A 52894-nucleotide genomic window follows, 5' to 3' on the forward strand; every position below is an offset into this window, starting at 1 on the left:
TTTCTGAAGGGCCGTTTTGAAGCTAAAAGTTGGGGTTTACGAGCGCCGCCATGTTGACAGTTTTTGGAGCCGGAGCAGCCAGAGCGAAGCCGGGGGTTGACCGCAGCTCCACAGCTCCACCTGCTATTGGTCTGTACTCGGCGACCTGTCAATCACTAGGAAAACAACCCGTTTTATAATTTTATAATATATAATATTATATATAAATATTATAATATATTATAAGTATTTTGAAAATCGCCATATGGACACAAATTTCTAGAAGTGAAATTAGCTACTGAGACCAAAACCTCTCATCGAAAAGATGTATTGACTTTATATTTTGTATCTTTCAGCCACTTCCTTATTGCCGCCAAAATTGGTTTTGGCCGCTTGGTTTAACTACAAAACTTGATGTAGTTAGTATTGCACCAACTTCTTAAGAAGGTTATTATATGCACTCCCTGCTTTGACCAATCAATTTTAATCAGTATTGCTGTACTTAATAATTTTAATGACAAAAAAAGTCACTTTTTAGGATTTTTATTCTACAAAAGTATATATAGAGAATATATTTAGATAGAAGTAAATTTAGAAGTATTTATAGTTTTATAGTATAGTTATGTAGTTTATAGTTATAGTAGTTATGGTTTTTATATAGTTATAGCGTTTCTTTGTGTGCATTTGGTCATCTGGATCCGCGGTCCGGTGTGTTATCCTGTCAGATCGTCTGCTGCTGTCTTGTCCGTCAGGCATCACTAGCTGATAGAGCTCCGACCACAGAGAGCTGCTCCTGTCCAGCTGCAGCATGTCCTTCAAATCTCACAAAGACATTACAATTACATTACAATTACAAACAAACATCCTACTATTTTTAATATTGATGATTTGATGATTGATGCTTTAATATGTTTCAAGTGTCTTTTTAGGTGTTTTCAATTATTTTTCATGAATTTCTAAATTTGTCAGATACACTTTTTAGATCTAGATCTTGCTATACATTTGACACTGGTTGAAACCTTATTCTGGTGGTGTCATATGCCTGTTTTTTATATAATTAGTGTGATTGGCTGCTTGCTGAAAGGAAGTTACACTTATATGCTCTTATTTACTTCCGTCCAATTTTTGCAGTGTAACTGCTTTTGGACCATTTATGCTATCGACGCCGTTCAAACTTTAAAATGTTCAGCATATTTGGGAATACTGTGCGTGTATTTTTCAAAGTGATCTTTCAAAGCATACTCCGTCTACACTTGCACTATGGCACCACAGGGCTCTGTAGGAGAAGGTTTTAAAATGTGAATTCTGCGACATGTTTACCATAGTTTTAGAAGAGGATTTTATCGATTCCGTTTTTACCTGCAATAAATGCATCAAATCCTCAGATATGCAAAATAGGCTCATCGGTGCTATGGGACTTGTCAAAACACTCCAGGAAAGTAATGCAATAAGGAACAGTCCAGACTGCAGGACAACGGCTTTTTACTGCCACTTTGCCGATTCAAGAACCACCTATTACCACCACCACTGCTACCCAGACATCCCCCATCCCCCTCCCCTTCTCAGCCCACCCTGGTCTCCCCACCAATTCCACCCCCCGGCCTTCTGCTTGGCAGCTTGTTGCTTGGTTGCTGAGACCCCACCGCCATATTCTTCCATCCTCTCCACCAAGCATACAGCTCACCAGCCAGGTTTCCAGGCACTGGATTATCAAGATGGACGGTGTATGCAGCAGTCTACCTCTCTCCACCTCTCCTCTCCCCCTCGTCAGCCACCCCACTGGACCCCCCCCCCCCCCCCAATCATTCCGACTGGCTGGCACCAACCTCCCGTCCCACCCACCATGCCACTCCCAGACCCAGTTGGACTCAACTACAACCACTCTGGTGATTGGCAGCTGCATGGACCGGGATGTTCAGCTGCCCCCTTCCTCAGGCTCTTACAAAGTCCACTGTTTCCCGGGTACATGAGTATGGGACATTCACCACAGGCTACCCCACATCCTGTCCAACTACAGCAACGTTGACAACATCATCATCCATGTGGGCACCAATGACATTAAAGTGCGACAGTCAAAAGTCTTAACACTTAACAGCCTTGACACAGGAAAGCGAGTCCATCTCAGGCCCTCTCCCCATGCACCGGGGAGGTATTGAGACACGGTCAAGACTGTTTGGACTTCATTCATGGCTAAAGGACCACTGTGCCTCCATTGGGCTCTCTTACATTAATAACTTTGACCTGTTCTGGGCGAGACCTATTTTACTTAAGCATGATGGTCTTCACCCAAACAAGTCTTTTATCTACCATGAGTTTATTAGTTCTTTTAATTTCGATTTTTTTATGATTACTGGAAAAGACGTAGAGAAATTCCAATCAGGTTTTAGATCCAATCACATCACAGCACAGAAACGGCTCTCAGACTTGCTGTTGATTCAGACAAAGTGTCAATCTTCATCCTTTTAGATTGAAGCGCAGCTTTCGACACTATCGACCATAATATTTTAATAAACTGTCTGGAAAATTGGGTCGGTCTCTCAGAAATTGCCCTGAATTGGTTTTGATCCTACATCACAGGGAGAAAATTTTATGTTGGTCTTGGCAATCATATGTCCAAGGAATATGACATACCCTTTGGCGTGGCACAAGGAAGCTGTCTTGGTCCACTTTATTTTCATTGTACATGCTCCCATTAGGTCATATCATTAGTCAACACAATGTCAGCTTTCATAGTTATGCAGATGACACTCAATTATACATTTCTGTTGAACCAACCAACCCAAATGCCTTATATTCCTTGAGCAACTGCTTGGCTTTTATCAATCAATGGATGAGTGACAACTTTTTAAAATTGAATGAGGAAAAGACAGAGATACTTTTAATTGGAAACAAATTCAAAAGGGACAATCTTATTAAAACAGACTTGGAGACCTCGCTCACCAGACTAAATCAGAAGTAAAAAGTCTTGGTGTAACTTTAGATTCTGATTTAAGTTTTAACGCCCACATCACCAAAGTCACCAGGACAGCTTTCTTTCACCTGAGAAACATTGCCAACAAGTACGACCATTTTTAACGCAACATGATGCTGAAAAATTTATTTAAATTAATGCTTTTATTTCCAGTAGGTTAGATTATTGCAATGCCCTACTCACTGGTCTTCCAAAAAAGTCAATTCAGCGACTTCAACTTATTCAGAACTCTGCTGCAAGACCAAAAACCAGGAAGAGAGAGCATATTACTCCTATTTTAGCTTCCTTCACTGGCTCCTGCTTTCTTTTAGAATTGATTTTATGGTCCTTTTACTCATCTACAAAGCCCTGAATGGCATGGCACCTTCTTATATTTCTGACTCCCTAACTTTTTACCAACCACCCAGACCCCTTAGATCCTCTGATGCTGCTCTTTTACATGTGCCCAATGTAGTCCACAAAAAGAGTGGGGCAGCTGTTTTTACCTACTATGCTCCAAAACTCTGGAACATTCTGCCTAAGGACATTAGACCTGTGAGCTCTCTGGGCATGTTTAAAAGCCTCCTGAAAACCTACCTATTCAGTTTGCTTTTAGATAATTTATTTTATTTATTACTACTTATTTGCACTGTTTTATCCCTCTTTCAATGTTAATTGTTTTTGTTGTTTTAATTCAATTGTTTTATGCCCTTTCTCTTTAGTGCTAAATTGTAAAGCACTTTGAGTTGTTTTATGTATGAAAGGTGCTATAAATAATGTTTATTATTATTATTATTATTATTATTATTATTATTATTATTATTATTATTATTACTGAAACTTGGTTGAGTCCAGGTGATTGATTATTATTATTATGTATTATTATTATTATTATTATTATTATTATGTAACTTAAATCCATTGATTTAAGTTACACCCCCAGGTTTTACTCATTTCCATTATCCCAGGCTATCTGGCTGTGGTGGCTGGGTAGCTCTAATGGCATTCATCTATTTTCCCACCTTTGAATCACTTAGTTTCCTGGTAAATGGTAAGGCTCCCTTGCTGTGTGTCTTAGTCTACAGACCCCCTAAACTGAACCATGATTTCATCCAGGAATTCTCTGATTCTGTCTGTTTTCTATCTCTCATCATGCCTAAATACGATAGAAATGTAATACTTGATATCCAGGGCCCGGATCTACTAAAGGTCTGCATCAGTGCAAATCGCATTGCGGGTGCTAAAACCTTGTTTTCTGATCTACTAAGACAGCGCACAGGGCATTTGCGCCTGAAATCAGGTAGTTTTACATCACTGTCTTTTTGGGTTTTATTGTATGTATATTGTAGAAAGGTGCTATACAAATAAAGTTATTATTAATTATTATTATTATTATTATTATTATTATTACTGCAATTAGTATTGCAAGTACTACTACTACAACTGTCACTACTACTGCAACTACTACTGGTACTACTGTTATACAACTACTAGAATGACAAATGCTTTCACTACTACTTACCACCACCACCACCACTATTACTGCCCTTATTACTTCTTGCACTAGTACCACTAGTACAACTACAAGTGCTACTACACCTACTAACTACTAATGTTACTACTTCCATTACTGCTGGTGCTATGACTTTTACACGTCCTACTACTGCTGCTACTACTACTATTGCTACTTCTACTGTTACTAATACTGATAGTCCAAATACTACTACTACTGCTAATTCTATTACTTCTACTACTGATACAGCATCTGCTGCTTTTACTACAGTCCATGCTACTACAACTTTTAGAAACATCATTGCCTATCCTTCCATGTATTGATAACTACACGACTTTTGACTGTCAAGTAAATTGCTTAAGATCCATATATTCACATTTTAAAGACATTGAAACTGTTTCAAATGATTTCAACTGTCTAGGTTTTCAAACTGAAGCAAGCACACAAATTTTCTTCAAAAAATTTTGCCTTTTCTAGTTACTATTATTATTATTATTATTATTATTATTATTATTATTATTATTATTCCCCCACCCACTCCCTCCAAACTGGGCTTCAAAGACACGCTCTTCTTCTTGCGCCTCCTTCTCCCACTTCACTCTTCTTCTTGCGCCTCCTTCTCCCACTTCAGCTCCACTCCAACAGCTGTGTGAGCCAGTTAATTGGAAACAGATCAGGAATGCTAAAGGATGGTGCGGTAAACAGGGAAGAGGAGGGTTAGGAGGCTGTGTGTGTGTGTGTGTGTGTGTGTGTGTGTTTGGGGGGGGGGGGGGAGGCATTGGGGAGTGCTTGAGCTTAAGAGGAGATCAGAGGAGGAGATGTCAAGGATTTAGCAGTGGCTGCAAATTGCTCCATCATCATCATCATCATCATCATCATCTTGTTGCTCACCAGGCGGCTGTGAACGCAACAAATGGCATTCAATTAATGTCAAAGAAAAACAGGCCGCATGACGCCCGGATCAAGGAGAAGGCTTTTGTGTGTGTGAGTGTGTGTGTGTGTGTGTGTGTGTGTATGGTGGTGGTGGAGGGGTGGAGGGGGGGGATGACTAATGGGATTGTGCTGCGTGGAGTTGAGGAGAGGACAGGATGATCCTTGCTGTCCTCTGTGAATACGCTGCCATCTTGTGGCTCTTACTCGCATCAGGACTGAAGGACACTGTGAGCCAGCTGGGAAGTCTGGATTACAGGCCTTTTTTTTTTTTTTTTTTTAAAGGTTTTAAAGGTTTAATTGTTTTATTGTTTTATACCAGAAAGCCATTAGACTTGTGAACAGGAAATGTAAGGAATGGTCTTCTCACACAGCAGACTGATAAAAGCACTCACACTTTCCTCTGGACTGGACAGAACTGGATACTATTTATTATATTGTGGCCTAGCCAAATGTCATTTAATCTGTCTATTTTATATCTATCTATTTTATATCTTGTTTTCTTCTCGTCTTTATGTGTATGAATGATTGTATACTGTAGTCTGTAGTCTCTTGTTTATGAACTCGCTGCCTTGAATCGCCCCTTGAGGGATGAATAAAGTATTTTGATTGATTGATTTTAAAGGTCATTATTCAGTTCAAATTTTGTTTCCAAATATACTATGGCTCAGGTTAAGAAAAATATTCCTCATGATGTTTTTCAAATAAGTGGTCTTTAGTCAAAAGGGTTTTATTTATGAATGAATTTGAAGACTAAATCCTCACAATCCTGGATCCTGATTGGCCGTCAGCAGCGGCTCCTCTAATTCAAATGAGGTAAACCTGCTGAGTGGAGGGCTTTCCAGTTCAAATGCTGCAAACTGACCTGATTGGATGGATTTCAGTAATTCTTTATTGAGGGAGCCAATCAGGATCAAGTCCAATTGTGATGCGTCTGGGGAAACTGCCTGGAAAAAAGGTTGGACGTTTGCAGATGCAGTAACTTTAAATTTAACCACTAAAACAAAATTCTAATTTAACAATGTCTACATTAAAATTGTTGATCATATGTATGTATATGAGTAGAGAACATAGATACATAGCCTACTATGACGTGTGCTGTTAACTTATACGGCCGCCATTTTGAACACTTGTCCACCACAGGTGTTCAAAATGGCGGCCGTATAAGTTAACAGCACACGTCAACTTGACCCAAAAGATTGGCACAAATAAAACTAGCATTAGCCTAACATCAGGGTATCCAATTCCAGACAGAACATGACCAAAAAATCACAATCATATACCAATATATTTCATCCTGTACTGTTTTCACTGAAGTTTCTCATAAATTAACAATCCTCCATCTGTCTTTTTTAAAGTTTAATATCGCTTTTACCTTAACTTGTAATTGATTTTCTTCCAGTCCCTGCAAATGGATGATAGCGCATCTATTTTTGAGATTCAAAATTCGTATCCAATTCCGGACACTTACTGTCGTCCATGTCGGTGTATTCATATACTCGATATTAACCCTTTATTAACCCTTCCTGTACCTTCACAATGTTACAGATGCTTGTAAGAAGTGCAGGCTATGTACTCAAAGCTCTTATTTTTCCATTTATCAGCCAATAACGATTCTCTACATGATGTAACTGTCGCCCAAAGTGGGATTTAAGGTTTCCCGCTTCTTGTTCGTGACTAAGTTCGTAACTTAGTGTTTTATATGCTTAAATGTGTATAGATATTTATGAAATTTTATACCTAGCTTCTGAAATGTGTATGAATTTACGCCACTTAGCTTTCGGTTGGGAACTCTGTATAAAAATGCCGGTAAACACCGGAAATTATGCGAGTGATTCCGTTACTTCAACACATAAGGACTTCAGGTAGTCCTAACAGTTACCAAGTTAGCTAGCGACCTTGGGAAAAACAACCACAACTGCTTGAATTTAGCTAGTTTACTAGAAAGCTACAAGCTAGCTACCTAGGCTAGACTCTGGTAGCTATCTATAATGGGCCAAATATATTAAAATGTGAACCTAAATTCCTCTGGATCCATTTGTCTCCGTTTTTGCAGTGGGGAATCTGTAAAATGCTAAATGTTTACATGATGTCTATGTTCAGATTGGTACACAACAGACAGAGCTGAGCTGTACCTGCTCTGCTGCTTTTGATTCTGCCCAAACATGTTGGTTTTTCTGTACCAGTATGTAAGTTTTTTTTAGAAATCCTTTGGCCTCCAAAAGCAGCTAAATTTCTTCTTCCTGTCTTGCTTTCTTCATGCACCAGCTTTGTTTTTCTTCTTCCTCAAACAGCCAAGCCGAGCCATGTTTTTCCTTTGGCACTCACCCCAGTTTAAAGGCACAAGGGAGGACACTTGTAATGGTAAATGTTCATTTCCTTAATTATTGATGTAAAATGCTCTACAGATGAAGCCGCATTGTAAACCAGTATCACAGAAGAGGGAAACAGAATCATTTCACCAGTAAACAGGAAACATTTGTCTCCGTTTAGGGGAAACAATGGCTCGTCCGGCGTTTGGTTGTGGATTTTGGTTTTGCATTTTTTCCACAGCAAAGGAAGGATGGAAGAATGGGGGGATAGAGAGAGGAAGATAGATGCATTGTATTTTTTTGCAGATTTATAACCCCAATGTCGTTCCTCACTTTCCCTCTAACATCCAGTCCAGGTTTCCACACAGGTGCTGCTGAGCCTGTAGTTTAAAAGCATAATAGAGAGTTTCATCAGACACTGTGTTGGTAATTGGATCAGAGCCGGGAAAGAAGACTGTGTGTGAAACTTGAGATCTGGCAAAGCGCTCGGTGATGAAGACAGAAATCTCCTCAGGAACACACTAAAGGGACAAAACTTAAGGACTTGGTGTTTTTATTTTAAATCCTGCTTGCTTTAAACCAAATTCCCCTCACAGGACAATAAAGATATGAAGTCAAATTGAACTGCATTGAATTAATTAGTAACTTGAATGGATTTCCCCCCAAATCAGTTTCACTATAATGTCAGTGATCATTTTTTAAGAGTAGATAGCACTTTTTTTTTTTTTCAATAAATGGGTATTTGGGTTTTTTTTTCTCTCTTTTTCCTTCTTTTTGTCTGTTTTTCCTCCAAATTGATATTTCATCCTGGAATAAACCCCTTGAGGTTCCTGAAGGGGATTTAAGGACTCATGGATCGCAGAAGACTCTGAAGCCAAAGCTGCCTCCTTTCGTTTGAAATTCCAATGTGTGTTTTTTTTTTTTTTTTTCTGTGAGAGAAAATGACAAAGACTCGAGGACACGCTGCATCTCTTTCGCCTCGGTTTGGGGGAAAACTGGCGGCTTCCCGGTCTGATCTGCCAGTCGGGTTCTTCTGATCCACAAAACTCATTCAGAGGATTCACACTGCAGCCTCCTCCTGTCCTGCTGTGCCCTAAAATAGTTTGATTAGTCTGAGTTAGTTAGATAATGTAATTGAGAAAATGCATATTATGGAAGTCAGAATTTGAAGGAAACAGAAAATTCAAAGGGATTGTTAAAACATCGCACCTCAAAAGAAAAAGGAATCAAAGACAAACTGAAAAACTAGAATATGACTTGGAAAAGACTGGAAAGGTGACAGTGGAAGTACCAAGAATGACTTTTTTTTTTTTTTTTTTATCATCAAGTGAGATCTTTCTCTCAATATTTTGACTTAGTATCTCATAATTATAACTCACTATCTTGTAATTATGAGATACTGAGTCATAATTATGAGATTTTAAGTCATATTTATGAGATAGCTCTTAATTACGAGATAGTATGTCATAATTGTGAGATACTAAGTCATAATTATGAGATAGTATCTGGTAAATATGACTTAGTATCTCATAATTCTGACTTAATATGTCAGAATTATGAGATACTAAGTCATAATATTGAGTAAATAAATCTCACTTGATGGAAAAAAAAAGTTATGTGCCGTTTTTATTTTTATTTTTTTTAGATTAGATTAGATTTTTTAGAGATAAGAGTTTCAGTCCCCTAATTTAAACATCATGTTGAATCCCAGCAACAGCGAATGTGTCCATCATCAGCCTGAAGTCCTGCTGAAGTGTGTTGGTCCCGGATAAATGCAGTAAATATGATTTTTCTGGGGGAGTGTTTACTGCAATATTAAGCTTGTGGTTCCTGTTGGGAGCCACAAGTCTGGCTCCCTGGTGTCTTGTCTGAGCTGCTCATGTGTTTATTTAAACTTTTATTTGCCCAGATCGCTTCACGGAGAATATTGATGTCGTTTAGAGTTACAGCCCATTTAACTTCTAAGTCTAGTTTCCATTTCCCTCAATCATTTTGCAGTGCATGTTGTAATTTTAGATTTGATTTTTTTTGTTTTTATAATACAGAGTTTACGGTGTCAAACCTACTGTCTCCTAAACTACTGGTTGCTGACTCGACTCTTTCCTGCCCATCTAAAATCTTCCATGATGTTTTCCTCCACCTGTTTATTTTCTCTCCAGCATTACCAACAGTTTAAAGGAGCACACGTATGTAGAGTATGTAACAGTCTTCAATCTTCTACGCATTGATTAGTTGGATGTTGAAGGGTTTGGTACAGATCTCCTGCACATAGATCTACATCTGTTTATCCATAAGAAACTGCTATTTTTATAACTGGATAGCAGAGGTGTGACCAAGTCAAGTCTCAAGTCAAGTCCCAAGTCTAAATGTAGATTGCCAAGTCAAGTCCATGTCATTAATGTCAAGTCTCAAGTCTAAATGTAGAACAGCAAGTCAAGTCAGAACAAATCAAGAGTCCAGTATCAATTTAATATCTTAAAGAAAACTAAATATCTAGGACTTTTCAATGCAATATGGTTTTCATAGGATAAAAACTTGGTAAGAGCATCATGAGTTTGATTTCTATAATCAGTTTCAACTTCAATAAATTCAATCATTCCATACAAATTCAGAAAACAGAATTTAAATTCAGTCGTCAGCTGGAACAAATCTCATCACTTTCAATCTAAGTCATTTACACAAACACAAGATCTCAAGACTTTAGAAACCTTTTCAAGTCATCAAAGTACAAGTCAAAGTCAAGTCTCAAGTCTTCTCTTCATGCATCAAGTCAAGTCTCAAAGCAATTACAACTGACTCGAGTCCCCACCTCTGCTTGATAGACACACACACTTCTTTTCACACATTTCCGTCTTGGTCTTGAATAAGCCTCGATTTGCTCTAGTCTTGGTCTTGACTTGGACCTTGTTTTCGAACCGGCTTGAACTCGACGACGGTGGTTTGGACTCCAGTCCTGGTGGAGGTTCACTGAACTTCAACAGGACGGACACATGAGCTGCTGCAGGGATCAAACCAGACTGTCTGGCTATGGGGAAAGTCTCCGAACAGCAGGACAACTTAAGACGTTTTCTGCCTTTAACTCAAGCATCTCTTCAACCTCTTTAAAGCAGTGGTTCTCAACGTGGGGTCTGGGGACCACCAGGGGTCCTTGAGGGAGTTCCAGGGTGTCCCCAGCAAATTGATGAATTGTTCATTTACAAGTTAACACAATTAGAGAATGTAGAATGACTGTTTTGATCATAGTTTCACTGTTATCTCTCTACCTGGAATACAGATAGCCATGGAATTCTGGACCAAATCATATCTAACAATATTGCTTTTCTTTTAAATGTTTCTTATGTGTCCCATAAAAGTACAGATGAGAGCGCCTTCTGTTTTTATGCCCCTAAACTGTGGAACTCACTGCCTCTGGATATTAGAATGGCAAAGCTCTCTCTGTATTTTTAAAAGGAAATTAAAGACCTATATTTTTAATCTGGCTTTTAATTTGGAGTAATGTTATAGCCTGAGTTTTTAAATTCTAATCATTGGTGTTTACTTTTATCCCTGGTGTTTATTTTATTGTACTTTTATTTTATTGACTCTTATTTATTGATTTTTTAACATTTTATTGTTGTAATTTTGCTATGTGAAGCACTTTGGGCTGCATGCTTGTAGGAAAGGTGCTATATAAATAAAGTTGAGTTGAGAGTTGAGTTGAATAAAAATATTCTCAGATTTGGGTCCAAAATCTCACCAAACGGGGGTCTGTGGCTCTAATGTGGACTAAACAAAGGGGTCCTTGATATGGAAAAGGCTGAGAATCACCGCTTTAAAGAGCTGTGGTGACGGATGACTTGGGAGTTATGGCTTGGTGAGATTATTTGTGCTTTAATAAAATGTTTTCCTTCATTTTGGTCTGAGGAACCATCCTACACTTTCTCCACCTCAAAATCACTAACCTCACAAGACATGGTTTTTTTTTTTTGACTGGATTTGAATATTTTGGTCAATATCACACTGTAAAAGATAATTCTTCACTCCAATACATATCACAATAAAAATTACAGTGAGTTATACATCTGCATCAATTTGTCATGTGTGTATCAGGACAGAAAAACAGGTTTACATACATTTCAGGACTTTTTCCTTTTGCAATTCCCATACTTTTCAAGACATGGAATTTATCTAAAACATTTTCAATACATTCCAGACTTTCTGGACCGGTGTACAAACCCTAAACCGTGCAAAGTAGTAAATCTCAGCTTGATGACGATGCATTTCTGATGTTCTCCAGTGAGTTTTGAAAAGGTTTCATAAAACCAAGCGGATGGAGAATTTTCTCAACCTATAGAGGAACATATAATCCTTCAATTAAAGTGAAAACATGACAATCACAGTTAACAAGATTTTCACACAACAGTATAACTTCGTCTGCCACAAACTAGACTCGGACGCCGGCTCCTCAACAGTGCCTAAATCTTTATTTTTCAGTAAGCTACATTTTTTTCTCCAAATTAGACAGTTTTACATCATGACACAAGAGTAACTTAAATTATCTATAGCTGACATGTACGCTTGATTCCAGTCTCGATGGAAGAATAGGTAAGACCCAAAAAAAACAAAAAAAAAAACAAAAAAAGAAAAAACAAAAAAAATCAAAAGCCCTCTTGAACGTAACCTCCGTTCCACATCTGTTAAAGGTGTCGTTAGCCAAAATCTCTGTCCAACCCCCAACGCGGAGTCATCGATTGTCCACAGCCGTTAGCGTAGCATGGTGAGAGTGTTAATGAGTTAAACCACAGTGAGTTGATAAAGAGATCGAGAGAGACGAGTCTCGTTCCAGTCAGTTTGTGTGCATTCGTTATATCTCTGCTTTAAAAAAAAAAACAAAAAGAAAGAAAAACAAACAAAAAAACAAGGGGGTCCATTTTTTTTTTTACAACAAGCTGCAACCGTTGCAAAAAAAAAAAAAAAAAAAAAAAAAAAAAAAAAAAAAAAGGAGATGGCACTGTCAAAACGGGCAAAGAGGAAGGAGGCGGAGCCGAGGCAGGGAGCGACAGGCTTGATATGAAGAACGGCGCTCCAGCTGCAGTTTGCATGAGAAAAGGAGCTTCTGACTGCAGGGCGCTCGGGTTTAGTGCCGGACACACAGGAGAGACAAGAGAGACAGGAGAGACCGGAGAGACAGGAGAGACGGGAGAGGGCTGCAGACGTTGCGGCGGTCTTTTCGTCGACAGTGCTGAGAACAACAACAGCAGATCCCTTTACAGCCGGCAGCGTCCTCGCCGGGGGAATCGACTTCCACTCGACGTCAAAAAAAAAAAAAAGAGTCAAATTTTGCATCGGTTTGGACTTGGGGTTCCCCTCCACACCCCTCCACACCCCCTCCACACCCGCCTCCACCGACTCTAGGTGGTACATTTATTTCACACACACATACACACGTGGACACATTCACAGTTGCGATCGTTCGTGGAAACCTCGGTCTGCGATGCACAAAAACCGGCTGCTGCCGCCGCTTCACGCCGAGTGACGGGGCAAGACGAGCCGAGTCAGACCCGAGTCACGACGCACAAGTCCTCTCCTACAGTCAGTGGTGTCACATTTCAAAATTTCCCCAGACGGAAAAGTCTTTGACGGACTTCGCTGTTCCATCAGTAAAACAAGCGAGGTCACATATTGAGAGAAAACAAAAACAAAAAAACAAAAAAAAAAAGTAGAGCCAGAGGTGGCAAGCGCTCAGCTATGTACAAGTCAAAACTGCCCAGTCAGACAAAAAATAATAGTTGTATAATGGCACAGTTATTGGTATTCTTTGCCACATCAAATGCAGTCCACATGTGATCAAATGATTTAAAAGACAACGCACGCTGCGTATGTTATGTGCCAGAAAACTCTTTCTGAAACAAGTGTAAAAATACCAACTACACTATGATTCCATTTGAGCCTAAACACTGGCATGTCTACCGCCCCCCCCCCCCCCCCCAGCCCCCAAAACAACAAACAAACAAACAAAAAAAAAAAACCCCAAAAGAAATCATTTGTACATTAATTATTTCTCAGAGGGGGGGGGGGGGGGGGGAGAGGGGTGATGAAAGCCGACGAACATCTTTATGAATAACAAGCCTCAAATAAAAACAGACAAACCAGAAGAAAAAAAAAAACAAACAAAAAAAACAATATTAACATATAAACAACATTGACCAGGTGTAAATGATTTTGGCTCCAAACCGATTAATGTTTCATCTGTTCTCATCCGGGAGGGAAACTGACTTTTTTTTTTTTTTTTTTTTGCCTCGACCGGGCCGCCGCCAACGGAACACAAGTCACTTTACTTTTTGTACTTGAATGCAACAAATCTTCAAAAACCTCTGGACAAACTTCACCGTTCTTTGGCCGGTGGCAGAAGTCTCTTTCCCTCCCCCTGAGTGACCGGATGCTGCTGCAGGCTCAACATGAAGATAAAAAGGTGTCAATGGTTCTGTGCTTAAAATGTGCTTTACTGTGGTCCGCTTTGATATCGTGGTTTTTTTTTGGGGGGGGGGGGGGGCGTCACACGTCAGATTGACAGCAGCCAGCTGAGGCCACGCCCCCACCAGGCTCCTCCCCCTCTCTCTCTCTCTCTCTCTCTCTCTCTGTGTTTATCTAGCTGAAGGAAGAGCGAGTCACACACACACTGGTTTACTGATATATCAGGCTGATATTGTCCTTTTATTAGATATCGTCTAATATTAAGATATTGTCAAGTCATGCTGTCCGCCTCTGATATGGACGTGATGCGGTTTGATTATATATTTATTGTACAGTTGAGTATGCATTAATGCGTTGTTGTTGTTATTATTATTATTATTGTCATGGGATTTTGATGGAGTCAAAGAGAGTTTTGGTGTCATGGTGTCTAAATGATGTTTCAGAAGCTTTTCCACCCTGAAAATAGTAATATTCTGTCAGAAGCCCTGAATATCGGCGTCTTTAACCGAAAAATATCGGTATCAGCCTCGGAAAAACTAAAATCAGTCAAATCCTTGTGGCTACTTCTGTTGCTCGACTGAAAATCTGACATGTAGTGCATTTTTTTTTTCTTCCCCCCCCCTAATAGCTGAAGAATTCAAACTTCTAGTACAAACGAGGCTGCAACAGTGCGGTTCCAATGAAAAGTCTATGGCCACAGAGAAGCTGCGTTACAGAGAGGGTCCTGGTGGGAACGCGGCCTTGTGAAGGGTCAGTGATAAGATGCTCGTCAGTTCAGCACCACAGGCTCTTCCCAATTGTGCACAGTGAGGGGGGGGCGGGGCCAGACGACAGGAGAGAACTCACACCTGTACGCCAGGTGCGGCCGCACAGGTAGGAAAAAAATGGAATGAAAATGACATCATAAAAAAAAAAAAAAAAAAAAAAAAAAAAAAAAAAATTTACAATCAGACAACCTGCCCACGTCGCAAAGCGGGGCAGAATTCAAACTCTGCACACCAAAAACAAAAAAATAAAATAAAAAAAAAAAGGTAAAAAGAAAAATATTTTCAAACCACAACATTAAGTTTTTTTTTTATATCCTACATCCAGCTCGATAGCGACATTAATAGTTCAACGAGATCAATATATTTTTTATATCATTTTAAGGTACCTCTTATATTTTTCTGAGTATTTACAACTGTACAAGCAAAGCACACACTTCAAAGTGCACATATTTAATACAGTATTGACTAGTTTTGCATTTACAAGGTTTATATTTTCCCCCAAAACAAAACAACCTGAAAACTATGAAACAAGAAACAAAAAAAAGGACAATCAAAATGAGATTCTTTTTCGTACATTTTACAAAAGAAAAAACAAAGAAATGGGAAAAAAAAGAAAGAAAATGCTGCTAGATTTGTACTCTCTCTCTCAGTAAGACTTGTGACGTTTGGTACGACTAAATATTTTCCATGTGTCACGCTTGGTTAACATTTTGGGGTTTTCGAAAAAGAAATAAACTCTATGCTTGTCTTGTATAAAAGTTAAGGCAAAGTCATTTTTCAAGTTTAAATAAAATTCAAGTTTCTCAAACACTGGATGGAAATCTTACATTTTGCGTATATATAGAGACCTCGATGCGTCTCTATTTTTCTTCTCCTCCCTAAAAAGAAAACTTAACGATATTTCTCATGGAATAAACAGCATTGGTTTATAAATAAGCGGATATGGTGCATTTTCATCTCGTTTACCATTTCCACCAATGAGGAAAAAAAAAAAAAAAAAAAAAAATTCTACCCATCCAAGTGCATCTCAGTCCTTCAGAATCAAAAACTTTAAGGAAGAAAAAACAAAACAAAAAAGTTTTAGCATCCAAATCAAAAGCAGCTATGACCATGAGTACAGGCTTTTTTTTTTTTTTTTTTTTTTTTCTTTTAAATGAAGCTTTCCCTTCTCCAGGCGGGCTCCTGTTTCCTCTTTAGTGGGATTACCCAGAATGCTTCTTGTTGCAGGAAGACTTCGGCGAGACACCGGTACACACAAAAAGGTCCGCATCGTACGGGTTAAGGTTGCCCCCCCCCCCCCGACGGATACTGTGTATAGTGCAGTGGTTTTTTTTATTTTTTATTAGGGTGCTGAGCGTTTGAGGTGACGACTTCAAAAGATTAACCGGAGCACATGTGAGCCAAATTCAATATTTTTTATCAGCCAATTACATTTTTTTAGACTCCAAATGACAGTCGGTGGCTGCTGAAGTCGACTAATGTACGAGCCGCTTTTGCCCATTTCACCTCCTGATTCGATTTTTTATAAAACAACACAGGACCTTCAAGTGATTCCAGACTTTTCCAAACCACAACCACAAATTTACCAACATTTTGGGCCGGTGGCAGTTCCCCACCTTGCATCTGTATTCCTGCTGCTTCAACATTAAAACGTGACACTCAACATTTTTTTTTTTTTTTTTGGTTGCCGTTACATCCCAAAAATCAACCAGCCAAATTCATCATTTTATCATCATTTTTTTTTTTTTTTTTTATATAACAGGACTCCAAATGACAGTCGGTTATCTGCCAAAGTGGCTGCTGAAGTCAACTAATGTACGAGCCGCTTTCGATATTTCACCTGCCAAAGCCGATTAGATTTTTTTTAAAAACAGAATAGGACCTTCGAGTGATGTTTGGTTATCTGCCGACAATTAAATTTCCCACCCTGCATCTGTATTCCTGCTGCTTCAGATTAACGTCAAGAGTCAGAATGTTTTGGTTGCCGTGTTTTTTTTCCTCCAGGGGGCCCGAACGACAATCTGTCGTCCCAAAAAAACGTGTTTGATCACGTCCACATGAATCTGTGTTCGGCTGGTGTAGTGTTGATTCCTCCACCCTGAACGACAAACTCCGTCCAGCTCAACAAGAGTGAAGGACGGTTCCTTTACTCTGCGCTTTTAAATTTCAACATCTGCCCGGCCAAGCGAGCGGCGAGAGGCTCCGTGTGCTCCGGTGAATCTTTGTTTTTTTTTTTTATAAATCGTTTTAACTCAAAAAGACAAATAAATGTGTGCAAACGTGTTAAATGAAAGCATCTGAGTTGAGCTAGGAGAGGCAGATAGGCGCTGACGGAAGAATAAAAACGTTAAAATAAAAAAAAAAAAAAGGAGAAACACAGCTCTAGTGGTAAAGACTCAACGCCGAGGGGGAAAGGAAGGAAGGAGCTGAACAAACTCTTTTACAGGATTTACAGTTTAAATGTTACCTGATCCCCGTCCCACGTTACAACACTCCCCCTGCTTCGTCTGCCAGTTCACTCGCTCACTGCTGCTACACACAACCTTTTAAATCAGCCGGATCGCAGGGACGATCTCTTCCAACACCGTTCAGATTAGCCAACAAAAACTCGCTCATATTCCATCATGGCAAAAAAAAAACCGCTAAGCCACACTTACATTCCAAAAACAACCCACTCATCATTTACCTTCATCGGTTTAGTTTTGGTAAAATATTCTAGATCTATTCAACCGCTTTCTCACTTCTCATAGTCATCAGCCCTTCTTAAATGAAAATCCTCATTAATACTGAATCAAAAAAAGGCCAAAAAAGCCAAACCACCGCATGTCTACACGTACAGCAACTCCTTCACAAAAAGAATGAAAATTTTTTATACTGGCATGCGTAACGTGCCGTCAAAAAAACACAGAACTGGCTGGACGTGACGCGAAAACGCACAACTCCATTAAACTGAGCGCGGTGGGAATATGTTGAAAAAAGAAAAAGCTGCTAGCCTGTACATACACTACAATATGATTCATAGGCATCCAAATGGCAGCAAAAAAAACACAAACAAAACACAGAGCAAAACCTTCAGTAAAAGTGTCAACAGTGGAAATAATATTGCAGGGTTTTCCTTAGTCAGATAGAGTGATGGGTTGAAATCATTCCAGGAAACGTGAATTTTGCGTGAAACAGGCTCAAAGAGAGCAAGACCGCTTTGTTTTTATTCCTTTACTTTCAGGAGTAAAAGATTCTTCCCTTTTTGCTTCAGGTTAAGATGAACTAATCATTTTTTGTCTGCGAGTCAGAAAAAAACCCAAACAAAACACAAGACCGACAGTGCAAAAGTTCCGTTAATATCATAAATCAAGTATTTTCTACATACAGTATCAGATGAATTGCAGTAACTGATTCCAGGATTCGACGTCTAGCACCAACACCTAGAGGAAAGGACTAGAAACATGCCACTGATTGAATGAATTTGAACAGAAACGTCCCACCGTCTCGACTGCAGTCGCCTTTCTGTACCACAACTCCCAATTGAACCCGTGTCCAGGTCGGTGCGTTTTAGGCAGGATGGGAAACTTGCACTTGGCTGACAAATCCCAAAATAAACCCTTCATCACTTTGACTATTTTACAGGAACTTTTGTTTAGAATATTTAGACGAACAGGACCTCCAAAAGGACGGTTGGATCCCCGCCAAAGTGTCACACTAACAACCAAAATTTACCAAGCATCTGAATGGTAGCTGGTGTTAATTCCCCCCATCCCAGCTCCACCAACGTTGCCTCAACTCCAGAACAAGCCGAACTGCTTCAAATGAGAACCGGCCGTTTTCATAAAACATAGCCTGAATCGAGCTGCGTCTTCCCTCAGCAGTTATGTGCCCGCTGATCGTATTATTCCACAGTTTGATAGGAAACGAGAAGCGAGGAAAGCGTTACAGGTGCCGGCTGGCGATTACGATAGCTTGCTCTGCTTGTCCCAGGACACAATTGCCGGGGGAAATTCAACTGAACCCCCGACGAGCCACACGCTTTGTAAGACACACACATACACACACACATACACACACACACACACCGCCAGCAACTGGACAAACAAGTCACCGAATGTCAGAACAAAAACAACAGCAGCCTCATTTCCTCATTCGTCATCAAGCAAAGATTTGGTTGCGGCCCGTTGTCGGCGGATACGTACATGCCCCGCCTGCTGCTGAAACACTAGAGCGAGCGATCAGCGAGTTCAAAATCGGCCAGCGGACAGAAGCACGGCGATGTCGTTGCTAGCAGTGTCAGAGCATAGTAAGAACGTCTGGGGGGGGGAGGGGGGGACAGCTGAGGGAAGCAGTGATTCTTTACAGTAAAAAAAAATATTAGAAAGAAAACACTAAGGCGCTCTCAAACCAACCAGCACCCAGCGATGATTACTAGTTGTAAGTAACTTTACCGATAGTCAACAACGGTACGCAAACAAAGCCAGGCTGGTGTAAAAATTAGTTTGTGAGATTCCATAATTGGCAAGCGAAAAGTCATCTAGTGTGAATAAAGGATAAATCCGCAAAAAATCACTTAGAGAGGATGTAAACGAAAGGATCCGAGTCTTGTTGTGATGAGATGAAAGTGTTAGTCTTGCATATGGATGAGAATATGTAAAAAAAACAAACAAAAAAAAAAACAATACACCGTCTGATTTGCTAATTATGACCCACAATTAAGCTACATAAAGTTGCACAACTGTGCCACATGTACCACACAACATGCAAACACTCCCCTCACTGTTAGAACCAAACAAGATGGAGTCTGTTGTATGCACTATTTCCCATCATCCCACTGGGGTGGCTTCCACCAATGCCCTGCTCCTCACAACACTAATTTAAATCCCGGAAGGCAGTTTGGACACAATGAATAAATTCCACTGTTGTCTGCGCCAAGTTACAGACTGACATCTACGTAATGCAAAAGAGAAAAGGAGAAATAAAACTGAAATTAAAATAAAAACAAAAAAAAAAGCAAATAAATAGAATAAAAAGAATGAAACGGTGCTCTACATGCACAGTAAAGTGCTTTTTGTCTGCAAGCCCTGATCCAGAAAAGAAGGCGTCCTCTATGCTTGTTTGTGACTGGTGATTCTGGGATATAAGTATTGAGTAGCCCTGACTTTTTTACGCATTTGTGGAGGGATGGGGAAGAGGGGGGGGGACTCGAGGAGGGGGGGTGGGGGGGGTCACCCTACTGCGGGGACTTGGGGGGCGTGTGGTGGGGATCTTTGCTGGGGGTTTTCCCTGGGTGCGGGGGCGGGGAGGGCCACCGCGTGGCCGGCCTCCGGCCGTCCCGCTGGGCTCGGCCCGGGGTGACGGCCGCCGGGCCGGGCTTGGAGGAGGAGGAGGAGGAGGGGGGGTATGTCTCTCTGGGCTTGGCGTCGCCCGCCGGGGCCGGGGCGGGGGCCGAGGCGTCGGGGCACTTCCTCTCCTCGCCTGCGGGGGCAGCGCAGGCCGGCTTGGCTTCCTTGGGGGCCTGCGGCTGCTGTAGTGTCGGGGCGTCCTTAATCCGCTGGCAGATCTCGGCGTAGGAGGGCTTCCTCAGCTCCTGGGAGGAAACAACCAGAGACAGACAGTCAGGTTAGACTGGGGGAGGGGGGGGAGGGGGAGGAGGAGGGGGGGGGGGTTTCTTATGCAACGTAACAACGGACATATCGAGGGCTTGGAGCCAGAAGAGCATAACTGGCATTTTGGGTGAAAATTAGATCTATAAGAAATCTATGTAGTAAAATATCTCTTTACTTGTGTAATGAAGTGAAGATATTATCATTATCAAAAGATATTTACAACAGTTGATCAAAGTTAAGTCCACTTTTTTTGTTTCTACTCCTCTGTAAATTTTGCCAGAGCCTATTTATGCCTCTCTGGCTCCAAGCCTGTAAAGTGAGTAAAATGACAAGGTGTATAGTTTATTTTTTAATAACACTCGTTTACACACCTTAACACTGTCTGTACATATGTATGGCCTTTTATACATTTGTTCATGCAAATTTGGTGCACATTTTATGGTTTTTTTTTTTTTATGTTCCTATATTGTACTGCATGTTTTCATAGTTTTGGTGTGTTTTCCAATCGTAAATGTTGCATTCATTCATTGTCTCGTTAAGTTACTCTGCTGTTTTTTTGCACGCCTTCATAATGCTGTGATTATACTTTTCCCCATACTTTCCATTCACACATTCTACTAAACATGTTCTTCTGTGTTGAAACTATCAGTTGCATATCGCTGCTTCTATGTGAAAAACCTTGCAACTCCAATTTTGATTTATTTTCATGTTTGAACTTCAACTGAAGGATGACATGGTCCCCAAAACCCACAGAATAAACTGAAAAATGCATCATCATCAAGCTAAAAACATGTCTGCTTTTCCTTAGTTCCAGAAAATTTTACATTATAGAGATAGTGTCAGGTTTTTACCCGACAGAGACGATGTGGTGATCTAACCTCCAGTTGCTATATTCTTGTTAAGATTCTATTATTCTTTGCTGTATCCTTTCACTATTTGCTGCAACAGTATCTATATTTTGTCATTGTGTTTTATCACTATGATAATAAACTAAGCGAGGGGTAATTGAAGCTTTGGTTGTTTTTCCAGCCAAAGTATACATTTCTTTAAGATTTACCAGTTTTTTCTCCCCCTGTTTTATGAGTTGAGCTATTGGATAGAGAAAAATGCAATCCTAAATGACAGAATAACTTTCCCCTGCAGCAGTTGCAAGTAAATGTTATGGACAGTCATTTTCCTGCACCTTTATTCAATATCTACAACTTGTTTATTTCATGGTTCTAGATGGTGTACATAGGTGCGAGAAATTGACTCGTCCATAATCAAAATCAATTCTAGGCGGTGCAGAATTAAGGCACGATTAATTTCCCCCCCCTTTCTGTTCATGTTGGGATCGATCCCTCGGGGCCTGGGACGTCTGAGAGGGAGTAAGCATTAAAACGGCCCGTGTAGGAGAAGAAGAAATCAATACTGACTGTGGCAGCACCGTTGACTTGCACCGATTTGCTTGCAGTGGACAGAGTGCCGGGAACCCGCTCCACCGATACCTGCACCTCCTTCTGCTTCACCTCCGACACCTTCACCTCCCTGGAACACACACACACACACACACACACACACACACACACAGAGGAGGCAACGGCATTAGAACGGGTGGTGGAGGGTGGGTTTAGGTCATGAAAGGCTTTATCACAAAATAAATAAATTGTGAAGGACTTTTCTGAACAATGTTAATAAGTGCTAATATTAACAGAATATTGACTATTCATCAGGCATGTGATTTTTTTTTTTTTTTTTTGGATGTTAGTTTTTTGATAGAACTAATTTCTAATGGGAGATTGCCATTTATCTTATAATTTCTGTTAGATGGGAAAACCAACCTCCTAAGTCTGATTAGTGCGATCATCTTAATTTAAACCACAAAACACAAACAATCTACAGTGTTTACCACCAGCCACTAGACAAATATGGGTTTATCTTTGGCTGTCTGGCACCTTTTTCTACCAGCCATAAGTTTTTTTTAGTGTTTTAGCTGGTCAAATGGTGAAAGTGGTTTGTAAAATCTTGAATCCACCAGCCACTGTGGCATGGTGGATGAAAAAGTTAACCATCCAATCCTGCAACACATTTCAAACCGAACACCTAAAGCTAAAAAAATGGTGAGTCTCGTGCATGTGGTTCTTACACTGTGGGGAGGGAGGGGGCGGGGCCATGGGGCGGGCCGGCGGCCGGGGGCGGGGCCGAGGCCGAGGCCGGGGTCGGGGCCGAGGCCGGTGTGGGCTGGAAGCTCGTGGGCAGCGGGGAGGAGGACGTCCGGAGAGGCTCTTTGGGGCCTCCGGGAGACAGAGCGCCTCCAGAACTGGCATCAACACTTACATTCTGCAGTGACAACACAGACGGGAAAAGACAAGTTTGGATGAGTGACAGCTGAAACACATTTTTCAATTAGCAATCAGAAGTGATTTCTTTGCTTGGAGTGACACCAGTGGAAACTCATGCCACAAATGCACAAAAGAAAGCAACAGCATTTAGTAGCCTCATAGCACGCAGATTAATTCTCATGAATTGGAAATCCAACAAACACCCCCCCTTCAAGAGATGGATACATTTATTTAGGTATTATCATTAAATTTATTCCTTTACTTTTTCTTCTCTCCCCTAAATGTTTGCTAATCTGCCTAATTTCATTGTTCCTTCCTTTTGAGTGTGCTCTTGGTCCCAGGGGGAGGTAGTGAGGGATTAGGGGTGGGTACTATGCAGGGTTATGTTTGTGCGAGTTCAGTATGTTTGTTCATGTGTGTATATGTTTATATAAATGCAAAACTCTTTAAATAAAGTTTTGAAAAAAAAAAGAAAGAAGTGCTTTCTTTGCCCTGCATCTTTCCTTTAAACATAAGTGTCGTAGGGATAGGAATATTTGTCACATCTATTGTCTCGGTGCTGTGGCTTTGAACCTTGGATCCATTACTATTGGTTGCTGGTAATGTCGGCGACCCGAGAACTGAAGCTGTAAGTCGATGTCAAGTGAAAACCTTGTATCTCCAACATGTCAACTTTTCAGGAGCTAAGAAAAACAGCTCGGTCTTTAGCCTGATGTTTTTAAAGAGTTTCATAAGCCCAAAAGGTTGGAGAATTTCCTCAACCCAAAGAAGAGCATGTAGTCCTGCAGTTGAAACCATGAAAATCACCAAAATTGGAGTTTCAAGGTTTTCACATGTGAAAAAATGTAGAGAAAATACGTACTATTCCAATGTATTGATTTATTATTTGATTATTTGATGTATTGATTGTCATGAGCTCATCATGTGCTTTCATGTGCTCTCCATGTGAGGGTTTATGACTGTCATGCCTAGACAAGATCCTATTGTTCCTGACACCCACTTATACAACATCCGTACAAACACCATCATGAGATACTGGGAGGGGGGAGGCTTGCAGGTGGCTGTCCTTGAAGATATAAGCCTGGTTAGTCTGACCCTTGTCAGAGAACTGCACCATTCCCTTTGCCATGATGTACTTCTCTCCATGCAGCGAACTTGTCTTTATTACAAAATTATTCATCACATGGCAACAGCGTTATGCCAAAGTTGCACTGACTCCAAGTTGATATGGAAAAGATCGTCGGCTAAATACCTACGATATACGAGATACCAAATATAAATTGGAAATCAAACTAGTGCCTGTGTTTAATCTACCAAAAGAAATGTGTTTGCAGTAATAAAACATTCAGTAATGTAGCCGTGAATACGAATATGGTTACCAGAAACAGAGGATTCCCGCTGTGTGTGTGCCCTGATGTGACGTCTTTCCATAACCAAGATGGAGCGCTTCCATAAACTTAAAATATTCCTCCTTATTGGTTTGTTAATGTTGCTTTTCTAAAGGGGCCAACAGCCTGGTTTCCACTACAGTTGGACTGAATCGTTAAGAGGATTCGTTCGACTTGGGGATGAAAGAATCTGTGTATTTTTTTTCCAAATGGAACCGGTTCCAAAACAGAACCAGGTAACGGAAGCCAACCCTACCTGCTAATGCAATGAATGTGTGAAACAAGATGGAAAACACATTCTACTACAATCCTATAAAGAGACTCATTTATAAAATTTCCTGGTATTCCCCGACTTCTCCTGAGAATTAATCAAATTCCCGGACTTCCCCCACACCTCTCTGAATTCCATGATATTCCAGGGATTCATATCCTGGAAAACTACTCATATTTGCTGAGAAAATACTGAATAGTTTTTAGCCTTTGCCTCCTCTGATAATGAATCAAGTCAACAACTAGAGGGGAAGGGAAAATCATTCTTTGGTTCAAGTCCGCACACTTGTGGCGGGGGTTTTGAGTAGCAATTGCTTCGTTTAAAGGGGCCACGAGCCAAAAAGATAGAGAACCACTGTGCTAGGATGAGATAATAAAGCACCTATCTATCTACAATATAACACATCCTCAACAGGAAGATGCCCAGTGTGTGTGTGTGTGTGTGTGTGTGTGTGTGTGTGTGTTGACGTGACTCCCTACCCGTTCCTTAGCGGTGCCCACCACCACGCTGCTGGCCAGCCGGTTGTCGAACACGTCTTCGGTCTTGAGCTGGCCGGCCGCCCCGGGCAGCGGGGGGAAGCTGGACAGGCCCAGCTCGAAGCTCGGAGACGGGGGTTTGGGAGGCGGAGGCGACTGAGGCGTCACTCTCTGGCATGACGGCATCAAACACACAGTCAGCACAACGCTCAGAAAGGGAAAAAGGAAACACTCCAGCACAGCAAACATATAAACCCAGACCACAGCAATACTGGGAGTCAATCAGATGTCCGGCAACAGCTCTGCTAATGCTGATATTTTTTTACTCCCTTAAGGATAAGACTAGTCAGGCTTTCTGTGTTTGCTTGTTCGATAGAAAGAGTGATTAATACGATGGAGAGAGATAAATTAACAAGATAGGATAGCTAGATTCATGAGATAATTAAAATATAAATGGATCAGAATGACAAGATGGATAAGACTAGATGGATAGATTAAAAAAAAAAGTACTTACTGTAAACTTTTCGTCCCTCTTTTTCCTAGAAGCAGAAACATTTTTCCTTTAAGAAAGAGAACACCTTCAATTTACAAAACATGCATTCTGCCTGGAGCATGCCATCGCCTTACACCACAACGTGCAGCATCCACATGGGAAAAACATATCAGTTCTACACCAGATTAACCAGACATGAGAATGTGATATATTGTCAAATCACTTGGTCAGTGGTCAGTAATCAACAATTTAATATGCAGCTGTACTGCAGTAGAAAGTGATTAATGGTGAATGTGTATTTGTAGAGCGGTGTATGCATTCTTATCCTTCATGAATAAAATCAGTCTATTGCATGTCTTGCACTGCATTTAAGTTCCTGTTGTTGTACCATATGTCAGGAGATTTTGTTTTATTTCTTTGTTAGTTGTCAACGTGTCTCTGCATCGGTGCTGAAAACACAAAATCTGGTGCGTTGACTGTAGAGCTGCAACGATTAATCGATTAGTTGTCAACTATTAAATTAATCGCCACCTATTTTGATAATCGATTAATCGGTTTGAGTAATTTTTTAAGAAAAAGAAGTCAAAATTCTCTGATTCCAGCTTCTTCAATGTGAATATTTTCTGGTTTCTTTACTCCTCTATGACAGTAAACTGAATATCTTTGGGTTGTGGACAAAACAAGACATTTGAGGACGTCATCTTGGGCTTTGGGAAACACTGATCCACATTTTTCACCATTTTCTGACATTTTATAGACCAAACAACTAATCGATTAATCGAGAAAATAATCGACAGATTAATCGACAATGAAAATAATCGTTAGTTGCAGCCCTAGTTGACTGTAGCCTACCTGGTGAATAAACATGTTTCTCCGCTGTATAAGCGTACTCATACTGGTGCAGTATGGTATGTTCTTCCATTAGTACTTTGTGCAGTTTGATTTGGTCACCATGGTGATAAAACAACGTACACAAACGCTCTGAACCAATGGGTACTGACAGTGAACTTTATCCATAGTAAGAGGACCTTAATTTCTTAATTTGAAGATTTTGATGTTCAACGTGATTTACACAGTTAGTTATCTTGCCCCTGGTAAATATATTTAGATTATTCTTCACAGCCACAAATATCAGCATATATAAGATGGCAGCGGTCCAAAACTGCAAAAAAGGTATTGTTGTATGAATATCCAGAAGGTACAACAACATTTTTTCATACATTTCAAAACCTTTTTCTATAATTTCAACCCAATTCCTAACCCTAACTTGTGTTATAGGTACAACAAGGTACCAATATTGTACCATAGCAGGCCCAGTATAAGGACAGCATGATACTAGTATTGTACCACAGTAGGCCCTGTAGGGATGCATCATGGCACTTGTGTTTGTGTACTTCAGTTTTGTTTATTTTGGTCGTGTGCTTTAACTTTTTCTAACGTGTCATATGCATGTGTTTGTTGGTGTGTTTGTATGTATCTATGTATGTCTGTATGTAGGTATGTCTGTATACTTGCATTTGTATGTGTGTATTTTATATGTGAAGCACTTTGTAACTGTGTGTTTTAAAAAGTGCTATATAAATAAAATTATTAAAAATAAAAGATTGTGGAATGGAGAAACGGTAAAAGCGACGGTGCCGTACCTTCCTCGGCCCATGCCCAGGGAGTAGTCTGTGGTGACGGGCTCGGCGACGCGGCCCGTGCCCACGCCGTCCCTCCGGGGGAAGGCCACGGTGGAGGGTAACCTGGCTCGGGGCTGGCTGGTGGGGAGCCGCGTCGGCGGGCTGCTGCGAACCCCGTTGAGGAGCCGCTCGCTGGGGAAGCTGGGAAACAGGCCCGGGCTGTCCAGGAGCCCGGAGCTACGGTCCGCTGTGGGGATGGCCGGCCTCAGGTGAGGTTTACTGTGATTCCTGGAGGAGTCAGACACGCTTTTATTCAACGAGTGTGTCTTTAAGTTTCATCGAGTTGTGTTTAATATTTTAACACCTTTTTGATGCCTGTTAGAATGAAATAAAAGACTCATTTAGCAAGTCAATTTGAATTTTGATAATCGATTCATCCTTTTAGTCATTAGAGTTAAAGTAAAAATACCAAACATTTGCTGGTTACAGCTTCACAAATGCTAAGATTTGCTGATTTCCCTGTTTCATATCATTATGAAAAGAATACTTTGGGGGGGTTTTGTTTGGCTGCTGGTCAGACTAAGGAAGCAATTTTAAGAATCATTTTGGGGTCTGGTAACTTCTGATGGGCATTTGTCATTTTTGACATTTTATAGACTAAATGATTAATTGAAAAAATTGATAGATTAATCGATAATAATCGAAAATAATCGTTAGTTGCAAAATGAAAACGAATGAAGGTCTATCAAAAAATAGTGGGTCTGCGTGTTTAGACCCATTCCTCACTGAAAAAAAAAAAACGAAACCTGAACATTTTTTAACACAAAAAAATTATAAATAAAAAATACTAAATTTGACTGCATCCAAGACCTGATTTAAGACCATGATTAAAGACATTCTAAGACTTTTCCAAGACCTGCACTGTCTTGTTTAAGGACTGGCAGGTCACATGGCTGTTTATAGACACACTGGCTATTGTGGGGCTTGAACCCGTGACCTTAAAGTTACAGGACCGCCTCTCTCGCCACTAAGCCTCGGATACAAACCTATTCCTGGGCGAGTAGTGTCTGACAGTGAGAGGGGACGTCGTCGGTTTAAAACTGTGTGACGTGGTAAATCCGTTGATGAACTGGGTGTTGTGAAATGGAGTAACCTGGTAAACAGAAAGAAGAGATGCATCAGTTACAGGAAGTCTACAAGACAAATTTAGGCGGTAAAATAAGGAACAGACTATTGACACCAAGTGCAGGTAGAAAGAGACTTGAAAGTTTTGGCCATCATTACTTCCTTAAATTGTCACACAACTCAGTGAGTTGTTTCAAAGTGAGGTTTGGTCCACAATTTTACAAACCTACCTTACCTACAAAATAATCTTTAGCACTAAATTAAAATTATGGTACTTTTAAAAAGGATAATAGATTCAGATTCAAGATTCAAAAAACTTTAATGTCACCGAGGGGCAATTTGCTTTGCAGACATTAGCCCAACACAATACATATGATACATCATACACAACACAGCACAAGATCCATATCTCCTACACTGTCACCATGACTCATGGAAAAAAAGAAAGACGCGATGACATCCGGGGTTATAGTTTGTTTAAAAAACCAGTAGCAGATGAAACAAAGGACAATCTGTATCTATTAGTGCTGCCTTTGGGGAGACTAAACCTCCGCCCTGATGGAAGCATCTGGAACTCAACATGTAAAGGATGGTGAGGGTCCAAAACAATAGTCTGTGCCTTTAAGATGGCCTTTACTTCACACAGGGTAGCACCAGTAATTTTATGGCACAGCTTGACAATTTTGTTCCTATTTTTAAGACCAAGACTGCCAAACCAGCAAATCATAGAAGAAGAAAGGACAGACTCAATAAAAGAAGAATAAAACATTTTCATCAGCGTCATGTCCACATTAAAACTTTGCAACTTCCTTAAAAAAAAAACAACCGTTGATTTGCCTTTTTTACATATGGCATCTGTATTTGCATCAAATTTAAGCTTCTCGTCTAGGACAGTGCCCAAATACTTATATTGCTGCACTGTTGCCACTGGCTCAACCTAAATCACACACGGTGCAGGGGCAGGGGGAAGGGGCCTCCTCAGAAAATCAATAAACATTTCTTTGGTCTTAGCCACATTTATTTGGAGGAAAGACTGGTCACAAACTAGTTAACAGTTAACAAATTCATCAAGGACTGGGCCATGATCTTGCTCCACACCCTGCAGAAGACTCACGAGTCATCGGCATACTTAAGGACAAATCTTGATACATGATTGCTCTGGCACTCATTTGTATATAAAACGATAATAATAACTAATAATAGACAAATGAAATTCTTGGTTGACAAAATGATGGCACTTTTATGACTGGAGACTCTACATTATAGAGTTATTGAACAATGAACTTGAGGTAATGATTGATATCTAGTGTTTTGGAAATTAATCCCTCAATTTATTAAGCCTTGTCCTTTCAAGTCTCTGGTCCTAACGCTGACCCAAAGCTAAAATCCTTGTGACAAAACGTATCGTGGGGCAGAAAAATGGATCGTGACATTAGCTACATTTTATCCTGCTGTAGTAATCACAAATGAAAACGGCTTGACCATCACAGTTTCACAAGCTCTCCATATTATTTGCACGTTATAATGACATTCTAGCAAGCCAGTGCCATCGCTAGAAAGATTTGTGGCTCAGAAATAAACGTAATTCTGCACAGTCATACTTTCTTGTCATTGAACTTCTATTTATTACATCATATCCTGGTCATATCGTCATATCGTGAACCTCATATTGTGAATCGAATCGTATCATGAGATAAGTAGATCGTCCCATCCCCACTGCTAACCCTAGCAATATTTACGCATTGACCTCTTCAGGACCATAGCCTATATGTTGACTTCTATATCCTTGATCATTTTTGAGAAGAGAATTGTTAGTAGCAGTAATAAGTACAATCCTAGAGTGTAAGAAGTGAAGCGCTGCAGCTGCTCCTTACCAGTGTGGGGTCGATGAAGCTGTGTGTGGCTGACCAGGCCTGCGGCGTGATGAGGCTGTACAGGGGGAACTGCTGCTGCGGGCTGTACACCGGCGGGATGTAGTAGGACGTGTAGCGCTGCTGGGCGTACGGGTTCACCTCCACCGGCCGGTAACCGTTCTTTGGCATGAAAGTGTTGATAGCGATTGCCTTCGCCTTTATCCGCGCCTGGTGGGGAGAACCAGATTACAAGGTGGGAAATTAACACCAGCCGCCACCGACATGGATACTTTCTTCTAGGGCTGAACGACGTTGAAAAAATATCTAATTGCTATTATTTTCACTGATATTGCAATTGCGATATGATTTGTGATATTAGAGGGAATGATCATTTTTACATCATTATTCTCATTTTCATTGAAAAACATATAAAAATGATTATGGTGTGATTTTTGCAGGGATCTGTACCAAACAAAGATGTTTTCTTAAGTCTGTAGAATATGATGTGTAGGCCAGGACATCTCTGCAGCACGACAATATTTAATTTAAAATGGTATTTTGACACATTTCACCTTTAACAAATATTGCACCTCCTGCGATTTGAAAATTGCAGTAGGCCATATTGCGATTTCGATAAAATTTTGATTAATTGTTCAGCCCTACTTTCTTCGAGTTTGTCTTGTACTTGTTCTACGTCTTGTTCTACCTTTTATCACCTTGTTTTTAATCTGCATTCGTGCCCTTTGTTTATTGTTACACACTGTGTGACAAACCTGTTGCTTCAAAGAGATTTGGAAAAGCGTTTTGCTTGATTTGAACCAAACGCTAATAGGTTTTGGCAGTAGCTGGCGGACGTTTATCTTCTCTACCAGCCACTTGGGCAAGTAGCCAGCCGTGATTTGGAGGTCCCATTATGTTTTGAACGTGTACATGGCTGGTCAATCAGTGAAAGCAGACCGTTGAGTCTTCAAATCTATCAGCCAATGTGGCTTGCAAACAAATGTCATCTTCATGCACTGCAACAGAATCTATTCACCACAAATTTATACACTAAATATAAAATTAAAGACATTTGCCTTGGTGACATTTGGTGCTGTCCCTATGGCAGGGACAGCACCAAATGTCACCACATACAGTGCAAGACATACCAGACTGTAGATGATTACATGTGACTTTACATATATGTAAAGTTACTATAGCTTCATATAGCTGTGCGCAGTCGGGCATCAAGGCAGCTCTGCCAAGCAATGCATTTGTTAAGTGGTGTAAAAGGGGATTTTCATAAATTAATGGAACTACTTAAAAGTGTGATGTCACGCAACCTCTAACTGAACCTCTTAAGTGCAGATTTGTGCGACTCCTCCACCTCGGACCTCCATATGGGTTTCTGTGTGACACTGCGCTGAATTATGTATAAGGAAGTATATCTTTGTCCTGTTCTTCGCTAATAAAAATTCAATGCTCAAGACTTTGTCGCTAATGGGAAATTTGGCTTGAAGCAAAAAACATAATCACAATAAACAAAAAAATAGATATCCCTCCGAAGCAAACATGGCACAGTAGATGAAACAGAAGTAGACGGAACAATCAGGAAAATGGGGCCATGAGGTGGAGACGCCATCCACTGGAGTGAAGCAGGTTTTTGGCACAAACGAGAACTTCAATCTGTCTGATTTAGCCGGTGGTTTCCTGAACTTATGACCTGATGGGAGTTGTTAAAGCTCGACTATGGCAGTACATGATGCTGTGAGCTTTGCATATGACTCATTGTATGTACACTGCCCTCGAAAGCCAAAGAACACTAACTGCACAAGTAGTGATGCTGGGGAAAGTTTATCTCCTGTCCAGCCAAAAGTATTGTTGATACAGAAGTGGATGGTATATAGTTAAGTAGTAATTACCCCCATAATTTTTGTTGTCAACGTTTAAGTTTGACTTTTACAACATGCATAAAGTAGTTACTGAAGTTCAGCTTTGTAGAGCAATACAGACCTGAGTGAGGGAAGTCTTATGATTGACAATGATTTTGTTTGTCACTTTGTATGACACTGTTAGGTCAGTATTTGTTTTTCCATACAACCTACCTTAATTGGCTTCCCTTGGAAGGTCTTCACCTCCTCACGGAGATACTGATATGCCTTTAACAGGGGAAAGTTACAGCAGAACGTCAGATACAGTTTGAATTTAAAACCCATAAGAAACAGGGATATATTTGACATTTTTAGTCATTTAGCTCTCAAAGAGATTTCAAAGAGTAGCAGATTAAGCTTCATTTATTAGATTACCAACATTACAAGCACTCAGTTGTAAGGTAAAAGAAATAAATATGTCTCAAATTGTCAAAAAACATAAATAAGCCAAGAGCATGATCAGGTACACATAGAAGAGAAGATAGGTAAAGATAATGTGATTTATGGGTGAGAACAAGGAAAGGGAAGTATAAAATATGAACTTTCTAGACTTGTCCATACCTGCTGTGCATCTGCTTCTGATTCAAACGTGATGAACCAGTTGTCGTTGTAGGCAAACTCACAGTTGATGAACTTGGGTAAGTTGTCCCCTTTGAAGAGAGCCTCAACCTCCTTCAATACAAACAAAAACAAAAACAGGGGATAAAGTGACTGGATAAAGGAGTTTTACTGGATATACATCAAGTATTGGATCACACAGAAAAAAAAACATGTGACCCATTATTTTTTCTTATTAAAACAGACACTGACAATTAGTTTTGACTTGTTCATTCATCATTCTGTATAAAAGGCAGAAGATCAAATGACTTTGCTTTGATTTCTGACGTGTTAAACAAGGCTATAATATTGTAGTACTGGGGAATTCTCTGATACAGATGCCTTAGGGCGTTTTCACACCTATAGTTCGTTTGCTCTGGTCCGAATCAGTTGATGAGTTTGTAAACTTGGAGCGTTTTCCCCCTTGGTTCGGTTTCTTTTCACACGGAGAGAAATCCAAGCGAACCAATATGCATCAGTACAAACCACGTGAGAACGTTCACTCCGCTTATTGGTCCGATGTGTCTGGGGCGGGAGCAAGAAAGTAAATACAGGAAGAAGGTCCTGTGTTCTGGACTAGTGCACATTGCTATGCAACATGGAGCTATGAACGGCAGAGTTGGCATTTGCTCATAACTGTTGTAATTATCTGGGCAATATACCAGGCAAAACTGTACCAGCAGAATGCCAAATGCACTTCGAGGAAACGTCTTGAAAATGCTATACTGGCTATACCTGCTATACCTGCTATACCTGCTATACCTGCTGTACCTGCTGTACCTGCTGTACCTGCTATAGCTGCTATAGCTGCTATACCTGCTATACCTGGCTATACCTGTTGTACCTGCTGTACCTGCTATACCTGCTATACCTGCTGTACCTGCTGTACCTGCTATACCTGCTATACCTGGCTACAGGAGCCGTTTAGCTCAAACTTGCAGAGTAAATTGAGTACACCTGGTAGTTGGGTCGGATCACGTTCCCACCACATACGAACCACTCCAGAGTTCGTTTGGGACCGGACCGAGACCGCCTCCTCTAAAGGGTCTCGGTGCGGTTGTTTTGGTCCGCACCCGAGTGCGATTACTGTGTTCACACCTGCCCAAACGAATCGCACCAAGGGGGAAAACGAACCAGAGTCCGATTTAACCGGACTAAAAGCGCGGGTGTGAAAACGCCCTTATTCTAGCCTGTTACATGCCCACTATATATTCATACTGGTGCATCCCTAAATTCAAGAGACAATTTAGATTAATGTCACATGAAAACCGTACCCTTGTTAAACAGGTTTCTTTCTAAATTCTTTCTTTAAAACCTGCAAACTTGTTTTCCCACAAACAATAAACAGACTAAACCCTCTAAGGAGTCACAACCAGTCTGGGAAATTAACAGGAGCCAAACTGTGGTCAAACTGGGCTGTGGCTGATAGGTCGGGCTGCTCCACAAGCCACTGAATCCAGACACTTTGTAACTTTGTTTTGGAAAGAGCTACATAAATAAAGTTTATTATTATCATGTGGAAGTACCATTCTAAATAATTGATTTGGCTCTTTAAGCAGTTAAAGTGACTGATGAGTTGAAGGATGTGCCAGCTACTGTTGATGGTGGGAATAAAAAGGTCAACCATTTCAAATGGTTTTTGAATTGAGCTCTCACACTCTTGAAAACACAACTGCCACTCTTTCATTTTGGTGAGCAGAACGACACGAGGGCGAGGGAACACAGTGTCAATTCAATTTGGTTTGAAAAGTAGCATGACTTCAGGTTGTCAAGCTCTAGGGCACAGAAACATTCAGTGTAGCATGGCATGGCAGACGGCTGGCAGAGGATTAGCAGCCAAACAATGTGCTTCGGAAATCATCCAAGGTCTGCAGCTGCAGCTTCTCTCCAGACCCAAATCAGTGAGGAGCAGATACAGTGCAGCTGGAATCAATATATTAACACTGGCAGTCAGGTTCTTTAATTATGACGCTACATGATGTGAAGATAATAGGCCTGCACCATTAAATAATAATCATACTGCGATTATTTTGCTGAATATTGCAATTGCGATATAAATTGCAATACAGTATACAAATAGATTTCTCAATATTTTAGATTTTTCAGCAAACAAGAAACATTGTTAATAGAAAACAGATGTTATTGCTTAAGATTTGCTCTGAATACAAATAAAAGTATTTCTTTTTTTTTTACAATGTGCCATTTCATTTATAGGCCAGAAAATGGGCTCAGCACCAAAATACCATGTTTAGGAGTCAATTTTGAGCAGCCACCGCTCTGATAAAACAACTGCAACCATATGATTTGGAAATTGTAGTAGCTCAAATTGCATTTTTTTATTTATTTATTTTTGAATAATTGAATGCAGCCCTAGATGATGATAATATTTCCTGCATATGAAAAGAGATCCTTGTTGTGCCAAGACCCCGGAGTTGAAAATGTACTGTGCTAACCTTTTATTTTGCCCTGAGTCAGTTGTACTGACAATGAGTCGTCATGCTGAGGCAGATAATTGTGTTACTGATAGCCGAGTGTCCTGCCAGTATTTTTACATCCTGTGCATTCATTGTTCTGTATTCTGAGTGAGTGGCGGCTATCTGAGATCAGCAAGGTTCATCTTAAAATGGATGCAAATTCTAAATACCGCGCATGCTGCCAGTCCTGCTGTAGCATGAAATGAATTAAGCCTCGTAAAAAAAACAACATGGTGAATGGATGACGTATGCTGTGGTTGCATTAGTGAGCGAGGATGTAGTGTAAGCAGATCTAAAACAGTGAGCAGGTGCTTGGAACAAAAAAAGGTGAGACTTTGAACCAGACTCCTGACTGAAGAGGAGAGGGGGGGGGGGGGGGGCTCCCTACTCATCATGCCACACCTACTGTTACTCAGCAACGTTTGGACCGCAACTGGTCTTCATCAGCCACATGTATGACTAAAAAAATAATGTAATTGTCTCCACAGACTCCATATGCATCATCAAGACCAACTGAGGACAAAACGATGCTGAATAAACCACAAAAGGACCATCAATCCAGCTCTTTTGTCTGCTTCATCGTATGCATTGAATGTGCATAACAATATATTGATAGACATTGCCTTTTGTATGAGGCTATGTACCTGAGCTGTACTTCTTTAAATTATATTTTACTGTATATAACCTACTGCTGTTTTGTTATCTTGTGTGTAGAACTGCTGAAGCATGAGATGACAAGCACATTTGGGCGTGACCAGACAATAGCGTATTATCTTCTTGTGGTTCTGGTGGTACAAAGTGTTGAGTGTGCTGACCTCGATGGGCGTGCTCTCAGGAACCTCTCTGAGGATGACGATGCAGCGGTTCTGATTGGGGCGCACCTTCTCCCCCTTCTCATCCACCTGGACCAATGGCAGAGCTGCAGAGAGACACGGAGACATGAGTTTGCAGTATCAACAGTGAACGTTAAAAAAAAAGAAGAAAAAAAAAGAAGGTGCCTTGGCTCCAGAGTTGTAGTAGAGAAGCGCTCACTGCAGAACGGGGCATCCATGGATTTGAAAAAGTGCAAAGAGGGCAAGTCTTCATAAATCTAAGACAGTCAGCTAATTTTTACATTTTTAAGAATGCCTTGTATTCATTTAGGACTTGCTCTCTTTTCTTTTCTGAATTTGAATAATCTCATTTTTCATATTTGGCTCATGTCTTCACCTAGTAACTCTCTATTATACACGATCATTCCAGGGAGACAAAAACATTTGTTCCATCTATTGTCTGGGTCCTGTGGCTTCAACTCCTTATTCTCATTCTGATGCACTGTAAATTGCTCTGAATGAGAGTCTCACCCAAATGCCTTAAATCTAAATGAAAGAGGTTAACTGCCAATACACTTGGACTAATAACAGCACAAATAAATGACAGTTAAAAATTGTTTACAGTGTCTCAGTCGGTTTCATATTTAAAACCTTGGCATTGCAAACATCACTGAACCATAAAATAAAACTGCGGCATCCAGCCACATAAGATTAATTTAAGTACACACTGTAGTGAATTAAGTACACGGGCATAAATCAAACAAACAAGCAGGTAAAACTCCGCTGGATGCACTTTAACAACCTCTCATGGGAAATTAACGCCAGCCACATGCTGATAAAAATTAACTGTGGCTGGTAAATTTGTCTTCTCTACCAGACTGTTTGGCAGGTGAGCAACTATCAAGTGAAAGTTGGCTGGTAAAATAGTGGAAGTGGCTGGTGGAATAGGGCTGAAAGGTACTGACATAAAATCTAATTTCCATAATTGCAATTGTATTGCAATTGTGAGTTAAACTGCGTTAAAATTGTTTAAAGATTGTATGATAGAGAGTATGATGAAAGCTTTTCACCAATATTGTACTTGATTCATGGAGCAAAGATTACCTGCAGCTCTAAAACATTTTGGACCCTCGTCTCTCTTAAGCAATTAATTGCATTGTTCATATTGCAATTTAGATTTTTTGCTATTAATTTTGCAGCTCTACTGGTGATTTCTGGTATCTATTACCTGCTGTGGCCAGTGGACAAAAAGCTTCCTTCCCTGACTTCAACACGTGGCATCATCATCACGTTAGTTTTACACTCCTGAACGAGACGTTACTCACATCGTAAAATGTCCACGATCAGCTCCACGTCGGTGCTGAGCTTTTTGACGTGGTCCAGGTTGGCCACCGTCACGATTGGCACGTACTGGTCGCTGTCCATCTGGGAGATGAGGTACATGTCGCTGGCCAGATTCTCCCTGGAGGGCAGACAGAGGAGGGGAGGAAGACGAGGTGTTAATGACACTTCCAGGGTGTTTGCTCAGATGGCAATCTGCATCCTCGTAACTGTGTGGCAGTTAAGTTCAACCTTTATTTATCCAGATAAAGTCAAAAGTACTTCCCTGATTCCCTCTCGTACTTTTACACGTGTTCACACCTGAGAGAGGCCAGGTAAAACCACAACCAAACTCTAACTAATGAACGCCAAGCATTTAAAAACTCAACGGCACTTTGACAGCAGTTGTTGATGGAAGAGAGGACGGTTTCTCTTTCACTTTCTCCAGACGGATTTTCCTAACAAGTTTCTACAACTGTTGCACACTGAGCAGTTCTACTTGAGCAAGCAGCCAAACCCACGGGTGAATTTTGAAGCCAATACGGAAGTGGCAGCCGCGGCATTTCCTCTAATGTCCGCTAGAGGCCGGCTCCAAAAAGACTCCAAACCGTCCAACTCCACGCAAGTCACAAGAAGTTGTGGCCTCAGTAGCTAATTTCACTTCTTCTAATGTGTGTCCTTATGCCGATTTTCAAAATAATTGCGTCGGGTTAACGGGATATAACAGATATAAAACAGGGTTGTTTTCCTAGTGATTGACAGTTCGCCTGTCCAGTGATCAACAGGTCGCTGAGGGACGACCCTCGGCCTCGCTTTGGCTGCTCCGGCTCCAAAAAATGTCAACATGGCGGCGATCGTAAACCCAATCTCCAGGCTTCAAAGCGGCCCTTCAGAAGCCAGTGGGTGACGTCACACTCACTAGATCCATCTGTTTTCACAGCCTATGTACTTGAGCAATTGTGGATCAAGTGTCTTTCTCGAGGGCAATTTGACAGTAGTTGTTGATTGAGGTAAAGAGTGTTGCTCATGCTCATGTCTTTGTGTTTCACAGTTTTGGACAGAGGACGCAGGACAAGTTACCTATAAAAATGGAGGGTGAAGTGGACTCTATGTTGCCTCCCAGTCGACAAACAGTAGGAAGAGAGAAAAGTCAACTCTGAGGCCTTAATTCCCTCCAAACCAGCAGCTAAACCACCGCCACCACCGCAGAGGCATTCTTGACAGTATGAAATAAGGCTTTCATTCAGACCACGCCTGACGCCCACAGAGAGAGAGAGATACAGACAGAGAGAGAGAGAGACAGAGAGAGAGAGAGAGACACAGACAGAGAGAGAGAGACACAGACAGAGAGAGAGAGACACAGACAGAGAGAGAGAGACAGACAGAGAACGAGAGAGAGAATGAGAGAGAGAGAGAAACAGAGAGAGAGAGAGAGACAGAGCGAGAGACAGACAGAGACAGAACGGAGAGAGATTACCACACATATTTCAGCGCGTTCCAACTTGGGCAATGCTTGATCGGTATCAACAACAACCAAAAATAAGTACAGAAATCCGTACAGTCCCATCGCACATCTGTGGCAATAACAGAGGTAATTAACGATCCGTCTGTTTGAATGTGATCTCAGCTCTCTGGCTCTCTAGCCGATCAGCTGCCTTCATCTCTTCTATGGAGAATAAACTAACGTTAGGCTGCTTGGCTTGCAAGGTTTGATTAACACAAGCAACTTAATCGTTAGTAAACAGATAGTAACATGCATGGAAGCACTGTTTACACAACAGTGTGTTCAATTACAAAATGCAACAGGATATGCTGCCTTAAGGTTCGTGTAAAGTAACTGATGAAGAAGCCAGAAGTACATTCTCCAGTCGAGTGACATCTTCCAAAACATTTGCACACGAAGATTAGGAATTATGGGGGTTGTGTGAAAAATGGCATTCAAGATATTAAGCTTTATAGTTATAACTGCACAACAGAGAAGAAGTCCCATCACATCAAATTGAGCAGTCGCAGATTTGCCCCCATTTCCGTAAATTAAAATCTAGATTTGTATATGGTCACTGGTGGGAAACCTTCTGCACACACAGCAAGGGACAAATCGAAACGTAAGACTGAAATACAAATGAGTCTCCTAAGGCACATTTGGCGCTTCCTCCAGAGAAACCTCTTCACCATCCCCAACCCCTAAGACACTAATTCCGCTTTTCCACCGCATGGTCCCAGCTCGACTCGACTCGCCTTTTTTGGTTTTCCACTGGGCAAGTACCAGGTACCAGGTACCATATTACCTAGTACCTGGTACTTTTTTGGTAGCACCTCCATCGAGGTTCCAAGCGAGCTGAGGCGATACCAAAAAGTGACGTGAAAACACTGCAGACTACTGATTGGTCAGAGAGAATCGTCATCGCGACACGGGACATATATGCTAACGTTAGCTACCAGGTTAGCTTATCATCTTGCGTCGCCTTGAGCAGCCAGAGAGCAGTCTGTTGTCTCGCTGCCTTCAGCCTCTTCTGAAATAAAATCTGTTTCACATGCCGAGAATCAAGAACACCATCCCTTCGATATCCTCCATTGTTGCTGTGTGTGTGTTGCGTTTCATGCAGCGTTGCGGCGTCGCTATGACGACCAGTTGTGGGGGGGGTGGGGCACATTGAAGGGGTCCTATCTGCAGTGGAAAACCTTACTACAAAAAGCGAGTCGAGTCGAGCCGGTACCATGCGGTGGAAAAGCGACATAAGAAGAAGAAACTTAGGTCCAAGGAGAGCGCACTGACATGATTTCTGGGTTTTGCAGTCTCTAAAATTCAAACAGTTGCCTTTCACTGCTATTTGGGGACGCAAGCATGGGAAGTTGGAAGCTTACCCGTTAAAGTTTTCACAAAAGTATAGCTTCTACTTCCTTATTTAATTAAATACTGATCGATAAAGGACAGACATAATTTGTGGGACATGATTTTTACGACACTACGATGAAATTTTACGGTGTCCAGGAATATTTGAGTCATGAATGAAGCGTCAAACCCGTCTGACCGCCCTCACTTTGGCTCTTAAAACACAGAGGAACCGCGGTAAAAACCTACAGCCGGGATTCAACAGCAACTGAATGGAACAAATGGAGACGGGATTCAACCGAGTCACCCACGAGTTTTCTTCTCTGGTCTTCTCTGGTTCTTTAACGACCTGTTAAGAGAGACTATTTTTCTTGTCGGGGGCTGCATTTAAAGTGCTTCTCTCCATTAACAAGTGCGAAACAGCTGCTGAGCAACGAACCTTGGGAGGAGTAAATGGGAACGGCGATATTAGTGCGTCTCGCCTGTTGCTGTTGTGCATTAAACAGGGAGCTTTGTTTCAAATGAGATATCCACTGTTTTTAAAAATTCATACCTACTCATACAAATGATTGACAACACAAAATTAAAACAAATTCTGCTACTTTTTAAATGATAGTAGGCAACTTAAATCCCATTGAGACAAATGACAACACTTACAGACCGGATCCTCTATATTTTAGAGATACTGAATCATTAGCATCGCCTTTTTGTGCGTTTTTGTTTTTGGTAATTCACTTTGCAACAACCCTGTTCACTGAAAGCGCTCTATAAATAGACCTTGCTCTTTGTCAGGTCAGAAAAGACCGCCCCGCCGCCCCGCCGCCCCGCCGCGAAGGGGCGTCGAACCATCGAGTTGAACTCACCGGGAGAGACAGAACTCCAGGGTCTTCTTCAGATGCTCCCTCAGGCCCTCCTGGGGATTCTCCAGCTGGGGGTCGCTGCCTGTTGACATCGAGGAGGAAGCGTTGTCTTGGTAAATTACAGTACAACTCGACTAAATCCCCCCCGACCCTCGGTGACAGAGGCTGCTCGGGCCGGTGAAATGTTCGGCTGAATGAATTAAAAGTCAACATGAAGCAGGGCGCCGCTGAGAAAAAGCACATACGCTCAAGCAAGAATTCCCTGGTTTATTAAATGTAAAAATGGATGTAAAAACATGTGCTGTTCATTTCAATTGTGCAGATTAGAAGTTCCAAAATGTCTTGACCTGTGTGATTTCCCTATCCTTGTTTTATTAGTAAGTTCATTTCTCCTGGGAAAGTTGACTGGGCATTCATGCTCCTTGTAACAACGCATTATGTAATAACTCGACAAAATGTAATAAATTTTCACTTCAGTATGTAATAACATCCGCATTTTGTAATAATCTGCCGCCTTTATTAACAACCTGAATGCAATATGTAATAAATTTCCCCGTATTTTGTAATTAATTATTACATATTGCGGTGGTTATTAAATATGGGAGTTGCACTTTTTTTTTTGATGAAAATGTAATATGGTGCATTATGTAATAACCAGCCAAAATGTATGTCTTCATTCATAAAAATCGTTATAACATTATAACAACAATGTCTATTTTATGCATTCTAGCATTCATTTTAAAAAGATACTATTAGTTCAGTAGATTAGTAGTATCTTTCATTGGTCAAAACTACATTAAGTGTCACTGTATTCCTTAGCTTAATAGAAACTGTACTTGAGGGTTCACAGAATTTAAGTAATTAAGTGAAAAACAACCACAGCATATAGCCTAACAACACACTGATTTGCAGTGGATTTCTAATATACAAACAGTTCAGTTTTAACTTGCAAAAACTACTTATCAAGTCGCCACAACAGAAAGAACCATAGATGGTTATTACATAATGCACTGTATTATTACATTTTCATCATAAAAAAAGTGCAACTCCCGCATTTTGTAATAACCACCGCCATATGTAATAATTTATTACAAAATACAGGGAAATGTATCAGTTATTAGTTATTATTATAAGTTATTACATAATGCGGTGTTATTACATAATGCGTTGTTACACTCCTGCTTCACATTCACACAGTTCCACATGTTTACATCTGGGAGCTGCCCAGTACAACCGGTCTACTGGGCCTCTCTGCAGCTCTGTTGTTTTGCTAAGATTCCTTTTATTCAGAGATCAATGTCTCGTCATCTGCAATGTTTGGCTCAAGTCAATGAAACTTTAATACTACAATAAACAAAAGCACATTCCAAATAACGAATAGCTCTTCCAAGAGTCGCGGTACGCCTCCAGACAGTGAATGATGCCGCTCAGGACGGAGTACAGCTCTTAACAACAGGCTACAACTCACCTTCCCACGACTGAGACTTAACAGGTCAAATAAAGAGGCAATATTGCGAGCATCACTCAACGGCAGTTTCAGCAAACAGTATTACAGCAAACAGTGTCAGAGAGCTTATTGACTTAAAATTTTAAGATTGCTTTTTCTCCATTCCCTTAGAAGTGGTAGAGCCAACCAAAAGGAAATTGGATGCAATTTGCCTCGGTCTTGAAGACCACTTTCACAGTCAAGAGTCGTTCCATTGTGAAATCCGGGTGAACTTTACCTTTACCTCTGGAGGAATAATGTCCAATTGTTAAGTCTATTCTGCCAGTCACTTTAGCAGATAACACACCATCACCTGTAGATTCTTTTCTATTCTGAAACTCTTGGATTGAATTGGATGGTGTGTTTTTTTTTTGTTTTTTGTTTTTTTAATCTGTGAACAGTAAAGTTTCGCGCCTTGTATTTCTAACTGAAGCACATCTACAGCAGCGGTTTTCAGCCATGTGAAGGTTTTCATTCCAACCAATCAAACAAAACCAGGTGATTTCACCAGTTAGTTTCCCTCTCTCTGGTTGTGCAGCTGTGTGAAATCAGCTGCTGTAGTGTTTGGCTGGAATGAAAACCTGCAGACTTTCAGGCTTCATTGGCAAAATATTTGAACCCCACTGATCTACAGTGTGGTAAGAAACCAACCCATCTGTTTAACTGTGTGTTCAATTGTTTTTCTATACAACAGTTAGCTCCAGTTGAGTAACTTGATTGGCCCGGAGGCATTCTCTATACAGTATAACAGCACTGGGACATTTTACTATATGCATCAATCCGCTTTACAGCTGTTCTCGTACAAACGGTTTATGTGTTGCTTGGCAACGCTCGGTAGTTGAATCCTGAGGGAACTGTTTTTGTTGGTGGACACGAATAAAATATAAAAATCATAATCTGTTATCTGAAATTGCCACTACCTGATGAATAGTTTTGTTTATATTACGGTTGTATACGTTTTTTTTTTCTTCTGCTCCTTTATTTAACCGCATATAAGTGTGTGGGAGTGGATTAGGTCTGCTTCCCTTTTTTTGTTTTGATCATTTGCTCATTCCTTGCTTCATGGATACTTCATAACGCCATATGTTTTGTTTGTTTATTTATTTATATTTATTTATGTATTTTATTAGTGTTTTGATCTCTGTCTTGTCTGAAGTGGTGTCCTTGTTCTTTGTACTCTGAAGATGTATTGTGTCTTTATTGTATGGTGTTTTTCTTCAATCACAAATAAAATTCAAACCCCTGCCCACCTGTGTGCGGGGCGTCCTGCCCAGGCTCGGGGTATTCTGTGTAGGCGGGCTCGGAGCACTCCAGGGTGACGGGGGCCACGGGGGCCGGCTCGGCCAGCATCACTGGGGCCGGTGGAGGCTCATCCGGGTCGGTCAGTAGGGGCTCCTTGTAGGCCTTGTCCTCACTGGCTTCATAGCCTGCGACAGAAGAGTTTGAGTGTTTTCAGTCCAACTCATTATAGCATGATTCAAGCAACAATGTTTTTGTATTAGTAAATGTCCATTTTGCTACTCACTACCCCCGACTGATGACACAATAGTGATTCAACCTATAGAATACACAGAAACTCAAACTGCATCAAAAGAGAATCCAAGCTCCGCCCACACTGTTTGATTGACAGGTGATCTCTGGAAAGGGCAGTGCAGAAACACCACAGCAATGTGGCTGAGCAACAAAGCTGTCGCCCAAAAAACAAAACAAAACCAAGAACAGGGATGGGGTAATAAACCTTAGTACTATATATAGCATTGAAAAACAATGACACCGCCACTAATTTTTATTAGCGTGACCACTGCACTAACTGCGGCTTTTGTCTGTCATAATTGAGGTTTTATTTTCCCAAAAAGGGAAAGCGCTCTAATAAATTGCATTATTCATGTTGCTGAGTGTTAAAGTGGATTCAGACCAGTAGCGCTTCATTTGAGACGCATTTGACTTTATTTTAGATGCCTGGATTTTTATTTGTGTTGTTGAAAACTATCCTTAGTTTCTTTAAGCTAAACCAGCATTTTATAATTTTGTTTTTTAAGGAAAAAAAGTGTCTTGTGATTGATATGATAAATTAGTTTTAAAGTAATTAAAGCATATTATAGTACTGTTTTTAAAAATATTTACCGAGATAATATAAGAGACAACATAACTAACAGAGCAGCAGCCCTGCAGCTGACAGGCGTTCAGTGTCTTGCTCATGGACACTTCAGCAGGGCAGATGCTTGTCAACACGGAGCACAAAGCCCAGGTCCTCTGGTTGAAGGACAGTCTCCCTACGCACCACACCACCCCATCATGATTTGATTTACTGACGATTTACATGAGTCATTCTTTAAAAGCAAGTTGCCGGTGGTTGCGGTGGTATTTCTTTATTGATTTGTCCTCACTCTGATTAGGGACAGTTCATTCTGCTTTCCAAAGAGACAGCCAGTCCTTCCCTTCTTGTGCGTGTCACCCCATCAGTATTTTCTCATTGATTTTATGCATCATTGGCGTTGCTTGTTGGCATTTCACATCTTTTATGGTTCTAGTGTAAGATAACTTTACAAAAACAGGGCATTTTAGCAAACTTTGAACCGGTCTTCCAGTTTGTGACGGTCTCTCTAACCTCTAGGCAAAACCAGCAGTTCTTTATCATAATTTAACATAATAACATAATTCATGTTAAACATTAAGACTACACCCTCTGTGTGCAAGAGGGAAATGTAGCTAAATTGGGCTGTTTTATTAATTTATTTTTTTTCTAGCAGTGGTGCCAATTTTCATGCTGCAGTGGAGCACTACTACTGAAAGAACAAAGGAAACACCAACCTAAAAGTTAATACCCAGAGTGCTGTGGCTTAACTGGGGCCATACATCTAAAGCCTGTTTACTGGGCACAGATTAAGCCTAATCCTTGAAGAGAAAAGCATTTTTAAAAGGCATTTTTGGAAACTGCACCTAAATGGAAAGAGGGGCTTCATATATATTTTTACTTTCAAAATTCAGTACTTTTTTTCAGACATTACTTTACAGACTGGATTTGAAGATTGTCTGTGTTCCAGTGCTGACAGTAGTTGGGGAATACGACAAAGCTAAGTCAACTCTACATCAGTCAGATCGCAATCGCTGAACATTATTCTTCACAACACAAGTCACAACATAGAAAGTGACAGCGGACCTTCAACGACAGTAGTCATATCGGGACTCAATGAAACAACTGTCCAGATTGTTCTGTGTAACTCCCAAATTTTAAGACCTGGAAACTATCAACTTCATTTGCGGAACTGAACTGAACTAAGACGATCCCATACATAGAAACCTGGCTGGGGTGTTAAGAGGAAAACAGGGAGTGAGTTATGATTCAATAACAAATGTTTGATTGAATTAAGCTCACAGCACCTTCACCTCTCATCCAAAAAAACATCCCAACTAGAAGCTCTCAACTCTGATCAGATCTACACTCACCTGGAATGGAAATGTAACTAGAACCAGGGTGAGAAACAATCATGTGGAAGTCCTATTCTGTCCTAAAAATTGTCTTATCTGGGCCAATAGTGATAGTGGTTGGTTGAATTTATCTATATAATTTATTATATCGTGACACACAATTCTAATGTCTAAATTGATGATAATAAGCACGTTTTATTTAGAAAGTGACAAAATGAGGTGTGGAACATTTTAAGAAGAATATTATTTGAAAATTTCAGTTTTGTTTGACATCTAACATTACCATTCAGTTCAATGGGATGAACATTTCTTTCAATATTTTTAACTGGTTTCAATTTATTTTCATTTATGCTGTTGTATTCATTTGTTCTTGCCATATTTATTTGTTTTTGTTTTAGTGCTTCGAATGTAAAGCACTCTGAGCTGCATTTTATGTATGAAAGGTGCTATACAAATAGTTATTATTATTTTTTTATTATTTAACGTGTGATTTTGAAAACATGAGCCATATCAAGATATATATCGATATAGAAAAAATCCTTATTGATTTCAATCATATCGCCCGGCCCTATTTCCTACCCTAACCCCAAATGCAAGACTTGAGTCTACAGTGTTGAAAATGTCCGCTATGAGAATAACCAGACTATACCAAGTCTTCTGCAATACTTTTTCCATAAATATCTTCGCAGGCTTAGGAGACGAAATAGGTCGAGACGTCAATCCGAGTCAAACATAGACTAATCAATAATTTCTGTTTCGCCACCATATCCTTGTTGCTTCTGCGACGGCTATACTTGGCTGGGTCTTGGGCACATTAAAATGAGTGATTACGCTCATTTGTGTAGAGGGAACTGTGGCTGTGGGTGGAATATTCATAGCTCGTACTAAATTGAGTATGAATGATTAAAGAGGTGTCTTGGCGTGACGAGGGAACCGACAAGAATGGACGGTGGCAGCGTACAAGGTAAGAGAAGGGTTTGTGAGTCTGGCAGGTCACGGGTTCAAATCCCTGAACTGGCTGGGAAAAAAACGGTGGAAGGGTGGAAGGGTGGAAAGTGAAAGTGAGTACACCCTTCCCTCTCTAACCAACTAAACAAATCTGAGGCAGGGCTATGCTGAAAGAAAGCATACGTGTTTAGGAATAACACTTTTTAACCTGTCATTTTGGATACAACATGGATAAATAAAAGTTAAAGAAAAGAGGTTAAACAAAATAACTAGTCGCTAGACTTTTCATCCAGTTTCAATCAGCTGGTTGCAGTGCGGGAAAGACTCTTCTGTATTTTAGAGGTTCCTACTTAGATCAAATGTAGAAGGAAAGTAGTTTAGGTGGCGGATGCATTTTGGTTTCCATCAGCCACTGTGGCCAGCTGAAGAAAAATCCCCCCTTTAACTGGAATTAAAATGTGGTTTAAAAATAGATTGTGTGTAGATATGATTTAGCTGAATGACACAACACCTGACTGAAATGTGTCTCTGGAATGCACAGTGAAAGCGAATTTCTCTTTCCATTGCAACACACAGATTGCCATGCACATTACTTCCTATTGTAATATTTGTTTTCATATTGGCAGTCGAGGCGTCCTGGTGGCCCAGTTGGCTAAGGCACAAACCATGTACCCACAATGTCCTGGGCGTCATTTATTAGGCATTGTGACTGTCTAATAAAGGCAAAAATGGCCATGCTTGTTCCCAATCCTTGAATATCCTGATCCTGACAATCCATTTATCTGACAATCCAAGCTGCCTGCTCCCTGTTTGAGTTGCATGAGCTTCCTAGTTAGATCCATGCACTTAAGATTACTTCTGTTCACTTAGTACTTATATGTAGTTTTATGTGGATTGGATACGCAGTGAATTTCAACTGTTTGCTACCAAGGCCAAATGCGTCTCTCACCACCTCAAGAGGTGGACTGGTTGACACACCTGGGTTTTGGGTATTTTTTTGCTCTATCCGAAAACAATCCAAGGGTCAGTGAGTTTCCCGTAGTGACCGGCTGACTGACCTTCTGGGCCGGGGTCGGCCGAACTATCGCAGCCTTCCTTCCATGGCTGGAGGGCAGCAGGTGTGGTGTCGGCGCTCCCGCTGGGGTCCAGGCTAAACATGTGGTTGGCCCATGCTTTCGCATTGGGGTTGAGGTCCGAAACCTTGGCGGATTCCTGTCAACGAAACACAAAGTTCGGTCAGAGAGTTCGGTAAGTCTCAGGAGAGTTTACATTTTTGACAATTTAGCCAACTCTCTTATCTTACTTATAATGAGCAGCAAAGTCACCGAGATATTGTGCAAATCATTGTACTTGGTAGTTAATGTGATTCTGATTCATCAGCGTAAGAAATATGCTAATGAATATAAAAGGATATAGGAATATACAATTTGAAAGTTCACAAAAAAGGTAAGCAGAATAAATGATGAACACTTGCTCAAATAACACAAAATAAACATGAATGCCTGTTCTATGCATGCATATAATGATTAGCACAAATTAGAATATTTGCTATTTGTTGGTCGCTTTTATCGCCTGCAGTACAACGAGTGCATTCATTTTTAGCATCAGTTCATGCATTTTTACCCTGGCAGTGTAAGTCCCATGCTCTACCCACTGAGCTAAACAAGACCGCTATGACTGTTTATAAAAAGACAGGAAAAATCACAATAAGGCATCCAATCATGGGAAAATACACAAGGGATACCTTCAACCAACAGGGTCAAGCAATAGGAAAAATGTTAGGCCTATAGAGAATAGATATATTAAGACAGAAGATTATGACTGCTGAAATCAAGACATCCAAAATAGGAATGATACACAATAGATTTCACTGTTCTTGCCAACATAATAAGCCTAAAACACGTGTAATTAAATTCATATGACACCTTTCGTTATCCTCCAGTGTTTTTCCTGTTTGGATGGGACTCAGTTGTCATTTAAGTCTTTGTTTTTTTTTACATTTTACACTTATGGCATTATGCAGACACGTTCTTATCCAGACCGACTTGCAAATCTATGAGCATGTAGGGGGGTTCAGTGTTTTCTCAACAGGACACAGAGCAGCTGATGGACACAAACTGGCTCTTAAAGATTAAACCCGTCACCATTTAGTTACAGGACAACCTCAAACCACTGGGCCACCTTGCCGCTGCCAAAAGGAAGTCACAGGAATTCGGCGTGTGGTGCTGAATGTAGTCTATGACCTTTTCACTCTTTCCTACAACAGTTGGGAATCTGCTACATTCATGAGTTGAGGTTGATCAAGTTGGAGACAGAGGCACGGTGACATTAGAAGTAGAAGTTGTTGTTATGTTATTTTGACATGTCCTCTTTTTAGAAGCCCTTAGGTTTTATTTAATCTAACCCACAAAAACTTCCATTATTCCATTATTCCCCCTGTTTTTTTTTTTTTTTTAAATCACTGTCTTAATGGTTGTTTTTTTAATCACTTCACCTTTCCATTGACTTCACTGTGCAGACTAAATATACTTCAAGAGGAGGGTCAAACAAATTTGAACCAAGCTGAACACACCGCCTGAAGTCTAATTTGCTCATCTTTTACATAGTTGTTAGAGGACACTAAAATCCGAGCTCGGTGAGCTGTGTGTCTGCTGGCGAGCCAGGATGCTATGCAGGCAAGACAGTGGCCTTCAGTGGGATAATTACAGCACAGCAAAAGGGAATCTGGTTTAGCAACCTTCATCAACCTCTTGAATAAGAGACAAGATGATTCTGCTGTGTCAGATAGCACCTTCAGGAAAACAAAATCCTCTGAAATTTAAGCATGAACAACAAAACAGAAACTGAAAATTGACTATCCAAGTCATTTCCTCTTCCTTTGTAGCCAAGCTGACTGTCAGCTACAAAGGGGGAAAAACTGACACTTGCATGAAATAGTCACTTTGAAAGGATCTTTGCACAAATGAGTAAAGGTTTTTTTTTTTTTAAAATCACTCTTTCATTCCTGTGTATTTTTCACTTCTATGTTTCATCAATGTGAAAAAACTGAGCACAAGTCCACGTTATGAAGTGTGGAATGTGCAGCTAGTAGACACTGGCTGACTGATTTTCCCTAATAATTATATTAATAGATAACCGGAAGGATATAATTAAATTCTACAAAAATATACAAAATTCTTTCAATTTTATGGAGCTTGAGCAACAAAAAACCTCTAACAAAGAGCCATCACTCATGTCTTGTTGCTGCTCTATCTGCCAGCAAGACTCCTCAGTGCAACAGCATCTGACAGCAGCTGCTGCAGACAACAGAGACAGTGGCTCGACCTGACAGGGACCAGGCCCATGATGCCTTGCTGCCGCCGGACATACTCACAGCATCAAAGCAACAGTTCAACATGCACGTCTCACAGGCTAACAGACTGTAACCCAGGGCCGTGGTGAGAGCCAGCGTTTCGTTAAAGTCCTGAGGCACGGCGGGCCTGGTGCGTCCCGCCGGCGGTGGGAGGAGGCTCCAGTGCATCCAATCCATGACTAACACACACACACTAACAGCGTCTAAGTATCTCCACAGGCAGGAAGAGGAAAGCTCCTGGCCAACATCGCGTGATTCAAGCCGTAAGCCCGGCTCCGTCCACCGCGGCCGCAACCCCCGCGCCTCTCCGAGTCATCGCCGTTACCGTCAAATCTCAGCCGCTGCCACGCTCCGTCTGGCCCGTCAAACCCGGAGCTGCCGGGATGTCGACAAATCTGATGACAGCGCCGAGGCTCCCCCCCCCCCCTCTCCCCTCGGGGTGCTAGGCTGACGTGGCAGAAGCCGATTGGCCGTCTTTGCTCCTGTTAAGAGATCCTCTCCGCTTCTGTCGAGCCGACGTTGCACTGAGTCATTCTCCGGCGAAACAGCGAGGCCGTTGGAGGTGTGTTAAGGCGCACACCTGCTCCGCTCGTCCACGTGCCAAATAAGTCCTGCGGCATCACTCAAATTAATTCAGCCCTCCTGCGCTTTGATTTTAATAGATTATTCTACTAACGAGTCGAGGAAGCAAAAAAAAAAAAGGAGAAGGCTTTCCTGGGAAAACCTGCTTCTGATTCCCTGCAAGTGTGCCATTCAAGAAGCAGCAAGTTGAAGAGAGAGAGAGAGGAAGAGAGAGACAGAGAGTGAGAGAGAGACAGAGAGGAAGAACAGAGAGAATTAGTGAGAGAAATAAAAAGGGAGAGATATTAATGGAGCGATGAAAGAGAGGGATAAGGCTGACTTGATAACATGATGAGCAGTGAGAGACGGCGTTCCTGGGTTGTATTTCACAAACGCTGCATTACCAGATAATTCGGGAAGTGTCCGGCCAGACAGACAGATAAACAACACACAACCACACACACACACACACACACACACACACACACAACCACCACCACCGCTAATAATCCAGCAACGCACTAACGTAAAACCCTCCCACTCGCGTCCGACCTGGCTGCCATAGAAACCGCTGCTGACATCACCGGCTGTGCGCGCTCCAGGTCCGCTTGACCTTTCGAAATTCAAAAAAAGTTTCCCTTCCTTTACAGAGGAGGAAGAGGTCCGCCGCTTCCCCGATCGAGGGTGTATTTTGGGAGGAGACGAGAGGACGTGATTCATCATGAACTGTGGACAGAGACGAGTTATTGTCGGTGTCATCGGAGGGCAGCCGCCGTTTATTGCTCTGCACTGTCTGATGGGGCTGCCAGCGGTAGACAGAGAGAGAGAGAGAGAGAGAAAGAGAGAGAGAGAGAGAGAGAGAGAGAGAGAGAGAGAGAGAGAGAGAGAGAGAGAGAGAGGAGAGAAGAGAGAGAGAGAGAGAGAGAGAGAGAGAGAGAGAGAGAGAGAGAGAGAGAGAGAGAGAGAGAGAGAGAGAGAGAGAGAGAGATAGAGACGGCAGACGTATAAGAGTCCTTCAGGGGGGGGAAACAAAACAGCTGAATTTGGACTGATCTGTTTGTCTGCAGACCCGAGGCTCCTCTCCTCTCTCTGACAGCTGCAGGACCGGAGCAGACAGCAGGCCAGATGAGTGCTGAGCACACAGGAGTGAAATGCATCAGGACTGGGAAATGCTTGGTCCACAGCACCCATTCCTACCTGTAGGCTAATCTGGCGTCATCAAAAGTGTTTGAGGGTGATAAAAATATATCACCAATACAGTTTTTCCCCCCCCATGTAAGATAGTGTCAAACCTTTTCGTTCTACCCTTTCTCGTTGATGAATGTGTAATAGTAGCTTAGGCGATGCTAGCTCATTCACTTGGAGTTAAGAGATTGCTGCATTCCAGAGAAATGCTGCTGTTATCTGAATCACGACAAAATGGTGACAGGCACTGTTAACGCTCCACTACAAGTTCAGTGAAGAAAAACAAATCCAAGGCACGCAAAACTCTTTATTTTAGTGGCTAACGCATTGCATTACAGATAAAAAAACAGGACTATAAAAAAATGATCCTCAGGATACACCTTTCCATCAAGGCAAAGGGTGGCTACTTTTAAAGAATCTAAAATATAAGATAGTTTTGATTGAACACTTTTTTGGTCACTGCATAACTCCATTTTGTTGTTATTTCATAGCTTTGATGTCTTTACTATTATTCTAAAATGCGAAAAAAAAAAAATGTAAATAAAGAAAAATGTGTGTGTCCAAACTTTTGACCACTAGTGTACATTCTGTGCGAACAAGCTAGCCAACTTTGCTAAATATCCTTTAGATGTTGCGTGGGGAACAGTATTTTACGTCGGGCCAAGAAAATCTCGTGGCCGTCCATGCTTCTCTCTCTCGGTTTTTCCAAACTGGACTCCTGGAAGGCACGCAGGTCGTGATTACAACCGACCAGCTGGGTATTTCCTACTTCTGACTTTCAAAAGGAATGCAGTATTTGGTTCCTTAAAAAAAAAATTGAGACACTGGGCTCGCCAAACTGCCACCGGCACAAACTGACAACCTGTGGGAATACTGCCGACATATTTTGACTCCTTTCTGCACTCACAGATATATAAACACAATATTCTGCTTTACTCAGCAATATATTTTTCTACTTTTAGATTTCTCTTCACAATCAGTCCAGTGAAGAGGGACAAATGACAACACCTGTGCAAACACACTTTGACCAAATCTTGGCTTGGCTGCTAGATTTACGATTCCTAAACAAGAAAATGATCCGAT

At 41.0% G+C, this 52894-nt stretch overlaps 1 protein-coding gene across 1 annotated transcript; it reads right to left on the reverse strand.

Annotated features, from left to right (window-relative positions):
• Positions 1–20119: 20119 nt before the first annotated feature.
• Positions 20120–50242, reverse strand: larp4b (La ribonucleoprotein 4B). The gene is made up of 16 exons (XM_071523219.1): positions 50087–50242; positions 47772–47925; positions 43587–43763; positions 40854–40932; positions 37163–37299; positions 35841–35944; positions 32516–32626; positions 32129–32182; positions 30066–30272; positions 28113–28219; positions 27088–27354; positions 25466–25490; positions 24955–25122; positions 22621–22814; positions 21911–22022; positions 20120–20476 (listed from the first exon to the last, which is right to left on the reverse strand). Exons 1-16 carry the CDS (start codon positions 50240–50242, stop codon positions 20120–20122), a joined length of 2409 nt encoding a protein of 802 aa, XP_071379320.1.
• Between the last annotated feature and the right edge of the window lie 2652 nt (positions 50243–52894).

The sequence above is a fragment of the Centroberyx affinis genome, unplaced genomic scaffold (assembly GCF_046629955.1).
Source record: "Centroberyx affinis isolate AG114_WGS23_722 - 3 ecotype Tasmania unplaced genomic scaffold, CSIRO-AGI_Caff_v1 ptg001077l_1, whole genome shotgun sequence".
Classification (NCBI taxonomy): Eukaryota; Metazoa; Chordata; class Actinopteri; order Beryciformes; family Berycidae; genus Centroberyx; species Centroberyx affinis.

Coding starts and splice junctions, on each gene's coding strand:
- larp4b (XM_071523219.1), bottom strand. CDS start 50,242: ATGGATTGGATGCACTGGAGCCTCCTCCCACCGCCGGCGGGACGCACC. Junction 25,491..27,087: donor CTGGGCATGGGCCGAGGAAG/GTACGGCACCGT, acceptor TTCTGCTTCTAG/GAAAAAGAGGGACGAAAAGT. Junction 25,123..25,465: donor AGAGGGACGAAAAGTTTACA/GTAAGTACTTTT, acceptor CCGTCATGCCAG/AGAGTGACGCCTCAGTCGCC.